The sequence below is a fragment of the Varanus komodoensis genome, unplaced genomic scaffold (genome assembly GCF_004798865.1).
Source record: "Varanus komodoensis strain SLA01 unplaced genomic scaffold, ASM479886v1 scaffold29_1, whole genome shotgun sequence".
Taxonomy (NCBI): domain Eukaryota; kingdom Metazoa; phylum Chordata; class Lepidosauria; order Squamata; family Varanidae; genus Varanus; species Varanus komodoensis.
In genome coordinates this window covers 8604729-8658069 of record NW_025335759.1, presented here as the reverse complement: position 1 = coordinate 8658069, position 53341 = coordinate 8604729, and the positions used below count along the sequence as shown (strand labels likewise).

The window sequence follows — 53341 nt, the reverse complement described above, 5'->3', positions numbered from 1 at the left end:
CCGAGGCTTCGGCGAATGGGGCGGCATAAAAATGTTTTAATAAATAATAAATAAATAAATATCTTTCAGATGCTGATGCATTTTCCCCCTTCTGCTTGATTGGGAGACAGGTTTATCTGGTGATAAGTGTGGTGTGTTTACTTAGGCAATTAAGTACTTGGGAAAGATTTTTTTGGGGTGGGGGGGTGGGAAGGAAAGCTTTGCAATAAACACATTCAATAAATCAATATGCTATTTCCTTAGACAACAGAAAGCTATACTTTTTACTTACACTTAATTCCAGTGCACACTTTTATGGCTGCCTCAGTGTATCATTCGCTACCTTATCAGCCACTTCGGCAGCTGGGAAACTATTCTGTTGAGGAGGATGGTTGAGCCTGAAGGAGGGTAATGGCTTCATATTTGAAACTGCGCTACATGAAAAACTTGGAAAAGGAGCTGAAGTGAAGGAGCCCTCTGCACCCCGGAATAAGCTGGTTTTTCCACAATGTCCTTAAACACAGGATGACGGTAGAGCTTTGCAGATATTTTCAAACACACTTTGGGCCCCATTTGGTCCAAATGAAACAGCCACCACTCACACCAGGAGGAGACTCTCAGGTTGAGCCTTTTCGGTTGCCTGAAGCCAGCAAGCAATCAGTCTTCTGTTTCCAATCTTCATTAGCAAGTGAAGAGTGAGGAGGAAAGAACAAAATGCAGAAGTATGTTAAGAAGCAAATAGGAGGTCCTGCTTGATACTCGGTAAGGTGTAACACAAGAGGCTTAATGTATATTTCCTGACCTGAATAAAAAACTAGGCTGTCACTGAGGTTATCCCCTGCTGAAGGGTCTTCCTTAGGTTGACATCTTTTGAATTGTTTATTTGCTACCCTCTTCCCAAGAGAGAGGATGGGATTGTAGCGGGATGGCTGAGCACCTGCTTTGCACGCCAGAGGCCCCAGGTTTGATCCCTGATACCTCTGGGTAGGGCAGAAGAGACCCCTTCCTGAAATCCTGCCAGCATCTGCCAACAATACAGGATGAGCCATCCCGAGGCTATGTAGCAAGGGGACGGCATATAAAAAACTTTAAATAAAATAAATAAATAAATGGGGGAACCTAGGCAGCTTCTCATTCTGACATAAGCCTTCCTGAATTAAAGGTCACTTTTAATGCATGGGATATTATGGAGAGTTTCAGATTTATAGATGGTGGTGGCGGCATTGCTGAAAGGATTGTGTGCTTCAAATGTATGCACCTCGGGCTAATACATAAAACGCTGCTAACCTTTCCCCCCTCTCTTTTACATTTAGCTTGAGTTAGACTAAGGCAGTGGTGCTTAGAAGGGGGTTCTCTGTTTTCCCAGTCAAAATTATACCCCTCTCCAGCTGCTATAAACAGTCAGGGTGGTCAAGAAAAGGGTTTTGCATTAAACTGGAAAGAGCTGGTGTCTAATTACAAATGCTATTCCTTCTTTTGGCTCTAGCCTGGCTCTGGACTTAGAAACAGCCTGGGCAGCCCTTTAAACAGCCCTCAAACAGAGGACAGTCCTGGGGGGCGGGGGGAGCATGGCCACAAAAAACTTGCTGTTCTTTGGTTTGTATGCTTCATACAAGTTGCCAGGTAGCATGACAATATATGTAATCGAAACATTTATCAGAACACAGGTTTGGCCCTCCTGTCCAGGATGTGGTCTCCAGGCAGGCATCTTGGGTGAGGATCCATTCACACAGGGGCTTTCTTTGCAAAAGGGCAGTATGGCCCCTATGCAGTGGCTCAGCTAGGGCTGGATGTCATGATCAAATTCAGGGGCACGAACAAGCCCCCCTCCCAGAAGATTGCCAGAGAGCATCAAGTAGTGCAGGCACCAGAAGCAAACTCCATTTTTTGCCTCCAGTCAAGCTGGCGTTCTGGCTGAAGCGAATTTAAGATGAAAAAGTGCACCTGCCATGAGTATTTCAACAAATAAAAATGCAAATAAAAACCGGGTCTGCAAGCTGGTCGTTGCGGGGTTTTGTTCTCTTCTAGGCATGGAGGCCTGCAGGAGCGGTGGGGAGAGGAGGGGCATGTCCGTTGCTAGGCTTCGGGACTGGAGAGACTCGAGCGCGAGCTTGCAGGCGCATTTAGCGCATTTAGCCGGGAAAGGGGGCAGGCCGCCACTTGCAGGCCTTTCCCGCTCTCTTAGCTTGCACTCACCCTAATGAGAAGGAGCATCTCGCTGGAGAAGAGCCTGATGCTGGGAAGGACTGCCGGCAAAAGGAGAAGGGGACGGCCGAGGATGCGGTGGCTGGATGGAGCCGCTGGGGCAGTGGCTGTGAGCTTGGGTGGACTCCAGGCCGGGGGCGGGGGGGTGGAGGACAGGATTGCCTGCAGGAATGTTGTCCCTGGGGTCGTGATAGGTCGGGCTTTTTTAGACTTTGCGACTGAACCAAAACAACCAAGCTTGCATTGGATGCTTCCGTGCGCACCGCTCACGTGGAGTCCGGCGCGGCTGAAGCGTCCCGCTCGCTCTTCCGAGCCTGTAAGCCTTTAAATGGCGCGGCTGCACCACCGCCCACGTGAGGGGGAGCGGGAAATACACCCTGCACATGCTCAAGGAAACTCTGCTTCGTTCTTAAAGGCGCCAACCGGAACATAAGATTGGCGCGTGTGACGGCTGCGTCGGTGACTCCTCGCTGCTTGGAGAAGACGAAGCGCGGCTCGCTCGCTCGCTCGCTCTCTCTCGGCCCGGGAGGCGGCGGAGGAGGAGGAGGAGGAAGAGGGCATGTCGTTTGCCTGGCGCCGGCCCAGCTGAACCGATCACCTGCAAGCGAGGAGGGCGAGGGAGTGGCCGGCGGCACAAGCACGGCTGGAGCGGCGCTGCGGGGAGGCGAGGCGAGGCGAGGCCGGCTGAGTCGCTGCGGCAGGCGGGCGGCGAGAAGGCGGCGATGGGGGCATCCGGCTGGAGGAGTCCCGGGGCGAGCTGGTGAAGACGCCGACGGACGGTCTCCCCGAGAGCAGGTGGGTGCGCGGAAGATCGGGGCCGGTGGGAATCGTTGGGGCTGAGCGAAGCTAAGGAGCTAGCCTCTCGGCAGCTCCTGCGGGGGCGCTGACTCCCGAGGAGGCGCGCATCGATCGGTCGGCGCCCCGATCCTGCCTGTGCGCTCCTGCCGCCGGGGACTAATCTTGCCGCGGGTGGCTGTTAGCATCCACTGCCGGCTCCCTCCTGGGACACGGCGTGGGGCTTACTTCAGAGGAAACCGCGTACGCAGGATCGGCCCAGCCCCGGTTCTGCAGAGAACCCCAAGAGGTGGGCAGCAAAGACCCGCGAAGGAGTCGGCCGGGAGAGACCCCTCCGCGGAAGGCTGCGTCGGGCTGCGGCGCTCGCACCTGCCGCCCCGGACAGGTGCGGGTGGGAGGGAAGCCCGCCCCGCTTTGCTGGACGGGGGGGCGCGCGGGACGCGGCTTGGCGCTCGCGTCTGAGATGCCGGCAGGGAGGAAGCGCGTTTTGTGCTGGAAGTTTCTAATCGGGGCGGTGAGGGGGGAGCAGTGGGTCCTGCGTTCGCTCAGCCTTCGCCAAGCTGCCCCCGCCCCAGGAGCTGGACTGCAAGCCCCACCATCCTGAGCTGCTACGGCTCGTACGGCACAGCTGGTTCTGGATGATGGGCATTAAAGGCCAAACATCTGGAGGGTACAAGCTTGGGGGAGGCTGCTGGGCTTGTTCGGTGCGCCCCTGACCCTGCGTGTCTTTCCTCCCATGGCCCCGGGCCGGTTCCCAGTGGCCCCCTGGCGATTGCAGTCGTTCCCCACCAGTTTTCAGGGCAAGTCCAGCTCCCTAGTGGGCAAAACTTCACCCTCCAGAAGGCTTTGCTTGCTTGGGCCCGGATTTAAGCCAGACCTACCCACCTGCACCCCTTCCCAACTTCTGAGAAGCAAAACAAGGACCATCTCAGCATCCCATAACCGGAGGTAGCAGTGAACCTTCTCTGTATATTTGTGTATTTAAGTGTTACTTATAATTACTGAACTATTGAATTCAATGGAATTTACTTCTGAGGAGACACATGGAGGCTTGTATCTGCCTGTCATTTGTGATTCAGGACATCAATGATAAGGAATGCTCATAGGTTTGAGTTTCTTTAATCCATAGCAGGCACACCTGGGACACAGGTGAAAGAGCTGGAGCCATAGTGCTGCTGGAGGGCTTTTTCCAAAGCTCAGATATGAGTAAATTCCACTTGGCAGAACTAGCAATAGCCAGGGTGGAACACAATTTTAGTCGAGAAGAAAGTGCGGGGTAGGGGAAATACTTTCCCCCAGACCTGTGGTCCCAAGTCTGATCAAAGCATGGCTTCTGTTAATTTATTCTTAAAAGTCTGGGTATCCTAACTGGATCCTACTTAGCTTTGTGGGTGAACAAATGGGTTTTTCTGTATTAAAGGCAGGAGAGCAAAGGTCAGTGAAACCGTGTTATGCTGTTTGGGGAAAGGAAGGAAGGCTTGCTTTAAATGCAAATGCTGCAATTTGTGCAAATTTGTAAAAATACCAATTTAAAGTTCAGCTTCTGATATGAAATGGCAGGGGAAGCAGCTCCAAAGGTGTGGAGCAGGGCAATTTAGACTCCCTCATTCTGGCCTGCCTCCTTTATTTATATTATTTTACTTTATTTATATCTTGCCTTTTTTTCCTTCCAAGGAACTTAAGGTGGCTTGCATAATTCTCCTCCTCTTATCCTCACAACAACCTTGTGAGGTAGGTTGGGCCGAGAGTCTATGTGGCCCAGAGTCACCAACGTGGTTGCATGGCTGAGTGGAGTCCAGAACCCAGATTGCCTGAATCCCAGTCCCACATTCCCCATTTTCCCAACTACTGTCCTTCAGTGGCTTCTAGCATTTCTGCAGATTTTCCTCTAAAAGCTTCAGATGCCTCCTCTAAGGCTGAGTTACCAAAAATAAGAGGATTAAGCTGCAGGTATGTGGTGGTTTTGTATCTCTAGGTCCACCCCTTTTGCTTTCAGCCCTGCCCACCTTTGGAACGTGGCATCCAAGTGCTACTTTCTCTGAAATTGCATCGTGCCCTTGGGCTGAAAGAGGCTCCTGCAGGAAGGTGGAGTGTAGTCTGGAAGAAAGAGAGGGCACCCTTTATGTTCTGTATGAGTCCACCAGAGTAAAGCATGCAGCTTGGCTTGCTTGCTTGAGTGAGCTTTGGAGGTATGGCCACTCACAGCACAGTGCATGGAATGGCCTTATGGATGTTCTCCTCCGGAGATGGGAATGTGTCTTACTTCCTTCAAAATGTCCCCTGTGTTTTCTGGAAAGCAGCGCTTGGTGGTGGAGGGAAGATGTTCAGCCAGCTCTGCTTTGAAATGCAATGCCGGCCAGCTCCTGGTGTCTTCAGCACTGTACTGTTACGGGATATGTGCTTTTGATACCTCTTGCCAGACCATTGCTTTTGCATTTGACGTTGATGTGGCCTTTGAACTTGGGGTTGTGTCTCGCTGACTTGGTAAAGACTGCTTATCAAATCTCTCTGCCTTTCCCCACCCCTGGAGATTTTCACTCTCACCAGTCTGCAGCCGCCTGATGCGAATGAACTGGATCGCTTGCCCACTTGCCCGTGAAATGTACCGAAGCCTGGATATGTCACCCACACTTTTTGGCAAATGCTGATGAATGTAATTGATGCCTAAATTCATGGAGCACCTTTGCAGTTTATGCTTCTGGGGCTGAAAAGGTTCTGCAACTTCCGAAGCAGCCATTTTGCTTTCCTTTTGCAAGCAGCTGGGTATGGGACATTCCAAAGGGGTCCTGCTTAGGTTCTTGCAGTGAAAAGCTGGTTTCTCATCTCAGCTAAGGCACAGGGCCAAATTCACATGATTCAGCTGTAAATGCATAGCTTTCCTCCCCCCCCTACCCCCCCCCCGGTTTCGTTCCCTCCCTTTTTCCTGGCAGGGTGTGTTCTGCAGACCCACGACAGGTAGAACTTCTTGGTGGCGATGGCACAACGCGAATGAAAGCTTTAACCACTTGCATTTCTGCTTCTCACGCAGCCGAGCAGAGTGAAAGCCCTGGCAAGCACGTGTGCAACACAAATGCACACACACAAATGGCAAGTGTGGTGATAAGGCGCACAACAGCATGGGGGGCAGCATCCGTACAAAACAGGACCAAGCATCCCCGACGTGGCACAGGAAAGCAGTTCAAACTGAATGTGATTTAGTGCACAGAAAGGGAACTTGGTTGTGCTCCAGTCTTCTCCAGCTTGTGCCCTCCAGGTGTTTGGAACTACAGTTCCCAGGATTCCTGCGCACTGGCCAGGGAGCCAGTGTGAACCAAAGTCCACAGCAAGAAGCCCTGAATACTGTAGTCTGCCCAGACAGCCTCGTGGCCATGGGGGCAGCATACAAAGGCAGCAAACAAACAAGTCTGCATACTCCAGTCTAATAGGTTACAGAGCAGTCCTCCTCACAGAGGGATCATCGGGGGTCCTGCTGCAGCCATGGAGCTTTTCACAGCTGTTCGGGTCTTCAAAGCACCCCAAAAAGGAGGCTGTTTGCCGTTTGCTGGGAAGTGAACCTGTCTGGATCTCGGCCACTCTGGGGCTCCGTGTGGTGGCCAGAATGGGCAGGATCAGTCCCGGCCCTGCTGGAGTTCTCAGCCTCCCGGTGAGCCACAACTGGGAGCCCTGGGGCAGGAGCGACATAAGAGCAAGCTCTTCCCTTTGCTTGTTGGTTGTCGAGCCTGCCCCTTGCCACGTGGCTTCACAATGTGGGTTTCCATGCTGGCTGTGAGGTTGTGCCTGCCCTGCCTGGCTGCGCCCCCTCAGCAACACGGGGCTCCCTGTGAGCTGTGCTGCAGCTCCTGCATCTTGCCAGACCCTTGCCAGATACCCTGCCTCAAGGTGCCTCCACCTCTGTCTGCCTTGCTGGTCCTCAGCCCTCAGCTTGCTCGTGACTGTCTCCTTGTCTTGCTCTGAGCTGTACTTCTGGTTTATTTATTTTGTTTATTTTTCGATCTGTATCCTGCCTTTTTCCTACAAAGGGCTCAAGGCAGCTTACATCATTCTCCTCCATCTTATCCCCAGAACAACCACCCTGTGAGGTAGGCTGGGCCGAGAGTCTGTGACTGGCCCAAAGTCACCCAGTTGGCTCCATGGCTGAGCGGGGACTCGAACCCAGATTGCCTGAGTCCCAGTCCCAGGCTCTTAACCGCCACACCACACTGGCTCTCTGGTTCCTGGCCTTGGCATGTTCTGCTGCTGTGACTCAGACTTCCTATTAGACCTTGCTCTGTATTAGACTCCATTTCACCTTGGGTTATGCTAGCCTGGTCCTTGTACCCGTATCCCATGCCATGGAGTAGTGCTGTCCACAACCTGTCTCTTGTGGATGGCCAGTGCAGACCTGTGACGCTGAAGTTGCATCTAGGGTTAATAATGTGGAGCAGGAAAAAAAGCACAATGGATTTTTCCCTGGTAGCTTTATTTTTCATTTCTAAAAGTTCTGCTCCTTGCCCATTCTAGTTAATTAGTAACATAATGAGTCTCCACAATGCTAGCCAAGCAGGGCAATTTCAAAGCTGTAATTAACTACTTTTCCCATGACAATCTCTAGGAAGCATGCATGCATAAATATATATCATAATTATACTTCTTTGGGCATGTGAAAATGAATTTAACAGTTTTAAGATCTTGGAGCATTGTTTTCTTTTTAAATTCTGAAGAATATAAGAGAGAACTGTCACATCTTAAAATATATACAAGTATTCTAATAAAATAATGGCTTAAAAAGCTTTGTTTGTTTAAATAGAAGGTTTAAATTACACAGATGTTGCAATCTTGTACATATCTGGGAGTATCCCCTTTGGATAAAATGGGTCTTCTCAGTAAACATGCATTAGAATGTACAGTAAATATGTTTTTCTGATTTTTTTCCACCCAGTCTAAGTTTTCAGTTCAATAATTTTGCTATTAACATTTGAAATATTTATACAGTGTGTAAAATTGAGGCAGCATCCCCACTTTTTCCCCTTCAGCTTTGCTTACTGTGCCAAAGAATTGTGTTAAATCAGCTCCAAACTGATTTAGGGTACAACCTTGTGCGTGGTTAGAGAAAAAAGCCTGCAACTCCCAGTATGTTCTAGCTGGCATGGATCATACCTTTCACCTATCAGAAATTTTTCCAGGAATTTTTGCTCCAATTCAAAGTCTTCCAGAAATTCCACATCACTTTGTAGGCATCCTTTCCCCCATCCAGGAAATGCGTCTCCCAGAAGAGGACCCAGCTTTGCATACAATGCGCATGTGATGATTTATCAGTATAGCTACAAACTGAGACCTAATGACTATCATTTGAATCAAAGTGCCATGGGGGGCGGGGAGGCTGAGCCAGGTACCTGCTGCATCTTCTCTCTAGGTGAGAATGATAGTGACTAGGGAGCCAGTTGGTGCGTGCCTACCTCACAGAGTTGTTGTGAGGATAAAATACAGAGGAGGAAGCACATGCAAAGTGCTTTGGGTTCTTTGCAAGCTAACTAACTGCAGGACATTAATGCAGTAATAATGTAAATGCATAAAGGATGGGTGTTTCAGTTCATCATCATCTGGAGGCTGAGAGGTTCCCCACCTCAGCAAAAGAAGCATCAGTGGAGAATAATGGGCAGAGGAGGGAACAAGAGGCTGGTCCAAACGTGGGCCCTGCAGAAACTCCGGCACATTTAAAAACTGGAGAGGAGAGCATGCGAAGGTCAAGCAACATCATATCGAAGTGCATGTGGTAGAGCAGATCATCTCCCCCGTACAACAAACACTTGAACCATCTCCATGTCTACCTCTCCAAAGTATTTCTGTCTTCGCGTTGATTAAATGCCACTTCAGCAATACGCTGTGGAACAAATATACAGCTGCTTTTTTAAAGGTAGGCTTCCAGCCAAGATAGGAAGAAAGTTGCTGCTCTGTGAACGTTCGCGCTGGGGATAGCTTTTACAGGTAATGCCTATTGCTAGTTGTGAGTAGTGGTGTTCATCTTCCCAGTGAGAATGTCAGCACCAAGAACAGCTGCTCTGGCCGAGAGGGGTTACCTTGCCTCAATGTGCTGGAAGTGAAAATGGGCCAGTAGGTACAACCCACATGTAGCCGGAGTGGCTAGGGCTTGGACCTTGGACCTTGCACGTGCAAAGCATTTACTCTGTTGTTAAGCCACGCTGTTGTTACATGCCCTCAAGTTGTCCCTGACATACGAAGACCCTCCAAAATGCCCTGCCTTTGAAAGCCTTGCACACCTCCTGTAAAGTTGAGGCTGAGGCTTCCTTTGTGGAATCAGTCCATCATCCCCTGCTTGGTTGCAGTTGTCTTCTTCTGACTTGAACTCTCCCTAGCATGATTGTCCTTCTGCAGCAACTCTCGCTTTCCCAGGATGTGCCCAAAGTATGGCAGCTTCAGCTTCATCACTTTTGATTCCAGGGAAAATTCCGCCTCGACTTGATCTAGGACTTTCTGTCAGTCCAGGGTAAAGCTCTCCTCCAGCACCATGTTTCAGACATAGCGGTTCTCTTCCAGTCACTCATGCACAGGGACTGGGAAAACCAAAGACTGGGAATACAGTGATGTGCGTGACCTCAGCCTTGGTCTCCAGTAGAGCATCTTGGCCCGTGAAGATGTCTTCCAGTCCCTCCCCACTCTTGGTCTTCTGATTTCTTGGCTGCAGTCTCAGTGTGCACATTTTTGGGACCAGTGGGAGACAGGTGCTCTCTGTGAAAAGAGAAGTCACTGGACTGAAAGCTGAAACTCCAGTGTTTCAACTGTATGTGTAAGAGAAGGTTGTGTGTGGAAAATTTCGTGTACCACGTGCATGCAGATGTGGCATGATCCCTTGGCTGCTTGGAGGATGCCTTGTAGTTCCCTTGGAAGCCCTCCTGGGTTGCAACTGAAGGATTGGTGATTTCTGTGCCTGCAGTTGGCTTTGTTGTGTGTGGAAACTGGCTGCAAGCCATCTCTTCAGGCAGCAAAGAAATGTGATACTGATGTGAACCTTCCGGCAACCTGCTTTTTGAGCCTCCAAGCCTGGGACCTTTCTTATTAGCTGCTGTTTGTTTCTTTGAATTGAGGGAGCACTATAGAAATTAATTCAGGAAGTTACCTTAGGCCTGAGTGTGAGGAAGATTGCTGACTTAACAAAAATGTTTTAAAGAAAACTAATTTTTAACGACTTACCTCCTCTTTTCTGAATTTGGCAGGAAGTGCATTGCCCTGATTTCCCTGGTTTCAAAATGGTGGACATCTTTTTTGCTCTGAGAGTGGAATAATATTCTAAATTGTTTAAGTTCTGGATATTTGAAGGACTGCTTCCTCACACATAAGCTCGGTCGTGTTGCTGTGTATTTATAAAACGAGCAATGCAGTTGAGAGCTTAATTTTGTGTTTTGCTTGTCAGAAGAATTGGTGAGGCCATTTCAAGCCAGCTCCCGGGTGATGCACCATCACCAAGCATAGGTTCAGAGGCCCAGGCCCGCTCAGTAGAATGAATAGGACAAACACACTGGGTTGCCTTTCTGTACTATTTCAGCTCGGTGAAATAATACGAGTGATGATTTAAAGACTGGCATCAAACAGGTTTGTTACATAACAGCCCTGCTGTGTGAGGACTTTTGCTCCTCCCTGATCCTCCTTAGGTGGAATTTGATCCGGACCATCTCTGACCACAGCTGTTGTGAGTCATAAAAAAATCGAAGGGGGAGATATTCCAGTTCAGAACAACTACACAAAGAGCTTTCTGCGAGGAAAGGTTCTTCTCAGTCCATTTTTTCTGCAGAAGGCAATAAAGGAATGGATTAAGTACAGAGAACGGAGGCCCCTGAGGGAAAAGGCAGCAAGCTACTTGAGTACAAACTCCTGTCCATGGATGAGGAAATGCCAGTTTGAATGCATACCCTCCAGGCAGAGTTTTCCTTCCCCACTTTCATGCCTTTAAGTGCTACCTGAAATTCAACTAGTGAATTTCCAACATCAGGCAAATATTTGACAAGGCTGAGAGCTTAGATGCATTTGTCCGGTACTTTGGCTAGCTCAGGGGTTCTTGTACCCTTGGAAGTCATCCCTATTATTTTTCCACCATGTATGCACACTTCAGCGCGTGTTGAAGCTGTACCGAGTAACAGCCTTTCCTTGTCCTGGCTTCCTCTCGGAGCTGGTGCTCTTGTTGCACTTGGAAGTAGAAGCTGAACATGGCTCCTTCTCGACTGGTTGGTAGCAGCAAAGTTGCCCGGCCGGGCCCCTAGTGGCTAGAAGCCCAAATCCGTTTTCCGGGGCCCTTATTTATTCCCCAAAGCCTGAGCATCCATTTGTGCCCATGGAACGTCTCTTTTTCCTCAACTTAATTGCCACGCAAGAGGTGATTTCCAAGGGGAACAGAAGCTTGGAAAGGAGAAGAAAGCACCCTGCCCCACAGTTAAACTTAGGGAGGGAAAGTACTCCCTTTACTGGCAACGGGGTGGGGGTTTTTTCACCTCCTTAGTTTAACTGCCAGTTATTGGGGTGAGGGGCGAGGGGATTGCAGCTGAGGAGGGAAGGGTTAACCCTCCCTCTCAGTACCTGTTGTGCCCCCTCCAGTCTCTCCAATTATTTAATTATGGTAATTAAAGCCTATGGGTCTAGCCCCCTAATCTTTCAAGTGCCCTGTAATGTCTGTTGCTGGTGCTGAGAATAAGCATTTGGAGCTGGGTGTGCCAGTCGATAAGGCACTGGGCCTTCTAGTGTGTCCCACACCGAGCCGTCCTTGACCCTGGACATACGTACCAGTGGTAGCAGTTTGCCCTGCTTGGTACCAGAAGGCCAGTGTTCTATTTTTTTGCAATTCCTGGAATCGCGTCCCTTGGGGACATTAAAGCAGCAGCCCCCCAAAACTGGATGCTGTAAGAAATTAAAGGTGCGCGACTGGTGGTGGCCTCTGGCAGGTGGCAAGGTTGCCATGGGATGACACTGGGCAGGTTCCCCACCATGACACCTCCTTCCTAGCTAGTCACCTGTTCGCCAGACCCCACACCCAAGGCGTGTGTCGCAGAATCACCCTGCCTCCTTCACGCCACTGGCTGCTACTTCCTTGCTTGCAGCCTCACGGTGCAGAGACCCGGAATCAGCACTGGCCTCCCGCATTAGAATGAGTGGGATGGAAGCTACTGGGAGAGGCGACACGGAGCTGTATTTACATCAGCAGGAAAGCAGATCTGTGCGGCTGGCGGGACGCCACATGCTCTCTGAGTGCCGTCTATTGTGCAGTTTTGCTGGGTGTGGACAAACCCACGGGGTGATGACTCTCCTCCCCACACCCCCCTGCCCCTGGCCAGTCTCCACATACATCGGTGCTTGTTTTGGCAATTAACTGCAGCACTCAGATTAATAATCATAATAATCATAAAAAATCTTGGCCTTCCTCTCACTCCCCATCCAGGAAATTAGGCCCGAACTGACAAGCCTGTTGAAAGGAAGCGTGGACTCAGCACCTAACCAAAGAAATGGCCCGTTCATCCTTGAGAACACCTGGTAGAGCAGGAGAGGGCAGGCTGAAAGGTCTCTTTGCTCGCCCGTCCCCCACCCACCCACCCACCCACCCATGTGCCTCCATAAAGGCACAGGACTGACAGTCTGGTTGCTGATGCAGAGAGAGGGCAGGTGCCTGGTGGAGAGACAGCGCTCGCTCAGTCCAGGAACAAAAAAGAGGCTTTGTCTAGCGGGAATACAAAGGGAGAAGCAGCTGCCACGATCCGAGGTGCTCCCTGGTGCGGCTCCCTTTGAGCAATGCTGGGCTGAAGCAGCCACCCACTCGGCCCCCTTCCTGCCGGCAGCACCGTCCCGTGAGAGCCGGTGCAGCTTTGCACTTGGCCGAGAAGAGCCTCCGAAAGCCCCTCCCTTGCTGAGATCCCTCCCGTGCATTTATACCAGCTTCCCCCCACTTGGACTTCTTTAAAGATGTGCTGAGCTGCAACTCCCATCCCCTGCTGCGGCTGATGTGAGTTGTAGTCTGACGTATCTGGAGGGTGCCCACTTGGGCAAGGCTGTTTTCATTGTTTTACAGTGCAGGGTGCTGGTATTGTCCTCCAGCTGTCCCTATTCACCTGTTTTCTAGTACCCATCCTTGGTACAACCATGGCTGTCCCTCAAGAGCATGCTGGGAAATTTAAATGGCGGCTTGCAGATGTGGCAGCCTGGCATAGGGCGAGCAGGACAGGCATCGGTGATGGTCCAGCTGCTTCTGGTTTTAAAAGGCCATGTTGGTCGGGGCGGAGGGGAGATAAAGCACGAAGACATCTAGAGGATGTCAGGTTGGGGAAGGCTAGCTTATAGCTACTTGCTCGGTGGTTCGTTGCCATTCATTCACTAATCTTTTTGGGCTCTGCTGACATTTCTGAACTCTGCAAAAGTTCTAAAAGTTGCAGCTGGAGGTCATACAGCCGGGGACGTTCTTTTCTGCAGCATTCTCTTAGCAAGACTAATGCATGAGCCACCAGCTTGGAGGACTGATTTCAAGAGACTGAAATGGACAGTTATCCTTTTTTGCTCAAGAATTACAAGCCTGGAGCATCAATGCAAGTCTTTAGGCATGGATTTTATATAAATCCAGCTGCCTCCCGTCACTCTGAAATTCACCAGGATTCCCAGAGACTAACAGTTAAACACAGAGGAATACAATGAAATGCATATATCACCAATTGAAATAGAGTAGCAATAAAAGCACCAAAAATTAACATTAGAGGGCTTTAAAAAATAAAAAGTATTTGCCTCACATCAGTCTTCTCCAACCTTGTGCCTTCCAGACATGTTTGGACTGCAACACCCAGAATTCCTAGTCAGTGGCCTTGCTGAGCCCAGCTTGTTGATGCTGCCTCCCAGAACCTGATGTTCTCCAGATGTGTTGAGCCACACAAGAGCTCCTATCATCCCCAGCTCGCCTGGCAATCTGGCGAACAACAGGTTGGGAGAAGCTGCATTAATTCATGGAATGGTACCCTGATGATTCACATCCCCTTTAAAACAGGAAATACTCTTTGGGGAGGAAATTGTGGGTTGCAGGCAAAGGAGGCACCTATCCCTTCCATGACCCACTTCCAGAGCTGCTTTTCCTGTTCAAAAAAAGAGGGCTTTGCTGCAAGCGTTTGTAAGTACATATGAACAGCCTTGCTGAATGGGACCATAACTCCAACCTGTTCAGCATCATCTTCCTCACAGGGGCCAATCTAGCAGTTCATGATTTATTGTTCGGTCCATGAGCTGACCACAAGATTGCAACATCATCGTCAGCAGGCAAAGTCAAACATTAACTTAAACAGCACCCAGAATAAAAGAAAAAGGAAGAAGCAATCAAACAGGAGGCACATAAGGGATATATAAGGTTTAAAACTACTATATATCTATGTTCATTATTATAGGTGAATTCCAAGAGACAAGACTGTAATAATCCTGTTTCTTTGCAAGAAATATGAACAGGCAGCTCCAATAGGTGTACATGGAGTGTATTCAGAGGCGTCCTCCTACATTTTTTGAAGTTGGTTCCTGGCAAGCAGGATCTGGTAAGGGGAGAGAGGCAGATCCCTCAGGCAGCTGGTTTTGCATGCAGTATAGTTCATAATTTGCTGCTGTTGCATTTTTACTGCCAGGGAGTGAGGAATGAGGCACTTGCAGGGTTTTCTGCCTCAGAGACCAGAATAACTGGCCTTTGACTAGCTTTTGTTCCTGTGTGCCTTGACTGGGGAAGGGGGCATATCCCCGTTTGTGCTGCAAGGCCCACAATTGATGCCGAGGGGCAAACAGCCCTCAAACTAGGGTGGCCACTTAGCAATTGCCAAAAGCAAGAGCAGTTTGCATAAAATTTGAATGTCTTGATTGATATATGGATGCAATTTGGGAATAACTGCATATAGAAATGTTAAGCAGATATAGAACATATAGATATTTAAATAGATATTAAATCCATCTCACCTGTGTGGAAGATGGTCACCAGCTGCCTTTCTGTGTGCTACCTGTTCAGTCTGTTGCCCAGGTACTCACTGGAGAAGGGCAACAGTTTTGATGATTCTTACTGTTCCTGCGCCAGGCAAAGACATTCCTATTTTCCAGATATTTTAGACTTTGAATAACATTGAACTGGTTGTATATTTTAGGAAATATAAACAATGGTTTTATTTCTAATGTGCCCGAGTAATTTTATGTCTGTGATCTCTGTAGTTACTGTAATTGTATTATATGTATTTTATCTGTTTTTATTTTTGGTTTTTATTATACTGTATTACACCCACAGAGCCCTAGAGGCTATGAAAGTGGTTTATAAATCTAAACATAAATAAAGAAATAAAATTGGACAGGAAAGTCCCTCAAAAGGAGATCCCTTCAGGATACTTGCTGGCTGTCCTTTAAATAACAGACTGCTGCTGGCAAAAGAGGGCAGATGGGCACCCTGTGAGACACAAGTCACTTAGTCTGCAGTGCACTGGGAAATCCTTGTGCTCTTGCTGAGAAGTATTTGTTTAGCCTTTTCTTCCATCGCTTCCCATCCCACTTTCCTGTCACCCACCCTCTCAAAACGAGGACATGGACCCTGACCCAGCTCTTCCCGCTGATTCCTCTATCCCACAGGAATGGGTCCTTTGGGGGATATGGGTTGAATAGTCAGGAAGCAATGACAGGTCCTGCTTTAAGTCGCCATCTTTTAGATAATATAAATAGTGTTGACAAGTTGAAGCTGGCGAACCGCAGACTTGCTATAAAAATAATGTAGAGCTGGACTGGTGGCGGAACAGGAAAGGAGAGTGTTTGGATTCGATTTTTTTTAAAGTGGGGAAGGGGGAAAAAGGATCCCATGGCACTTGTCATGTTACAAAAGTAATGCAGCCTCATCTATACAAAGGAGCCATTCACTCTGCAGAGAATGGCCTAGTAAATGGCATCAGGGCCTGAGTGATTCCCATTTTTGCTTCTCAACTTGGCTAGAAACAGGGAGACTGCATTGATACAAACAACCTTATAATTCAAAGCTTTGAAGACAGAACACAAAACTCTAGAAGAAAGCATGTGCTCCAGCCGCCAGCAACTATCTGAATTTTCCCGTATGTTCCCTCTGTGTGTGTGTGTCTGGTTTTGCTTTATTTAAATCCTATTTGTGGAACATTGATTAGGGAGCCAGGTTCTGGTTTATTGGCTTACTGGACCCTTTGTGACACAGAGAAGCTTTCTGCTAGATTACTCCTCTGTCCCAGCTCCTCAAAATTGGATACCTGAGGTTTTCCTCTCCACTACGATTAAGACAAAACCAAAACATCTACACAGCCAGAAAGCCTGAACACTCCTCTAGCAGATTAAGGCTACAGAGCTTGAGGCAATCTTGTATTCCTGGCTCCTCCTCCCTCTTGAAAGGTTGAAATGCCTCTCCCAAGGCTTAGTGGAAGGCAGCAAGAACTTCAAGCTACCATATGCTGGTGTTTTGGTCCTGCCCATCACTGGAATGCTGCCTTGTGAGGGCTTCTCTGCAATGGAATGTGGTCCTTGCAGGGAATGCGTGTTAACACCCTCGGAATAAGCTGACCCAACAGCAGCGTCTTGCCGTATTTCTCTAATGCTCCTTTCCATTTTTGCTCTGGAATCAATCTTTTTTTTTTTTTTTTTTTGCTAGTTGGAATCAAAATGACGACGGTTGCACCAGTGCCTGAAAATTCCTCGCCTTCAACTAATGTGACAACAAAATCTCAAGAACAGATTCTTTATCAGAGTAAGTTGCTGATACTTTGTGGTTCCTGCATCCCGTGTGTTGTGAAATAAATACTGTGAGAGCAGTCATGGGGGTTCCATTTGGCCATCCTACTGTTACACATGGAGAGGGGAAAAGGGTCTGTGGGAGACATGCACAAGGCAGGAGCTATCCCTCTCTGACTGTGAACTTCCAAAGGCATGTTGTTGGCCAGCTGATCATGGAAAGGGACCTCATAAGCGTCGGCAGAAGCTCAAGCAGGATCTCCTGGTAGCCCTTCGCGTGTCCATGGCCCTGGCTTCAGGCACTACTGATTTGACAAGAAAATGGTGTTCTCCTCCTCAGTTGGGCTGATTTCTGGTAACTCCCATGAGGGTCGGCCTGGTGTAGTCTGCTGGGGGCAGCAGGCTCCACCCCCGAGTCACCGCTGTGCTCCACCTGGCCTCAGGTACTGGGCGCTGAGAGCACCACCCAAGTAATTCTACACTGCTGAACGGGACTGGTGTCCCCTCGCAAGGGCATGGCCTCTCTCCAGGGCAAGCTTGCCCAGGACCCAATTTCCAGCAAGTTCTCACGTCAGCCTCTTGCAGCAGAAACAACAAAGCATCTCGGGGCTTCTTAATAGCTAACCTAACAGCAGAATTCTGGCATCAGCGTTCATGGATTCTACCAAAACGTGTGCTGGAATAAATTTCTTAGGCGCACGAGGCTTTAAGGTGCCGTAAGACTTTGTGTTCTTCTTCCCACTCCCAAGTTTTCTAGCAGCACAGCCTGGTCTTCAGGGAGAGAGCAAAAGGGGTGTGATGGCACCAGTACTTCAAAGGGGGATTCGACAGTTTTGTTGCAGGTCATGGGGCTCATCCTATGGTTAGTCCCTCGGGTCCATGGTGGTGGTACTCCAGAGGCCGGGGCACATGGAATGGAGAGTGCTGCCACTGGGGTCATGTTCTGCTGTGGAATTTCCACAGGCAAGTCAAAAGTGGACCCCATGGCTCTCCATGGCACCTGAAAAGACATTTTTAAAGATGGCCTTTTAGAGGAGCGACCGCCTATGAAGTGCCCAAGAAGCAGCAGCACATCACCGAAAGAGAGGACTGAAGGGCTGGTGATCTGCATAATACTTGCACATGCTAATTGTGTATAGATGCAAAGTCAGAAATTCCCATTAGGATTGAGATAGAAATACAGACCATCTGACCATAGCATGGAAGATGGAGGCCAGGTGGGCTGTGTGCCTACCTGCTCTGTCTGCAGGTGCTCTTTGCAGATGGTTCTGATGTTTGCCTTTAAGTTGGAAGTGGGCAGGGTAACCCTTCAAAGGGAGGATGCCTCCAAGTAGAGACGCGCTCCCCCCAACGTACTCTCCCTGTGGGAAAGATCCTGATAAGTGGCTGTAACAAGCATTGTTTATCGTGATTGTATCACCTGCTAGACTACCTTGGAAGCCCTTGTATTTGGAAAAGCAAGGATATGAATAATTGCAAGACATAAAGAAGGCCTATTTGCCAGTCCTGAGGTTTCTGTATCACAACTGTAGCATGACTTGTTTTTCTTTTGGATGGTCAGGAGTCCCTGGCAGAGCTCCCAAGAACCAGTCCACATAGCTGAGGGGGTGTTTGTTTTTCTCCAGCAGCCGCTGGCCCTTGTGCTCCAGGGCAGGCTGCTTTTGCAACTGAAGCCTGATTCAAAAGACGTTTGTGATTTGGCAGGGGTGTTGAATCCTGCTACTCCACACGTCTGAAATACTAAAAGCCAGAGAAAATAGAAGGCTTACTTTAAAAACAACACTCGATCTCCTGTACCCCAAGCTCTCAGCTGTGCCAGAGGGAGCTCTTTGATCCCAGGAGTTTGGGTATCAAAAGCTGTTTAGAACCTGGGGCACAGGAAACACATTAATTCCAGCGTTTCATTCCTTGCTTTTCTTTGCCTCACATTAGGCTCCGGAGCCATTGTGGCAGCCATTGTGGTTGGTGTCATAGTTATATTCACGACGGTTCTGCTCTTGCTGAAAACATATAACAGGTAAGTCAGGGACTGGGCTTGGAGCTCAAGCGCCTTCAATTTTCAAAACGACAAGCAGATTGTGCACAGCGCTGGTCGCATCCTGTGGGTGTTCCCATGTGACCTCAGAAGGGGGCTGCAGGGTTGCATTTTCGCGCCCGTGGTGCAGCTGTGTGCGCCTGCGCCACATGTTCTTGCTTTGGGAGGGCCTCCTGTTGAGTCATGCACCCTTCCTGTGGGACCGTCTGCACAAAGGAGAGCCTGTGAGCAGAGAACTATGTGCAACTTAATAGAGAGACCTGCTCAGCTGCCTTTTGGGGTATACAGTCATCAGCTCTCGCTGGCAACATTCATTATATCGATATGCCGTTTTTTCCTTCCAAGGAACTCAGGCTGCCTACATAATTCTCCCCCTCTCAATTTCGTCCTCACAACAACAACCCTGTGAGGTAGGCTGGGCTGAGCGCCTGAGACTGGCCTGAGGTCAACCGGTTTGCTCCATGACTGAGCAGGGTTTCTTGGAGTGTTGTCAGAATCACGTTAAAAGCAGGCCTGTGTGCTGAACTCTCCCAGGGCAGGGGGCACAGTTCCTCCTGTGAAGCTGCTGACCAGATCACTTGTTCGTAAGAGCTGGAGATCCATCACATTCTCTGCCCAGCCTGGAACACCGCACAGGGAAATGGAGACCATGCCAAGACAAGACCAGACAGTTCACTAATCCCATGAGTTAATTACCATGTTTGCTTTGCTTTTTGTAGACACATGAGGACAAAGCGAGAGCTGGAGCCCAAGAATGCGAAGGTCACGATCCCCTCCATGTTGGAACAGAGCGGCCACGGCACGGGCCGTAGCACGATGGTGACATTTGTCCCTGCAGACATCCACCTGCCACAAAGAAGGCCGTGAGACACAGCCACCTTCAGAATGGAAAACAAGAGCAAAACTCCGGCCTACAGAGTCCAGTGGAAGCGCCGACGCAGGGGAGGTCAGGACTGTAATTGGAGTGTCACCAGTGGCCTTTCTGCGACCTCCTATCCACATCCTTTTTTCCTTTTCCGAAGGGAGAAGACAAGACAGATTCTCGGTGCAACTGGGGCCATGCCACGTGGGCACCCCATCCTAAAAGCAGCTTGTTTTGTCTCTGTGGCTACAAACAGGAAGCTGGCAGACAAGCTGGCTCTGGATGCTGGATCCACCATTTTCGGCTACTTTAACTTAGCGTGGCTCTCACAAGCCCTCAGTCTTCAGATGCACGTGGTTCGCCACTGATTTGGGGTTCTACACTGGCAGAAAGGGTTTCCCTTCACCCATGTTGGTGGCAATCAGGTAATGGCGGCTGGCACCTTGCTCTCTGCCAGGGGTGCCAAATCTCAAGCCAAATGAGGCCACTGCAGCCTCCTCTCTGCCTCCAAAGGGTCATGACCCTTTCCTCCAACTGTTGACTGCTTGGTGCTGCCCCCCTTTGCCCCCAGCTCCACCCACCCCTGGAAAACGGCTCCTGAGAGCTTCCCCAGAACTGAGTTCAGCCCTCCATGGAAAGAGGCTGGAGACGCCTGCCCTATGTGATGCTTGTCTTGCTCACTGGGCAGAGAAGTTGCTTTTGCAGAGTCAGAGAGGAGCAAGTGAGGTACCTTTTCCAAATGGCAGCTATAATTGGTAGGGACATTTGCTAACAGACACTGTTCGACTGACTTCCTCCAATGCTGAGCGCCCAACTGAAGGCAAGTTTATCCTTTCAGCAACACTAAGCACTGGTGCTGAATCGATCCCTTGCAGGTCACATGTTGGGGAGAAGAGGAATCCTCCTCCTCGAGATGCTAGTTTTCTGTTGCAGGCAGGCATGACTGGCTTGTCCCTTCCTCCCACCCTCCCTCACTGCTGCAGCTCATATAGGGGGCACGTGAACTGTTGATTTCTTACCGTTCCAGAATGGCATCAACACTGATCTTGCTGAATGCCTGCAGCAACCTCTGAAAGGTGAATTCCCCCCGCCAGCAGAACTGAACGCAAGCAGAGGAGGAGACACATGGACCCAGTCTAAAATGGCAGCCTGCTTGGGGTTGTTCCTCCCTTATTAGGGTCAGCAATGCAAAAAGCCAAAATTAAGCAGTACTTGCTTTGACAAATGAGGGAAAATGTAGATCTGGATTTAGTATGCCATGGGCACAATCCCATACATATTTAAACAGGTGTCGGCCTTTTTTTTTGTCTAACCTTGCATAGGATTGCATCCTAAGTGCCTGTGTCTGAACCTAAAAGTGTCCTTGTGCACGTTATCTTACTTGACTTGACAATCTGCCTGTGCAGCCATGTCATATTTATCCCAGTGTAGTTTCTGAGTCTTTTTTCTCTTCTTGAAATAAGGAATAGGGAAATAATATTTTTAAATTGCAAGACAGCAAAGACATAATGGGATCAGCTGGGTTTTGTGCAGTGCTGATTTTCTGTAACTTAAATAAAGTAGGGGCTCTTTTTAAGTCTGTAAATGAGATTTGTAACCTGCTTCATCAGGAGTGTATTATATCTCTCTTCTGTGAAAACAAAAAATAGCCACACGTACAAATTTAAAAGATCTCAGCAACAGAAAAAAAAGTGATACGAAACTAGCCAGAAGAGAAACTACCAAGTCAAGGATGAGATTAAAAACAGCTTGCGGCTACACAAAGTAACTGCCTGCCCCACACCCTTTAGAGTTCAGGTTTTATGGCAACCAAAATGTCAGTTGACCCAGCTTAATTGTTTTCATTCCACATGGCTGCAGCAAAAGGAGAAATGGATCTGCAGGCCCATTCCATTGCGTTGGCTGAAAGACCAGGTACCATCTGGCTTGTCCCCTCCCTGAACTGTCTCCATCCTGGCTGGTCTATAAAAACAGTTCTGTAGCACCAGTAATTGCCTTGTCTGTTTACCTCATCCCTCCCCATCCTCTTTTCCTTTGTTTGTGTCTTTTAGATGGTACGTCTATGTGCAGGAACTGTCTTGTTTTTATTTAGGTACAGCACTTAGAAAATTTTAGGAATTTTATACATTATAATAATATTGGTAATACATAAATAAATAGTTTGTCAGTGGCTCTCAAGTTTCCTCAATAAAGCTTCCATTCCCAGAGGAGATTCCGTAACAGATTGGATACGCCTTCAACAGGCACTCAGTTGCTCTGACTCTGAGCTGCAGCCATTTCAAAGAAAACCCTAACGCAGTGCTTTCAATTAATAGCAGCCATCGGGGAGCTTCCATGGGGTGGTTCGATCTGCATCCTCTCCTGACTGTAACATTTTGGGAGGTCAGAAATTCCCAGGATGAGAAAGGAATGCTCCCCAATTGGCAAAAACACCCAGAAACGCAATGTATCCAGTGCTTTCTTACAAAGGTTTCCAATGAGTCCAGACTGTCGTTTGCTCTGTTGGAGAAGGGCTTAAATGTGCAAAACTTTTTTTTTTTTTTTAAATGAAAAGCCTTTTCGAGGAAGATTTTGCCATACGGGGACAGGAAAACCTTTTGGCTGTGCGCACATCTGGCAACGTGGAAATGGTCATGGGCACAGCCACAAAATGGCTGCCGGCCCGCGAAGAACAAGTGCATGACTGTGTGTAAGGCAGAGTGGGGTCTGAGCCTTTGAACCCACAGCTTTTACGGCTGCCTGCTGTTCTCCTGCGTGGGTGTGCTGCAAGGGGAAACACTGCCATGCAACCCTCCCCGGCCCCCCCTTTCCTAAGCACATCTCTCAGCATCTTCGTGTCATTCCTAAGAACTGAAATGGCAGCAGCGGGAAGCCCTCTCATTGTCTCAAAGCTACTGCCAGGAAGAAAATAGGTTTTGCTTTGAAGTGGGAGGGGTGGGGGGGGGGACATGGACACCGTGTCACTGGGCTCTGCTTTAGTGCATTATAGCACAAGGGCTGCAACAATTCATATTTTCATATTTCCATGTCATACTCAATTGTAGCTAGTCAGAATTATCATCTCAAGACCCGTTCCTTTAGGTGCTGGCTTTGGAATCCTAGGATCTGTAAAACTTTTTCTGCCTAAAGATGCATTGCATTACATCCTACGTGGACAACAGCAAACATGCATCCTATTTCCAACTCAGTGGTAAGTACCACCACATAGGGTCAAACAACTTCATTCATGCACAAGCAGAAATATCAGCAGGTTCAGAGAAATTCTAAGCTTTGCAGAAATTCAAAAGTATTTATGAAAGAAACCCCTAACATCCTTGTCCACCAAAAGACAAAACACCCCAGTGAAAACTGAACATTCTTAATAACCACAGAATGCCAGCTGATGGGGCAGGGGGGAGACAGAAAAGCAGACTGTGTGGGAGAGGAATGTAATGGCATCTCCTGAAAGAGGGCGTGCCTGGCCTGGCGGGAACACTGAACAGAGCACTCCAAACTACAATATTTTGTGAATGGTCCAATGTCTGTCCCATAAAAATACAGATTTTAACACTGCAGTTTTATCTTGTGTTTCCTTGGATGTGACTCCAATTGGTTTTAATGGGACTTGTTCCCTAGTAATCATGCTTGGAATTACACCCTAAATTCAATCCATGGAATATGAAATATAAATCACCCAATTAAATGTTCTCTTTTAATATTAATTCCTCAGAGTTTCAGATGCTTTTAAAACCTTCAGTTCTTCACAAATCTTGAATTCAGCCACTTGCAGATAATACAAAGCCATTCTAAATCTTATCCTTTTCACTTATTTCCCCACATTATTTTGAAGCAGGTTCTCCAGACGCAAAAGAACTCAGCAAGGGGCTGTGAGGTAGTGCTGGATAAGCCAGTATTTAAGTCTGTGGTTTAAGTGCACGGGCAGGAAGCCAAATGCCACACTCAGCTCTGGTCCTGCTCTGTATGGTGCAGAAATGTGGAATGTGCACAGACCAGCCGGCAGCTCTGAAAGGCAAGTTTCATGACAGCTCTCATTAATGTTTGCTTGTTTCTTTCTTTCGCTCTTTCCTTCTTGGCTCATGACAAACCCTTGTTCACACACAGACACAATACGTTGGCAGCCGCTGCACAAGTTTGGTATTGCAGGAGTGGGTGGGCAATCGCCCAGCCCAAAAATTTCACCAGGCCCACGAGATACAGTTGCACAGTAGCGGCATTGTTTGCTTGTGGTGTTGGACGAACTCTTTATCTCCTAAGCTCGTGTGTCCATGTATGTGGGGGCAAAATCAGCTACATGGCAAGCAGGGTGCAGCAGATGGATACTTTCACGCAGTCTTTGGTTATAGAGAGTTCTGTCCTGCCTGCCCTTCAAGCTGATTCCCAGGTTGGCTTGCAAGGAATCAAACAGGGAAAAGGCGCGTACAGTAGACAGAGAAATTCTAACGGATATCCAAGGCTACAGAAACTACTTTCCCCAAGGACCTGCTGGGTTTATAGCAGAAGGGATGCATGAGCAGCATTTTTCCTCTTCCGGTTCCTACGGTTTATTTATTACATTTATATCCCACCTTTCATCTTCTTGCAAGGAAGCCAAGAGAGTGCCTTTCTTTTTCCCCTCTCCATTTTATCCTCACAACAATCCCACAAGGTAGGTTGGGCTGAGAGTCAGGGACTGGCCCCCTATGCTTCCTGGCTGAGTGGAAATGAGAACCCCAAATTCTAGAGTCCCGGTCTGGCCCTGTAAGCACCACCACACCCTTGCGCTCTTTTCCCCTTTTATGAGTGACTTTCTTTTGGTTATAAGGAGAAGAAAATCATATATGCCAGAAAGTCGTCAGTTTTTTCCCCCAAGTTCAGTGGAGGAAGGCTGTGAATCCAACCCTTCCCTTGATCTGTCCCCACATGGTTACCTTTTTTGCCTCTATCAGTATCGGAGTACTAATACTGAAAAGGTGAGTGCCAAAGAAACTTTCAGGGCGCCACTCCAAGGTTGGACCTCCTGTCTAACCTTGAACAGGGAGAGCTGAAGCATTCCAGGGCCAGAGGAATTTCTCACATTTGCATTACACACTAATTTATGAATAAACTGATTTTAATCTCACATATGAAGAAAATGACAGTTTGGACATATCTTGCCCTTCCAAAAATTCCTATCCAATCTTTTCCTGGAATATATCACCTCAAGGTGTGGGTGAAGGGTTGCATGTTTGAATGTTTTAAGGCCAGTTCTAGCAGGGCCTGTCCTTTTTTGGGGGAGGGGTGGAAGCAATGCATTTTCTCTGTTTTGGCAATTTTAGTGCAGCCCCCTTAACAATCTGATTCTTACCCTAAACATAACTACTTGAACCAAGCAGGTCTTGCTTCCAACGAAGATGCACAGGATTGCTTGTTTTTCCCTGCTGCAACAGACGATGAGCTGCCGATATTCCAAGAAACACCTGCCTGAGAATAAGCCCCAGTGAACTCCGCATGCCTTAACTTTTAAGCCACACGCACACGGACACACGTCTGCTTGAATCTTGCATCTCAAGACCACAGAAGCTTCTGCCGACATCTGTGTTCACCCTGGAAAACATCACAAAGCTACTGGGAGTCTGAACTGAAGCCCCGCGAAACTATAGCGAGGCAGGGGTCTGCGGCTGCACAGCCCTACCCAAGGCAGGCGGAAGCCCCGCGACCGTTCAGGCAGACAGCCCACCTAAACTGACTCCCCGCTAAGCAAGGCCAGCGAAGGTGCAGCTCTCTGCGCACGCGCCAAGCCACCCAAGGAGTTGCTGCGCTCCGCAGCGCCCTCTTGCCGCCCGGAGATTGAGTTCGCCGCTCAGAATGCTCGCGGATGATTGGTTGGGCAGCCCGTCTCTCTTCCGCTCACGTCACGGACCTCCCGCCCATGCACCGCCTCTTCCCGTTCCCGCGCGAAGTGACGACGAGGACGGGGAGTCACAGGCGCCCGCGAGGGGAGGGTTCTCGTGCTCTTTAGCGCGCGGTGCATGCCGGGATACGGAGCAGCGCTTTCTGCGGCCAGGCAGGAGGAGTCAAGATGGACGCGGGCTTCTTCCGCGTAAGTGCTGAGGCGGGGTGGAAAAAGCGGGGCCCGCGGTGCGGGGAAGCGGCGACGGCCGCGGGGAGGGCGCTTGGGGCAGCCATAATCGCTTTTCCTCCCCCGAGTCACACCAGCCAGGGCGGTCGTTGGATGACTTTCTTTCCTTCACCCCGTTCTCCGACCCTGTGAGGAGCCGAGGCGGAGAAAATGGCGGCGGCGGCGGCAGCGGCGGCTCCCTCTTCACAGCGCGCGGCAGAAACCGGCGAGGCGGCCTGTGGAGACGAGGGTTTTCGTTCCCTTCCTTCGTTCCCGTCCTCGCATTTTCATCCCCCATCCAAGTCCTTTCGTTCCTTCGGGTGCGAAACCGCAGCCGCTGCCGTGAGGAACGCCTGGGCCTTACGCGGCCTTAATTAATCGGCCTTGCACGCGCCTCTCACGCGCTCTCGCATAGCTGCGTTCTTCGGGTCACTTGGTTCCCATCAAAGCGCCACAAACTTTAACAGCGGGGCGCGCTTATTGTGTGTGGCAGGCGTTTTCTTGGATTAGAGTCTTTTTACATTTTATCAGATGTATTAACTGGGGCGAGACGCACGCACGCACGCACAAAATGAGAACAGGTATGGCGAGGGTCCGGCATTGAATTGAAACAGACACACCAAGTGCAGAAGTCCTGCTCAAAACGCAAATATGCTCAAGAGGACTAATCCCAGTCTTCACACACCAGGAGAGCATTCCTGGTTTTACAAAAAGTAGCAAAAAAGTAACAGTTCTTTATTTAAGATACACATACATATTCTATAGCATAACAAGATGTGTGGCTATATGTAATCAGAAAGCTGTTTCTTTGCCTATTCCTGTGACTGGAAACAAATATGAGGACACACTGGGGAAAGTGCTTTTTTTCTGGAATGAGGAGAATTTGTCTACATATGCCATCAGCAAGTCAACGAGACTTAAGGAACTTTCTTTAATATCTTTCTGCCACCAACACTTCCAGGGTTCTGTTGCAGCACTGCAGGAAGATGCCAGTAGTCACTGGTTTCTCATGGAGAAAAGTAATGCCTTCAGCAGTGTTCACTGCCTCATATTTTGAAGAAGGGTGATACATAAATGTCTTTGATCTATTATTGAAGGTTCTTGGAACAAAGATTCAAAACACTGGCCTAGCCAGGCCTAGCCAGCTTATGGAACATGCTGCATGACTTGTGCCTGACTCTGGCATGGTGTCAAACACACACTGCTGTTTGCTTTTCCTGTTCACATCAGCAGTAAAAAAAACCCAGGATGCGTTGCATTATACTGGCAATAATAGATTGGATTTGATTTGTGTCGTCTTTACCCAAAAAGTCAGCCAGTGCTAGTTTTAGGTAGTACTAGGGTGATATATTTTGATCTGTATCTTATACTGATCAAATACTTATACTTTGATCTTATACTTTTTTAAGAGTATCAGGACACATAGGTGTGCCAGTCTGGTTAGATATTGTCAGCTGACATTTTATTAGTCACTGATTATGAGATGTCAGCAAATAAGCAACTATATTTTTAATTTAAATCCTGCCTTTTTCCTTACAAAGAATTCCAAGCAGCTTACATAATTCTCCAACTCCTGCTCTCAATCCTATTCCCATAATGATAGCTCCGTGAGGTAAATTAGGCTGAGACTCTGTGACTGACCCAAAGTCACCCAGTTGGCTCCATGGCTGAGTGCAGGCTAGAGCCCAGAATGCCTGAGTCCCAATCCTGTGCTCTTAACCACTACATCACACTGGCTCTCCCAAGCCAATAAAAAAAACACTATTTGTTACCACTTATTTGGAAAAAGAAAGGTTCCACGCTTTTTGGACATAAATGCAAAGCAGAAGATGGCTACTCTCAAGTATGAAAGAGGCTAGTTAAGGGTTCATGAGTCCTGTCATTAGTCTCTGATGAACCCATGATGCACTAAAATATGCAGACTGCCACTTATACAACATCAGGAACTTGGTTGTGTAATATTTGATCATGGCCAAAGAATCAGTTCAGGAGGAAACATGAATTGGATAAGAATCAATCACAATAACAAGTCAGCTGGCCAGAATCTTGCCCCGTAATATGGTGGATATGCATGCACTGTATAGAATCTTTGCTGCGAATGTAAACACACATTTTATTTATTTATTAAAACATTTCTATGCCGCCCCTTGCCAAGGCCTCGGGGCGGCTTACAACATCGAATACAAAACACATACCTTGTACTGCTCTGTACCGCCTTGTCCTTAAATAATAAGACCATGAAGGTGTCTGCACCATTGCAGAGGGTGCATTCTGGAATGAGTATGTCCCTGTGTTTTGGTGACTCAGATGCCAGTCCTGTGCTTCTCCCCCTTCCCCTTCCCAGTCAAATGACTGCTTGCCATCTTATTAAGCCTCTTCTTGTACATTGTGGGGCCACTGCAACCCCATGTGGGCATATATGGAGTGCAGTTGTTTTGGGAACTGCTCTCACCTGTCCAGAAGTAGAGTAAATCTTGCTCAAAGCCTCAGTAAGGCATTCTGGGTTTAAGATGTTCTTCCATGTATGATGTTCTAACATTTTTATATGTTTTTAAATGTTTCTAAAAGGCGGTGAGCTTTTTTGGCTAGTTTTAAGTGTAAATCACTTTCTGAGTCTTTGCTGAAAAGTGACTCATAAATGTATACATTAAATTCTGCACATGCTTATAAGATTTCTAATGAAGCAATCCTGTGGCCCCCAGGCAGCATCTGAGGGGCAATAGCATAGTTTGGGCTTTGAGATCCAAGATCAGAGACAGCACTCCCATCTCAGAACAGGAAGTTCGTGATCCAGCCTCAGTCCTCATAGCAGCTGGAGCAGGAAGAACCATACTGGCTGCTTCTCCAAGGCTGGGGCGGGAAGGGTTTTTGTTTTAAAGCAGGCAGAGAGGCCTGCTATCCATGGGCCTTTGCAGTCTTCTTCCCTCCCCCTCCAAATGCTTTTGTTAGATGAACCAAAAAAAGTATTTAGAAAAAATACAAGGACGAGAAGGCACATCACCTCTTGTGATCTTCCCGCCTTGCATATGGTAAGCATTAGCCTCTTAAGTTTCAGGGCTTCTGATCTTTACAGTAGGCTCACATGCTAATTGCATCACACTGTGGATTCGTGCATTAAAACTGCAGATTGTTTTTGCTATTTTGACAGTAGCAAAATAAGTGTGTGTTTTTTCAGTAGCCACTTGATTAGACCAACTCAGAGATCATAGAAAATACACATGCTTTCAAGATCTCTTAAGCAAGTTGTTACAAAAAAGCTAATTGGCCCTGGAATAGGGTGAGGGACAGATAGGGTGAAGATAACAAACATTATTGTGATATTCAGTAATTCTCACCAACTATAGAAAATCACAGAAAATGTTACTTAAAATGAACCTATTGTATATTTAAAAAAAAATCAAACCTTTCAATTCAACCTTTCAATTTAGGATGAAATAAATCTTATTTATCCTGAAGCTGTGTTGTATAAGCTTAAAGAAAGGTTTGAGTAAATCATTCTCTTTTGACGCAAAACTGTTAGCTGCTAAAAGACTGTAAGCAGATACAAGTTTTGAATAGTTAAATGCTTGCAGAAATTATAGTATGGCTAGAAAGTTAATTGTTGGATCATGTTAAGTCATGCTAAGATCTGTCAAGCCAAGAATCTTGACTTTTTGCATAAATATATTTAAGAATGCTCTTACGTGCAGGTATTGTTAGCATTTGCAATCTTTACTGTTTTTTAGTTTACTGTTTTTAGGTGCTCGCTCACTGGCTATGAGATTTGCCTTATTGGAGTGCTTTCCAGTTGATTAACAGATTTCAGAATGTAATAATTGCTGTTATTAATCTCTCACTTTCCCTGCCATGATTATCTTGTTTTTAACCTGTATTTAAAGTTATTTTAAAGTATTTTTAACCTGCTGTCCCAAGACGTTCTGTAGGGGACAAATAGAAAAGCTTTTAATAAATAAAGTAAATATTTTAGTATTTTCAGCTGCTTTGAGTGCTGTTTTTGGCAGAAAAGGAGAACATAAATAAAAGAATAAGCTGTTGCATCTATCTTTTAATTTTAAATAGCACTACAGAATGAAGTTAAGCTTCAGAGGAATTCACATAAAGCTTGGTGTTCCTGTGTATTCAAACTATTCCATTCTTCATCTAAAAACAGTGCTCAGTGTGGCTTCATATTTTACAGTTCAAAACTATTTGAAGTTTAAAATAATTCAGAAGCTAATACTGATAGCAAGAGATAGTGTGCTGAATTTAAGGGTGATTTTTTTAACCACTTTGCCATTAACTGGCGGTTATTTACAATGATTCAATATATTTTTAAGGCATTTTGGGTATATAGTCAACTAGTTTGGGAATAAATACAGTTCATTAATTGAAGTGTTTTATTTTTATAGGGAACAAGTGCGGAACAGGACAACCGCTTCAGCAACAAACAGAAGAAGCTACTAAAGCAACTGAAATTTGCAGAATGCCTAGAAAAGAAAGTATGTTCAGTATGTTATATTTAGAAATTCACATGGAGTTTTAAAAAATGTTTCAAGCATAGCAGATAGTGTTTTGAATGTGGTATGGTCTGAGTTAAAGCCTACATTGGAAGTAAAAATGAATGACTAATTTGCTTGCACTAGAAGTAGCAACAGTGTTTCTATTTTTAAGACTAATACAGAGTTTTAAGTTTGAGGTATAAATGCTGAAGTGATAATTTTACTATTAGCTCAGCAGATGCCAAAGCTGTATTGAAAAGCATTCCAGAAAAATTCAATTAATAGAAATCTCTTAAATAGAAATTCCCTGTGGAAGGTCCTATTTCATTTTCAGTGTTCAGTTTGGATTTGTTGAGGAAACTGGCTTATCACTATAGGCCATATGGTGGTGCTAGGCTGCCACTTTAAAGACATAATACACTCAGAGGCTCAATAAACTGTTGCAAATCAATGGTGTCTACTAATGGGCAGGAAAGCAAATATATTCTATGCCACATTACCTGGGCGGGCGGGCTGGCTGGCTTGTTTGTTTGTTTGTTTATTTAAACACTCGTATACTGTCCAGCCTGGACAGCTCCATATTCCATACTTGTGTTTATGGAATATGTTGGTTTATCATAGCTTGCAAGAGATAATTGACTACTAGTTGAGCATGCTTGCATGTAATGGTGGAATCTGGCAATAGAGCATAGGTTAATAGAAGAATGAGGATGCACACCATGGCATAGCTGCTTCCTGTTTCCATTAACAGTCCTTAAATGACATATTAAAGGGTTGTTTCTGTGATGTCTGAACAGGGGCACTTAGAGTTGTTTATGGATTAAACAATCTTGCATTAATCCACTACTTGCCAGTGAATATTCCTGTTAAAATCTCAAAAAAGCCTACGAATATTAGCATCCAACCACAAAAAAGCAAAGTGAGCATCAATATAATTCTTAACATTTTTGTCTGTTAACACAGGTGGACATGAGCAAAGTAAACTTGGAAGTAATCAAGCCATGGATAACAAAAAGAGTAACAGAAATCCTTGGATTTGAAGATGATGTAGTAATTGAATTTATATTCAACCAGTTGGAAGTGAAGGTAATGATTTTGTTGTGGTTGTATTTACATGTTTGTAAATGTATTGCATAATTCTGTGGAAACTGATATTTCTCTATCAAAAACAGTTGAAAGTAGGATGAAATTTGTTACAATGTATATTGTGAATAAATTCATTTTGTAAAACATTTGTTAAGGCTGGCAGTTTTAGTGAAGGTGCATAGTTTACAAAACTGCTCAGGTGAAAAAATCAGACTTACTGTGTTGATTTTGCTGTTACGTGTTAAGCTACTTTGACAGCAATTTTCTAATGATGATGTGATTTATGATTTAAAAGGCCTGAACCAAAATGGAAGTTATTCCTTGCGTCTGAAGTATAGCACCATCACCTTATTAGGTCACAGCAGAGTGAGTGTCCAATGTCGCTCTGACCAACTCCCTTGATGATGCAGTGTGTGTTTGGAGGTGAGTTGTGTAAAGTGGCCGAACCAAAGACAGACAAAGCATCCAGCAGACAGCAATTGGGCAAAGCTTTACACTGCTCTTGAAATTGTTGTGGATTAAAGCAGATTTAGAGGCAAAGCATGAGGTGCAGTTCTAAATTGGTAAGAGACATTCAGTGGAGGCCTGCTCTGTGTAGAACTATGGCTGTGTTCAGCTTGGGTGGGGCTAATACATTAACAACTATCAACCCACTTTGGGTTGAAAGCTTAGTGCAAACCACCTCCCACTGAAATCAGTGGCAAGACACCCATCTGATGTTAATGGAGCTGGACTGCACCACTGGCATATAGCTAACCAGTTATCAGTTGTATGACATGAACTACATAAATGAAATTTAGTTCATGAGAAACTCAGTTTTTATTTTACACAGTCTGCCACTGCATCCCAAGAGACAGTGAAGTGTTTTTTCTGAACTATTGGCAAAATGCTCTTGCACTAATATGTCTTATGCTCGATCTTTCTTCCAAAGAACTCATCTTTATGAACAGTTGACATTTCAACTGAGAAAGGTATTGCTGTTAAAAGAAAAAAAAGAAATGCTGTATTTCTGAATGTGAGATTTTATTGTTTAAACAGCTATATTTGGAATCTTATATACTTCCATAGAACAACTGGGGAGGCAGGTTAAAGGGTTCAGCTGAATAAAGCGAGAGTTTATACTAGGAAATAACTTGCTAATATGTATTAGTGTAACAAGCCTAAATACACAGTTTGTAGTTCCCCTTCATAGAAAGCATGATTTAAGCTTTAGAACTTTTAAAACAATTTTTTCCCTTTTTGTGGTTGTGTACTCATTATTGCTTGTTCGTCTTTTGCAATTTAGATAAATGGTATAACATTAAACTCAAGGTGGTTGAGTTGCAGTAGGGAGTCGGAAGCAAGCCAAGGGAACATCTTTCTCTACAGGGGACTTGGCGATTCCAAACCCCCACAAAGTTCCAAGAAGAAACAGAAGACACCTGGAATCTGTACTTGCTTTGTGCTGTTGAGCTGTGCTTGTTATATGGACCTTGTTGCTTTGACCAACAATGTTAGAACTAAAGTGTCCACCTGTACTGTGAGCTAAATTTGACCTCTTAATCCTTTGTGGGCATTACATAATTGTCAAAAAATATGGCAGCTTTCATTCCACAGTCTAGTTAGTGACGTCTTAGTTTAGTTTGCTGATGAAAGTAAGAAAATGCATGCATAAATTTTTGTTCAGTTTTCACAGCAGGATTTCAGGTATATTGTAGATGATAATTCTGTAATGTTAAAGTGTACATTCTGTCCATTGTATGGATCCCAGTTTTTTTAAAAATATATATTTTCAAGCAGCAGTACCAAAGGATATTGGGGAAGAATGCTTAGAAAGTGGAGTACAAAGAAACTTACATCAACTATTATGATGCTGCTATACCAAATTCTTGGCCCTCAGTTGCAGTGGCTGCACAGACCACAATACTTATGAAATCCACAAAGGACTAACAGGCCATTCTGAATGTAATGATCAGTCAAGGAAGAATTGGTGATCTGTTAGGACTGCTTTACTGAGTAACCTTTAAAAATGAGTAATGAATACAAATACACTAGCTAGAAGATTAAGTGAACGATAAAATGACTTGTTTGGGTTTGTGTTTTCAAATGACCTGTGTTTCTTCCTGTCATATCTCTTTACAGAATCCAGATTCCAAAATGATGCAAATCAACCTGACTGGGTTCTTGAATGGGAAAAATGCTAGAGAGTTCATGGGAGAACTGTGGCCACTGCTGTTAAGTGCACAAGAAAATATTGCTGGCATTCCATCTGCTTTCCTGGAACTGAAGAAAGAAGAAATAAAACAGAGACAGGTAAAACTTAAATAGGCCTGCTCGATCTATGGTCCACATAATCTTTAAGTATGCCCTTCAGCAATCCACTTGGATGGTCTAGGATACCATCTGTAAGTTGGGAATAATTCTCGAGGTCAAAAGATCACTTGGGGAACGGAATGAAATGAGCATGCATTGACCTGGGTGTCTCAATCATATCAGTCCCTGATAGTTTAGGTAAGTCACATTGTGCTCCACTGGTGCCTAGTGCCCTCTCTCCACTCTTTTTCAGTGCCAGGCAAAAACCTTCTGATTTGCCCAATATTTTAATAGTTAAAATAATTTTAAATGACTTTTTATCCATTTGGTATTTATTATATTCCACTGCTGCTATACCCCTGGATTAATTGAAGTTGTGACTGTTGGGGTTTTTTCCTGGGTTTTATGATTGGTATTTTATTGATATATTTCTATATTTGATCTAATATTATGATTTTTATTGTATATATTGTTATGACTGTTAAAGCACTGTTATTGTTACAGCACTGTATTGTTAAAGCACCCAGACATCCATTTTGACTAATAGGCAGTATAGAAATTAAACAATACTCTCTGGACTGCATATACAGGATGGTTGTAAGGATTACAAGATAATGTAATATAAAGTATCCAGAATGCATTCTTTATCATACTGTATATGTCCAGCATTTACTTCTCAAACTTTGCTTCTGAAACAAGCATTAATGTATTTTTCAGATCGAACAGGAAAAATTGGCTTCTATGAAGAAACAAGATGAAGACAAGGATAAAAGAGACAAAGAAGATAAGGAGAACAGAGAAAAGAGGGACCGATCTCGAAGCCCTAGAAGGTAATTCATTATTTATGGGGTTAATCTGTATTCTCAAATATAACCCTTGGAAGTGTTGAACCCATTCTCTTCTGTGGTAGAGCAGCTCAGCTAATGAATTTTCTTGGATAGTGCATTATTTAAAATTTGAACCTTAGTTTCACCTAGTTTTACAGCGTGGTGTTCTTTCCCACTCAGTGTTTCTATCTAATAAATTCTTATGTGATTAATTAAGCATAATTAGTTTGTATGTGATTAATTAAGCATAATTTGCCCTAGGCGCAAATCAAGATCCCCTTCCCCTCGAAGACGCTCATCCCCTGTCAGGAAAGAAAGAAAACACAGCCATTCCCGATCCCCGCATCATGCAACAAAGAGTCGTAGTGCTACTCCTGCACCAGAAAAGAAAGAAGAGACTCCTGAGCCAGAGCCTTCGGTAAAAGTAAAAGAAACATTGATCCAGGAGGCTACATCTACTAGGTATTACTACTGGTCAGGACTTTTTCTTTCTAGCTTTGCTACCATGTTCTTCTGAAACTTGATACTATGCGTTAGATAGCTGGGCGTGTGTGTGTGTACTTGTGAATACTTGCTTTGTATTCACAACTATAGCTCTATTTGTTCCATTTCTTAACACAATGATACTGACTTGCAAGACATTTCAAGTAACATCTTTGATTCCCAAATAAGATGTTTGACCTGTGGGCTAATTCAGATAATATTTAGCAAGACGAAATGATAAATTAATAAAATTTCATCACTTTTAAAGTAAATTTTGAAGATGACCAGTCAGCAGTGGGAAGACATGAAAATGTGAGATTGAAAGTTTAACCGAATGGTGGCAGAGGCTTTCTCCAATTATGGCTGACCAATAGGGAGTTGCCAGCTTTGCTGTGCAAATGACCTGAAGAACTCTCTTCCTAATAGACTGCTATTGCTGGGACATGGCCTTTAAGTTCATAGCTGGCATAAAAGGTGCCATATGGAGTCACATGCAAGGAGTCTGTCAAGTTTGTCAGACTGCAGCCTTAGGACAATATCCAGGTAGTGTTGGTAGAGATCCACGAAATTTCCAGTGTGCAAGTGGTTGCTCGTTATGCTTTGTCAACCATATTGCACACGTGTAATGCAGAAACAGTTTGCCAAAGATTTTTGCAAGGGTAATTCATAATCACTCGCAGAACAGATTGTGCAGCCATTCACACTATGGTGATTGTGCAAGTAATTGGAAACTGCTCATATTTGTCTAAGGTCTTTCTCACATTCTAATCCTTAGTTTAATCTTAACATTTTATTTTAACAGTGACATTTTGAAAGTACCTAAAGTTGAACCCATGCCAGATACTAAAGAAATATCTCCAGAAAGAATTTCAAAGAAGGAAAGGGAGAAAGAAAAGGAGAAGACTCGACCAAGGTCTCCATCCCGATCCAAGTCAAGGTCAAAGTCTCGCTCACGTTCTCCATCTCATTCAAGGCCCAGAAGACGTCATAGAACACGATCCAGGTTAGAGAATTAAATTTTTTCCATGCTTGAACATATATGCTCTTCCTACTCTGTTTATGGGGGAAATTAAGGATATGAAGCCCATTTCCCCCCATGTCATCATGGTTGAAGGATTTCTCCTCATCAAGTCTATTTTGTACTCTCTTAGTTCAGGCATGGGCAGTAAAGACCTGCAGGGGGCTGGGCACGTGATAAGAAGGGAATTCTCCTGTACCTCAGCTGCAGATTGCAGGAGCCTGTCTTTCAAGCCCTGGTTGTACTGTTCTGTTTGAGACATAAAAGGCATAGGATGGAGGTGTGGCTATCCATCATCATCTCTGCATAGCATGGGGGAAGTAGCTGTGGTAGTGCCCAGTGGCATCATAGAAAGCTGGCAGTCATCCAAGCCTTGGACCCAAAGAGGTTGCTTACCCCTGTCTTAAAGCACCTTGATTTGTGTGCAGTAATGGATTAGTCTGGGGACACCATGTGGAAGTAGTTCTAATCCTGCTGCACATGAATATTAACTGTGGCTCCATGTTTTTTTTAGGAGTGGCACGTAGGTAAATTTTGGCTACACAACACATAATGTTGTCCTTTCTGGAGATTTGGCAAAGTTTTGGCCTTGTAAATGAGGAAGTAGCTGCTTCCCTATCTGATTTTTCATGAACTGTATTGGTAGGTCTTATTCTCCAAGGAGGAGACCCAGCCCAAGACGACGTCCATCCCCACGGAGAAGAAGCCCACCAAGACGCATCCCACCTCCACCCAGACACAGGAGGAGCAGATCTCCTGTGAGACGGTAAGAAAGGGTCAACAATAGTACTATTTGAATAAGTTAACATTTTGGTTACTTCAGCTCATAAGAAGTTTTATTTTTCTTCAAACGAGACAAAGACAAGAGAAAATAGTTTGCCATTTGCCTTGAATTTGGGCGTGCATTGCTTTACTCTTTAAAGTTCTGATGGACAAAGTTCAGTATTGCATCATCACAATCAATCATAATAGTGATGAACAATAATTTTATTTATGAGTCTCCCTATATTCAAAGCTTTCTGCACAACATTCATAACAAGAGCTATATATGAAAAGTGAACAGGGAAGTAAGTTTCTAAAAAGAATTTCTTTTGCACAATATATCATGACTGCTAGATTTTTTAAAAAAAGCTTACACTAATAATCTAATTAGAACTTCTTCTGTAGGTACTGACTTCCTCGCTAGAAGTAGCCTACACTAAAGTAAAGGTTATGAAACAGTGAAATTTCAAGAGCTAAAAGAACAGTTTGCATTTCTTTGTGCCCTTTATATTACACAAGCAGATGTTTTATGTACAGGCCTTTGCCCCAGACAGTCAGTATAAGGGTTGAACTTCCTGCACCTAACTGCCAGATAGGCAGTTGTAACAAACCAAAATGTTTTGGGGTTAGAGGAAAAATAGACAGCTTTGATTTTTTGTTTCATGACAAAACTTTTACTCTTTTATAATAACCCTTTTCTTAACTAATTTGCAAGCTAAACCAAAACCCCTTAAAAGTGTTTTTGAACCCTTTTATTATGAACTTATCTATGAAATCTTAAGTCTCTTCAATAGAATTCCTGTGAATGCTGAGGATATTTAAGTATGTAGGAAAGTAGACACTGAGTTTCTATCTCCCCCCCCCACCCCCCCACCTGCCTACCAGGATAGGTTTGTACATTACAGAGGATGGTCCACCACATTGGGCAAGGCACCCTTCAAGTCCCAGGGTTTCCCACAATGCAGCTTGAGAACCACTGCCCCTAAATAACATGGGACCATTTTCTCGATATTCTGGTGATACAGGATGTTGATAACATAGGGCTGCTGAATAATATAGGATAATAATATAACTGATAATGCAGAAGTGCTACAATCTGCACACACTGACACGCACAAATCCGATTAGCAATTGAATATTCTTTCGGAGAGGTTGTTAACAAAATATATTTTTATAGCTGTATGACACCACTTCTAAGGAGAATTGCTCAAGGTAGGGTTTCTTTTTTTCAGGTTCTCAGGAATTCTGCAGCCAAAGGTGGAGTCAGCAGGTACATAATAGCAACAGAACTGACCACAAATTGTGCCGCAGAATTCTAGAGGCCTTTAAGCACAGTCTGCTAAATCAGTCTTAATTTCTGACTCCATGCTGGTGTGTTCATTTTTCATGTTTGCAAAAATACGTAATATTAATCACCTTGTATTTGGGCTATATGAAACACGTTTTTTGAAAAGATGATTTGTGAATTCCTGTTAATTGAGTCCTTTTGTTCCTAAGCAGTAAGCAAATACTGCTTTTACGAAACTTTTGTAATTTGTTTTCTTTTCACGATGTGTTAGGAAGTATTAAAAACAAAGTAGTTTAAGAGCTGTGCTGAGTCAGACCAAAGGCCGATCTTGTCTAGCATTCTATTGCCACAGTGGCTAATCAGGGAAGCGCACAAGCAGGACTTAAGTGTAGTAACACCATCCTGCTTGTGTTGCTCAGCAACTCTTATTCAGAGGCATACTTTTTTTGATATTGGGCATAATATATAGCCATTGATGGCCTTAGCTTCCATTCTAGAAGGAGCTAGTAAGATCTTTGTAAGCCTGCAGGGCAGTGTAAATGTTGTAAAGTTAGCTAGTCATGCTTAGAGTATACTTGATACCTACTTGCATTTTGCAGGAGAAGACGGTCATCAGCCTCTCTGTCAGGAAGCAGTTCCTCCTCCTCCTCTTCACGTTCCCGATCTCCACCAAAGAAGCCACCTAAAAGAGTTGTTTCCAGCCCTCCTCGTAAAACACGGAGACTTTCTCCTTCTGCAAGTCCTCCTAGGCGAAGGCACCGACCCTCTCCACCACTAAGTCCACCTCCCAAACCACGACGGTCTCCAACACCTCAGCAGTCAAGCCGTACAAGAAAAACACGGGGCTCAGTTTCTCCCAGTAGAACTTCAGGTAAAGTGAACTGAATGTGGCATTTCTCCAAGCCAGTCTGTTTATATGTGTATACCTTATATGTGTATACCTTCACGAAGTTTTTGAGCAGCTAGGATCTGGAGTGTCTTAGCTTCTCCTTCTCAAAGTAAAGAGAGGGAATGCACAACTTCCTGTAAGTATTGTTATGTTCAGAGGAATTGCTTTACACTTCAAGCTGTGTTCTTTTGGAATGCATGAGAGCCTGCGCACCTTCCAAAAACAGTCTAGGAAATCTTATTCCTTGAGACAAGGCTGTCCATACAGCAGGCCCATGCAAGTAATCCTGTGTGATCCAACCATACCAAGGGGGTGCACTGAATAGCTTCTCCAGGAGACTTTGCAGGGATGATATCTTCCATCCAGCAGCCCAGGCCCTAACCCCTTAGTCAGAAGAGCTGAAAAGGCGGCAGTACATGGGTTGTGTAGGTGCCTGTGTGCTTTTAATAACACAGTGTGCTTTTAATAACACTGCAAAATCGGCAGTCCACATTACTCAGAAGAGCACTGGACTCAGCAGCCGCTTGTGCTAGGCTGTATGAGCAGCTTTGTCTTCTTTGCTTTAACACCTGCTTGCTGTTTGCTGTTTGAGAAGGTGGCAGCATTACTTTGCCTGCTGCTGCCTTTGACACCCCAGGCTTAATGGAAATAGTGACATAAAATATGTATAGAGATGAAGTATGTGCTGGTATTTGCCCTTTTTGCCTCCCCCTGTACCCTTGAGCTTAGAGAAGCCTTAAATATCATTAATAAATGATTAGAAAAACCCGGTCACTGTGAATCAGTGTGTAGAAGTGGTCTTGGATATAAGAGTTTTTGATTCCGCTTTCAGCACAGATGATCCAGTCGTATCTTGCCATTCACCTTCTCCGTTTATGAAGGAAAGTAGCAAAGATTTGCCTGACAAGTTATGGGTCTATGCTATTTTTGTGTTTAAATTCACTTTTTCCCCCTATTCTGTGGGCTTAGGGCTGGTTACAGTCCTCGCTTGATCCTTGCAGTCATTCCTATTTGGTAGCTCAGGGTGAGGATGAGTGACTTATTCAGAGCCCTTCAAGAACCTTTCATTGCTGGCCAGAAAGTTGATTCTCGCCCCTCACAAGAATGGTGGTATAGTTAATACTTAGTGCTATAAACATTATGCACGTGATTTCTTTTCCTGGCGCTTACATTTCCATTTTCTTCTTTTCAGCACCCAAACATAAAAATATTGAAAAAAGGGAATCTCCTTCGCCGGCGCCAAAGCCTAGAAAAGTAGAATTATCAGAATCTGGTGAGTTTCCAAGCAAACGTTTTAATATTCAAGCTCTGTATTTGGGAGTTCTGTGATACTGGCAAGTGTTAGGAGGCTAGATGTATTGGGCACCCTAGTACCCATTTGCATTTGTTGTAGACATGTCTGGTTTGTACCTCTTTTACATGAAGAAACATCATAATTTAGTTATTGAAATATTTATACCCCATCTTTTCTCTACAAAAATCCAAGGTGAACAAACAGTTAAAATCAGACAAACTGTCCAGTCCAATTGCAGTAGCAGGACAAAGCTTGCAAGCAAAGCCCATAATCATACATACCAATTTCAGATGCCCAAACCCTAAAAAATTGCATCTTCAACTGTGCAGCATAAAGAAAACAAGGAGCCACAAGAACGTGCTCAGCAAGTTATTACTAACATGAAATAGGCTCTAAATATAATTCTTCATTTTTTTTAATTCGCACACTTTTCAGAAGAGGACAAAGGTGGTAAAATGGCAGCTGCAGATTCTGTGCAGCAAAGACGACAGTACAGAAGGCAGAACCAGCAGTCTTCATCTGGTATGGCATTTTACAGTTTTGCTGCCTATACCTATGCAAACTTACTTGTAAATAAGTTTTGTCTTATTCACTGGGGTTTCTTCCAAAGAAGTCTACAATCAATCCATCAGTTAATTTGAGTTGTTAAAAGTGGCTTTTACTGCAAACCTATAATTTGACTGAACCTTGGATTTGTGTTTTTTGTCTTTTTTCAGTATTTGTTACCTAATCATACATTTGGGAATTAGTGATAGATGTCATAAACTCTTAAAGAATTTGGCTTTTAGACTTAGGACATTTTGCTTTGGAAGAAGGTATGAATAGGACTGCTGTTAGGGATGGGGAAGAAGAAGAACAGTTCTTATGTTGTTGAAATAAGGCAAGGAGAGAATTCTGTCTGTGATCCTAAATCAATCTTTGATGCCCAAGAATTGCTGGCATGTTATAGCAGGGGTGGGCAACTCCAGTGGCGCTCCTGCCACTGCACCAGCCAAAAAAATTGACTGTTTGCTGCCAAGTTTTGCCACATACCACCACAGAAGCTGAAAAGGCACTTCAGCCTCTGATGCAGTTTACTGCTGAAACTTGGTGGCAAGCTGCAGATTGTCTTTTGCTGTCACTGTGCTGCCATGTTTCAGTGGAGTGAAAACATCACTAGTGTGGGGGGAATATGTTATGCTGTATAGTTTTATTAACATCTTAAATCCCTGGTTCTGAAAAATACAAGATGCCTCTTGCTGGAAGTGGTGCATTATGTTCTTTAATATTTCTTGATTGGTTCCTACCGGTGTTTAATTTTTTCATGTTTTTAATAAAACAGTTGACCTACTGTCCTTGGGATCTAAAGGCACTTGATTTGAACTTTATGCTTCAACTGAAGGAAAATGGAGTAGAATATGCTTGAAATGTCATCGCATGTATGGCTTAGTTGCTGCCACAGCATAACCAGTGCTAGACTGTTAGCCTGTTCATGGGTGGAACTCGCATCTTCCCATCCAGAGAAGACCCGTTTAAATAGAGAGCTCATTGATTTGTTATGAAACTGTTAACCAGCCACAGTTATATACTTGTTCACATTGATTTATAAAGCTACCATTAATTCCTTGTTATAGAAGCTTGATGCCTTTGATTTTGATTCTGGAGGTTCATTGACAGTCTGACACCCTCTCAAATGGATTGCAGAAAATCATTTGAAGAAAGTTTAGCTTGCTGTTTTGTACAGAGCTGTTTAAAAATAATTTTAGGAGTACCTCCAGTGCACAGTGTGTCAGAATCCTGTTGCATTTTAGTAATTCAGTTGTCCTTTTTGTTACAGATTCTGGTTCATCATCTTCCTCTGAAGAAGAAAGGCCCAAAAAATCGAATGTGAAGAATGGTGAAGTGGGTAGACGCCGGCGGCACTCCCATTCCCGAAGCCCATCTCCTTCTCCACGAAAGTGGCAGAAAGAATCTTCTCCTCGGTAACTTCCTTTGTTTTATGTACACAGGCTGCTCTTCACTAGTAACAGTCAAGGTAGTTTTGTTCCTTGCCTGTCAGTTAGAACATACTGAAATGTTGAATTGTTTGCAGTAAGAACTCAGTGCAGCACATGCCCCCATTTGAGAATAATCTGTCAAGTTTCTGCTATCACTTTAGCCTCAATGTTTCTGCTGTTCCACTCCATTTACACGAATGGCTTTTTCTGATTTAGTCATTAGGATTCATAGTGGAAGCTGCTTCCGGGCCAGCATAAAGGGGTTAGTCAATTGCTAAGAGTGGTGACTTTCTGCCTGCTAGTTCATCCTTGCATGTAATTCTGTGGGATGTTTGACTTCTCCATTTTTCCCCCCTCCACTGCTGTCAGGATGCAGATGGGAAAGAGGTGGCAGTCGCCAATTGTTAAAAGGTTAGTTAGCAGATTAATCTGCTAGTTAGGATTAAGGTTTAAGGCCTTCCTGAAAAGATGCATTTGATTTAACCACAGCCAGGTTGTCACCCTCCCCCACCACCACCCTAAAATGCTGTGGGAGATGAACAAATGAGTGGTTATTTTCTAGTGCTTCTCCAATCTGCTTTGCTGCCTTTTACTACAACTGCAGCTGTGAAGGGGAAAGGAAAGATAAAATAAAGCAAATAAAACTGGCTGATCAAAGAAGCAAATTGTCCATTAATGCACGTTTAGTGTTTTGTGCGGAAGTGGTTAAATTGCCTTCCTCTATCCCCCAGAATCCACTACCTCTATGAAAGTTGAAAAATGTACCTTGATTGTAAAAGTGCTTTGCCATGCGGGATGTTTAGGTATTGTTCAGGATGGGTAGCTCAGTTTGTTAAAAAAAGGAAAGGGGGGGTATTTATTTCATCAGCTTCTGCATTATTGAAAACTTAAAGTTGAAAAAGCAAGCAAATACTTCACAGCATAATGTAGTCTCTATTGAGATCTTTAATATTACAGTCCTGCACGGCTGTAGTGAAGCCTACTGGTGATCAAAGCATCCTAGATTAAGAGGGAGAAGCACAGAGTGGCAAGAGCAATGTGTGTATAGGGGAGAACTGAGAAAATATTTCTGGAGCAGCAAAGTTTTCTTACTGACTATATTATCGTTTCAGTGGCAAAGATCAAGCCAATTTAACATTAAATTACATGCAGAATAGGACTGAAATGAGCTGGACACAAACGCCCTGGACAAGTCCTGTCTGTGTGTTTGGCAGACCTCTTATTGTTCAGTGCCTGTTTCATCTCTGATTAGGTGTGATACACATGCCAGGAAAGAGGATAGGTAAAATGAATGCCAGTTGCTGCAGTGTCTGTCAATATAGTGTTGCGCCCTAAGGATGTGCATTGCTCATGCAAGGAGAGGGGCAGGCTTTTCATACATGTGCTGATGCCATGGGCAGAGCTGCGGGTCTTTTGTGCACTCAGCCATTTATGAGCTCAAGAGTGCCCCCCTCCTGCTTTGTCTGATCACCACAAGCAGAAAGGCCTGTTGGCTGCTCTGAAGAGCACCTTCCATGCTTAATCCAGGGCTTACTGGTTGTAGCTAAGGAACAGGATACTGATGCCTTGCTAGTAGCAAGCCTCTCTGTAGGCTGTCATGCTGATGCTTCTCTTCAGGAATTGTCTTTTGAGCTCTTCCCCTCTCTCCCGTAGTAGGAGGAGGCGAAGTCCTTCGCCACTGCCTGCCCGAAGACGACGTTCCCCTTCCCCTGCCCCTCCTCCAAGACGGCGTCGGTCACCTTCGTTACAACGTCGAAGGTAATGCAGTCGCTTTCTATCTGTAAAATAACATGTCAAAATAAAAAGGATGCTGAGACATAGGAATCAGCTTCAGTCAGCATGTCTTATTTGATACAGGCACCTGTATTCATTTCAAAACTGGCTGTTAAATTACTAAATATTTTAAAGAGGCATAACTGTTGAAGCGCCATTATTTTGTTTAAGATTTTTGTATACCGTCCGATTACAACTGTCTTGGGACAGTCTATTTATTTATTTAACTTTCTGTCTGACTTTTTTCTTACAACAAGCTCACAGCAGCTCTCCCCTCCTGCTCTCAGTCTTATCCCCACAACAACCCTGTTAGTACTTGACTTATTTAAATATTCACCTTTTATCAATGATTTCAAGATAGTTTACAAAAATTAAACAGTGAATACATAGAAAACCATCCAGTTGGTAACAGCTCAATTAAACTCCAGAGTTTAAAATACTTATTTAGAAAATGGTTTAGTAGATTGTTTAAAAAATTCTGGAAAAGACTAAGCAGCCTTCCTAATCCATTTGTACAGTGGCACTTAAAAACTATCACAAAAATGCATTCTTTACTATCCCCTACTCTTTTGTTATTGTGGTTGTTGTTTGACTTTACTCATTAAATAGCATTTGCTAATATCTAGGCACCTTTCCCAAACTTCTTTCTTCTGTTTGTTTACCAGGTCTCCATCACCACCTCCTCGCCGGCACTCTCCCACTCCCAGAAGATATTCTCCTCCAATACAGAGAAGGTATTCCCCTTCACCACCCCCGAAGAGACGAACAGCTTCTCCCCCTCCCAAAAGAAGGGCATCTCCTTCTCCACAAACTAAACTCAGAGTCTCTCATTCTCCGCCACCAAAACAAAGAAGCTCTCCACCTGCAAAGAGACGTTCACCATCAATATCTTCCAAGCACAGGAAAGGATCTCCTCCCAGCAGGTCCAACCGTGAAAACCGGTCCCCACTGCAGAACAAACGGCATTCACCTTCCCCACAACCTAGACCCTCCCATACCTCTGCGAGTCCCCCGCTGCTGCGCAGGGGGCCATCCTTGTCGCCTCAGCGAAGACAGTCTCCCTCTCCAAGTACTCGTCCCATCAGGAGAGTCTCAAGAACTCCAGAGCCCAAGAAGTTGAAGAAGTGAGTGAAATGTGTCAATTTGAATGTATAAGTAGGCTACATAATTCTAAGTAAGAGAACTCAAGATTTGTTCTTTGTTTGCTCAGGCTGAGAAGTGGTAAGAATATAGAGTAGGCCTCTGTGCTATTGTGATTCCGTAGTTCTTGTAGGCTGGGAGTGGCATGTGCCTCCACAACTGCCTTTCACTTGGGCTTAGTGTAACACATGGAGCTTTATAGGTGATTCTGAGTAGAAGACTTCATTTCCTGTTAAGACATGTTTTCTAGAAAGTGTAAAATACTCTGTGCTTGTATGTTTTCTAAGGGCCTCTACACCAAGTCCACATTCTGTGAGAAGACGATCTTCATCCAGGTCTGCTTCAGGATCACCTGAACCACCACCTAAGAAGCATCCAGCTCCTCCATCTCCAGTTCGGTCTCGATCACCTTCTGCTCACTGGTCACCAGCAGCACCTGCAAAGAAAGCAAAAAGTCCCACACCAAGTCCCTCACCAGTAAGGGTACGTGTCAGTGTATGCCCTGTATGCAGCAAAAAAGCACATTCTCTGTGGCTAATGCAGCTCTAAATCTGACTGCTGAGCTAATTTGTAAGTGGCTTCCCAGTGTTATTATATGATGTGCCAGCTTTTATTTCAAATGTGAAAGCTGTGCAGGTCTTCCTGCACAAACTAATGTATTGCTTGATTTCTTAAATGTTAAGTTTACTGTCTTGAATAGTTTAAATAGTTTACTTTCATGAATAGTTTAAAGTTAATGCATAATAATTATTGTTTGACATTATAGAATTCTGATCAGGAAGGTGGTGGCAAGAAGAAGAAGAAAAAGAAGGATAAAAAACATAAAAAGGATAAGAAGCACAAGAAGCACAAAAAACATAAGAAGGAGAAGGCTGCGGTTGCTGCTGCAATGACCGTTTTTACCACGTCTGCAGAAGAAGACCAAGAGAAAACAACAGAGCCCAAAAAGGTGACTATTTATATCTATTCCAAATAGTCTTAAACTATTACATTTTCTATATTCCTTCACTTGGATAGGTTGGAAACTGACTGACATATTTAATATTAAGGATTCAGGGATCAAATCACCAAGCTATTACAGTGTATTTTACAGAAAACATCCTATGTTGTTTAATATTGCATCCTTGTTCAAACATACTTATAGGCTCTGTGCTCCAGACAGCTGCAGGTTCTCTGTTTTTGTGTGGGAGCGTAGTAGGTTTTTAGTATGGGAACCCTGCCATTACAGCTCAGAATTGTATACACTATTGCTATATAGGAAAGGGTCAGCAACCAGAGGGCCAGGCTGGAGTTTGGGCTGAACAAGTCTGTGGCTGCTGTTTCCAAGCCTATTTTTCCAATTCCTCATGTAAGCTGTGGGTATTGAATCATGCATCCTTCATGGGTCAGACATGTGTCGTGCATATAAATATATCTTGCATATTTAAGATGGGAATCTTGTGATCACATGTCTGGACATCCCAGGTAAACCTAGTTCATGTGTCAAAAATGGAAGAGGAGATGTGTCCTCAGTAAGAGCACTCAGTGGATGAAGACTTCCTTTTGGATCACATGAAAAATAGAAAAGAGAGACATCAGCACCTTGACTGGGTTGCATAACACACAGTTTGGAATTGGACCTGAGTGGTTTGCCTTGAACAGCCAGTGCACAAATGCGATTTACGTTCTCATGAGGGAATGGAATCAAAATCTGGTTTTGCATCTAATTCATGTTTGTGGGGTCTGTGGCTAATTTCTCAAACTAGAATTCCTAACATGGAAGCTATCAGCTAAATTCCTAGATCTCTGGTTGTGTTTATCATGCAAGTTTCTGATCTGTGGACAAATCTAACTCAGGATCATATCCTGTAACTAAAACATTAATTGTTGATTTTCCATTGCATTAAGGAGACTGAGAGTGAAGCAGAAGATAACCTAGATGACTTGGAAAAGCATCTGCGTGAGAAGGCTTTGAGATCGATGAGGAAGGCGCAGGCATCCCCACCATCTTAGGCTGAGACAGCATTTGATATAATGTACATTTTATTTGATTTGTACTCAGACTTCAAATTGCTAAAATGTGTTTGAGCTTTAGACTTTAACATTGGTTGTAATAATTGCTAGGTTGAAGTTCACCATGTAAAAACAAAAAGGGCATGGATCTTCATTACAAACAAGCATTCACAGTGTATTAGTGACCTCCTTCGACAGTTGACATGGTTTCACTAGGATTCTCTCATGCAGTAAGGGTTTTCCTCCCCCACCGTTCAAGGATTTTAAAACAAAGCTGACAGACCCGACATTCCTCTAAAATGCCATAGCATAAATGCTTAGGAAGTTCCTAATCTTGTTTCTTGCTGTAGGCCTTTGTGGTCTATCCAAACAGGGAAACCGCTGTCCATAGGAACATTTGCAGATACCCAGATATCTCTGTTTTCCTGCATCCCCTGTGTTTCAGACCAGGATTAGCATCTGAGGATGGTGCTTACATCATACCCTGTTGGTTGCCAGAACACCGTGAGTTCATAGTGATGTAATAGGTTTATTTGGAACACTGGAATTCTAATTTTCTTATTTCTCTCCCCTGCCCAGTCTTGTTTTTCTTCTTTTAAAAATGCAGTTTCCATGATCAGCAGTCTCAGCAAAATTTGGCATATGTTTTTGTTTTGTGAATTGTTGTTGTTGCCCTTTTTCTTTTTCTTTTCTTTTTTTTTTTCTTTTGGTCTTGTTGCGGTCCTTTGGAATAGTGTGTACCTTTCAGAGCTGTGATTTCTGAAAGTCTAAAGGACCTGAACCTTGGATATTGTCATGCTCTCACTGGGGGTTTTCATTTTGTTTTTTTTTTTAAATACTGAAGCTATTATAAAGCTTGTGGATTAAACAAAATAAATTTCTAAATTTAAAGGCCTGGGTGATTTATTTATATTTTCCTTTCCCGCTGCAAATTTCAAGGAAGCAAGTATGCTCATTTTGTAGAAATGTACGTTCTGATCCTGTTAAGTGAGGTGAAAAGACTTGCCTGAAGGTCCTAAACCACAAACAGGAAGCCAAGTAGTAGTTAAGTGTCTTTCCTGTGTTAGGTGTCTGCCCTCTGTACCTTTTGCAGACGGTGCCTCTGCTCCAGACAGTGACATGCCTTCCATACATCATGATACCAGGCCATCTCCACATGCATGTGCGTTTCCTCATATCCAGTATAAGGAATGACGTGTGAGCACCTGCTTCTATGTTTCCAGATTCCTCAGCACTAGAAACATGTGGGGGAAAAAGGAAAGCAGGAAAAAAAGTCCTGCAACTCCTGGCATGTTCCAGGCAGCAAGGTAGGAGTTTTTAGGGCTGTACCATTCCCCTGCTGCTGAATACTGGGGCACCCAATCCCCCAAATGGACTAGTGACACATTAAAGCCTACTAAAGTGCATGATGCCTGTGGTTCACCTTTCATTATTTTCGCCTTTTATTGGCTCATGAATAACTCAGGATTATTAATGACACCAGGCATAACAAGCTTCAGCAATATACCTGCATGACTCAAACCCATTTTCCCTTCGTTGCTTTTATTTATGGGAAGGCCACCCGCAGTGCAAGGTTCTAGCAAGTTGCCTTCAGTGCCAAGAAAAAACAAACTCCTGTGAGCACAGCCAGTTGGTGGCAGTGCAGAGAACAAATCAGTTGGGGAAGATTATCATTACTGGTGGGTGTTTTTGAAAACGACACTTCATAGAACTCTAGGCATTCCGGAATGAGAGTTGTACTCTGACACATCTGGAAAGCACCAAGCTGGGGGAGGCCGGACTAGGACTGGTGGAATGGCAGGCAGAAACAGCTGTGTATATCTACACAGGTGGTTGGAAGTACATTATTTATTGGAAAGACCCTCCAGATGTTTTGGTGGTTTATAGTTTACAGCATTCATCACCGTGCTATGCTGGCCGGCATGATGGGAATTGTCAGCTAAACAATATTCCAAATGCCCTAGAAACAGCAAAGGACTTTTTCCATGCATGTTTCTTTGTTGGTTGGTGCTGTGTGTACTTGTCTTGCTTGTGCGTTTGCAGGAACTTACGGGGAATCATATGGGAGTAAGCAGCTCTGATTTACCTAGAATTTGCACAAGCTGATACAGATGCATAGGTGGGAAATATTCCGCTAATTTAAAGAGAAATAAAATAGAGCTCACCGTGGCGGGAAGACTGTAGCTGTTTGCTTATCTCTTCAGTCTGCCATCCAGGCACTCCTTGCGGATGGGCAGCTTCAGGGCCCTTCATTCTTAGGGGTTTCATCTGGTGGCCCTCCAGATGGTTCTGGACTTCAGCTGTTAGCCATGACCATTGACCACTCTGCCTGGGGCTACTGGAATCGGGTACAACAACTCCAGTGGCATAGATTTCTCTCCCGTTTCACGTGGACTTGGATTGGACAGCCCTTTGGACAGAACTGCCCTTTGCAAAGCAGGACCCATGGACATCCATCCGCTTAGGGTCCGCTCTCCCTCACTCAGAAGGGGCCAAATGCTCACTGAGGGCAAGGCCTCTCAGGGACTCGGCTTTCCCACTGCCACTGGCACCAGCTGTTCCGCTTCTTGTCTTCTTGCCCATCTTCACCACCATCTTTTGCTGCACAGGCACAGAGATCGGAAGAGGCTGGCCATGGTCTTCGCTGCACACTTTCCTTCTCTCCTGATATTGTTTGGGTGGCAGGTGAAGATGCCACAAGGTGTAATGGTGAAGAGGAGGGACCTCTCTGGGGGGTTCTTGTGGGGGGGGCTCCTGCTTGGCTGTGGGCTCTGGGGGCTGCCTGATTATGCCTCACCTGAATGCTGGTCCAGCAAATGCTTCACTTTTCTTTGCGCACAAGATGCCCCTGTCCCTCTGACCATGTTGGTTGTCCTTCCTAGATGTGTTCCACCGAGTAGAGGATTTGATTCTGATGCCGTGTCATGGGCTCAGGGACCCTGGCAGTTCCTAGGGTCTGCCTGAACACCTGGAGATGGTCTTAGTATTACTTTTAGACCTGTATACTGCCTGCTTCTAATAATGAATAGAATAGAATTCAATTCAGTTCGTTTCTATACCACCCATAGCCAAAGCTCACTGGGCAGTTTGCAACAAAGTATAAAGACAATAACAGATAATATATAACAGATAAAAATATTAACAGCAATTAAAGTTAATTTAAGATAGCATTAAAAATTCTTGTATAACATTGGAAATGTGGAACCTTTATTTTTAAATTCATGTTCTTCTCCCTCTCTTTGGGCCAGTTCACACTATTGGAATAAGTCATAGTGGCTTATTTAAATCACAGGACATTCTGAATGTGTTCAGGGCACAATTTCCATAATCTCCCCACAGGAACAGCTTGTCTTATTGTCCAAATCTGGGTGGAGGGAGAAACAACCCTCCAATAATGCGTGTGCATCATGGAAATCAGGCCTGCAAGGGTCCAGCACATGCTGCAGCCCACATATTCCACCCTAGTGTATTTTGATCATGTGAACCAGGTCATTCCCTCTCCATTTCTGAAGAATTCACCTTCCCTGGCAGGCACTTTCACTCCTGGGAAATGGAATTCAACTCCCATTAAAGATTCATCAAGCTGTCTGTTAAATTTTTCATTCCATGAGTGCTTTCCCTACTCAAGCAAATGGGATCACCATTTGCCAGTGAGAGAGCAGTTTATTCTTTTAACAAAGCCAAGGCATACACAATGGAATCGCTGGCCACGCAGGATCTTCATTAGTTCTTCAACACAAGGAGAGAAGATGAGGCTAGATATTATCATACAATGTACATGAACTGCAGAACAAACCTGGGCAAAACTTTTTTCTCTCTCTGGGAAGCTAGCTTTTTAATTATTCCTGACCTACATTAATGATAATATTTCACATAGCATTTTACGAGGTGTTCAAAATATCAGTAATCGGTGCAATATCAATTAAACCCATCAACCTTTTTAATTGCTGGCACAGAATGAAATAGGGCATCTTTTGGGTGGCCCAGGATTAAGACAGAGCAGTTTGCCCAAAGGCCCTCATTTGCCTCAATTCACCAAGAGTCATTTGTGTGTGATACCAGTTTCCTTGCACAGATCTGTGTGCTAGAATGGGAGGTGCAGAAGGAGATGCAGTGCAGATCTTTGGCCTCGCAAAAGTGCAGGATCCAAAACCCACCCTTCTCGCCCTGCAGTGTAGGCAGCCGGGAGCTGGGAGAATCCCAGGACAAAGGCTTCTCTGTGGGTCTTGTCCTGCCTTCCCACCGGCTCCTCACCTTGCTCCTGCCTGCTTGCCCTGCACACAGAGAGCCAGTAAAGCAGAAGCATCTCCAGCCCACCTTTCTCCCTCACCACTGAACTGAGCGCTGTTGCTGCTCACAGTGGAACTGGGGCCAGCGGCTTCCCTGCTGTAAGAACCACACTTCCGAGCTGACTGCTTTTAAGCAGGGCTGTTGAATGCAGACCCATAGGCTAAATGCAGCCCTCTGGTTTTTCAGCTAGGCCTTCTGCAGTCTCTCAGATGGTTGCACCCCCCTTCCCTGGCCCACGACCGCCTCCACAACCACCATTCACAAGATGATATCAGGGGCTGGGTTTGCTCCTCCTTCCTTCCAGCAACAGTTCTTTGACAAAAAGCACTTTATTCCAGCCTACAGCCAGAAAACTAAAAGCCAACAGAGGAAACAGGTCTGAGCATGCACAGAGGGGTTTGTTGCTCCCAACCTTGAAACTATTTCTGAGAACCCCTTTTTCAGTAACCCTGGAAGTCCCCTTCTGGAGACAGGCAAGTCTCCTAGGTATATGCAGGTCCTCTAACTGGCTCGTCCTTCTCTCCTGATACTGAGTCATGGAGGCAGGGATGGGGCCATCTCCCATGGCTCCTCTTCCATGTCCCCTCCCCTGTCGGTTCCCAGGGTCTGCCTGAACACCTGGAGATAAAGTGTCCTCCCGCACCATTTCTGTACCCCCAGACCTTGTTTTCCAGCCCTCAAGCAAAGAGTAACTGCCTCTTTCATTCCCAACTGGTGGCGTCCTGACTTTTGGGCCATTTTCTCATATTGTAAAATTCTTCTCGGAAGGCTTGGCTACTGACACGGGGAGCGTTAACGCTGAGATGTGCTGCTGTTTTGGGCTCCATCCCTTTTGCCTTGGCCCTGCCCATGACTGGCAGGGGAGCTACGGGTGCAGCTCCAAAGCCAAATTGGCCCTCAGGCTGGGATAAGGGCAACATGCCCTCTCGGCTCAAAGCAACTGCTCCTGGTGGGACCGAAAGGGGTGACGAGGGGCACTAATCGTAGGCTTCTGCTCTGTGACACTGCAGAGGGTAAAATTGGAACAGTCTCTTGGAACTGTGCCCAAGAGTAACTCGCTGTCAACACTTCCAACTTGTCAGGAATAACAGAGTTAGCCAGGGGGCAAAAGTAACTTTAGGCGAGTGTCCTGCTGGCTGGCTGGGGTGGGGATGGGGGTCCACATCTGTGGCACACTCTTCATTCTGATTTCTGGAGCTAAGCAGGGGGTGGCTTGTTGGAAAGCCAAGCTGAGACATTTGACTGTGTGAGACACACAGGATAACAAATGACACTCTCCTTCCCAAAAGTCAAGGTGCAGAATCCCCATGGCTGGGTAAAATATTTTAGCCTCACTGGGAAAAAGTCTATTAAAAGGCACCTCCCTGGCATGTTAAAAAATACCATCTTTGTATATGCCAATCATATTTGGCTGCTGTTTCATGGCACTCAAAAGAGGTCTCATGGGGCCCTTGGTGGGGCTACCCCAGCTTGGCTATGCAGGTGTGGACGAGGGCATAAGCTGGGCAGACCAGGGGAGAGATGGCAACTGTGGAAGGAGTTTCAGGCACCCACGGAGGGGGTGGGGGGTTGGAACCTGGCCCCTGAGGATATAGGGGTCCTGCTGTATTTGGGAACCGTCAATATGTTGCTTCCTAGGCCTGGCACCAAGGTTAGGCTCGGCTGGGCACCTGACAAGGGCTCACACTGCCACAGGGGCCAATTGACAAGAGATGCCTGGAGTTGGGGATGAGGAATGCAAGCAGCTGGCGATGATGGTAATGAGAAGGTAGTCACTGAGGGAGGGGCCTGTGGAGGACCTCAAACCCCCGGAGCTGGCACAGGCAGGGAGCGTGTGGGGGGCTGCACGTGGAGATGAGAAAATGTGCAGCAGAGAAGCTGGCAGAAAGGGTGGAAGCAAAAACACAGAGCAGCAGCAGCAGCAGCAGCCGAGCTTCAGCGCATTTAACGTTGCCATGACGTGGCCCTCGGAGGAGCGAGACGTGCCCGCATCCCTCAGTGGCCTGCCCGGCCCATGATGCCAGTTCAAAATGCCACAGTGAAGACAGCCATCTTTGGGCTCCATCCTCCTCCTTTGAATTCTGCTAT

The 53341-nt window shown here is 45.3% G+C and overlaps 2 protein-coding genes across 7 annotated transcripts; both read left to right on the top strand.

Annotated features, from left to right (window-relative positions):
• The first annotated feature begins 2911 nt into the window (after positions 1–2911).
• LOC123025805 (non-compact myelin associated protein) lies at positions 2912–19812 on the top strand. Its single transcript, XM_044434844.1, has 4 exons — positions 2912–2979; positions 16613–16708; positions 18625–18709; positions 19447–19812. The coding sequence occupies exons 2-4, from the start codon at positions 16624–16626 to the stop codon at positions 19592–19594; spliced, it is 318 nt and encodes a 105-aa protein (XP_044290779.1). The 5' UTR covers positions 2912–2979; positions 16613–16623; the 3' UTR covers positions 19595–19812.
• A 4565-nt stretch (positions 19813–24377) lies between these two features.
• Positions 24378–47854, top strand: SRRM1 (serine and arginine repetitive matrix 1). Of its 6 annotated transcripts, XM_044434838.1 has the most exons (18): positions 24378–24382; positions 25593–25647; positions 30054–30143; positions 31107–31229; positions 33351–33521; positions 34239–34351; positions 34610–34810; positions 35634–35834; positions 36496–36615; positions 38499–38770; positions 39981–40061; positions 40518–40604; positions 41899–42043; positions 43712–43816; positions 44497–44955; positions 45259–45454; positions 45738–45920; positions 46859–47854. In XM_044434838.1, exons 2-18 carry the CDS (start codon positions 25627–25629, stop codon positions 46961–46963), a joined length of 2673 nt encoding a protein of 890 aa, XP_044290773.1. In that variant the 5' UTR covers positions 24378–24382; positions 25593–25626; the 3' UTR covers positions 46964–47854. The 6 variants fall into 6 exon arrangements, with proteins under 6 accessions (XP_044290773.1, XP_044290774.1, XP_044290776.1 ...); XM_044434839.1 differs by lacking the exon at positions 40518–40604; XM_044434841.1 differs by lacking the exons at positions 24378–24382; positions 25593–25647; positions 30054–30143 and adding exons at positions 31525–31652; positions 32161–32200 and having other exon boundaries at positions 32515–33521.
• Positions 47855–53341: the final 5487 nt, after the last annotated feature.

Bases quoted from the DNA above. Each gene is read 5' to 3' on its own strand.
- LOC123025805 (XM_044434844.1), top strand. From the start codon at position 16,624: ATGACGACGGTTGCACCAGTGCCTGAAAATTCCTCGCCTTCAACTAAT. The intron at 16,709-18,624 runs GTAAGTTGCTGA...GCCTCACATTAG, and splicing joins AGAACAGATTCTTTATCAGA to GCTCCGGAGCCATTGTGGCA. The intron at 18,710-19,446 runs GTAAGTCAGGGA...TGCTTTTTGTAG, and splicing joins TTGCTGAAAACATATAACAG to ACACATGAGGACAAAGCGAG.
- SRRM1 (XM_044434838.1), top strand. From the start codon at position 25,627: ATGGACGCGGGCTTCTTCCGC. The intron at 36,616-38,498 runs GTAAGAAAGGGT...TGCATTTTGCAG, and splicing joins AGCAGATCTCCTGTGAGACG to GAGAAGACGGTCATCAGCCT. The intron at 40,605-41,898 runs GTATGGCATTTT...TTTTTGTTACAG, and splicing joins GAACCAGCAGTCTTCATCTG to ATTCTGGTTCATCATCTTCC.